At 44.1% G+C, this 71,317-nt stretch overlaps 2 protein-coding genes across 3 annotated transcripts; both read right to left on the bottom strand.

Moving 5' to 3' along the window:
- Positions 1-24,022: 24,022 nt before the first annotated feature.
- Positions 24,023-25,952, bottom strand: LOC102022569 (neural Wiskott-Aldrich syndrome protein-like). Its single transcript, XM_005397108.2, has 2 exons — positions 25,526-25,952; positions 24,023-24,232 (listed from the first exon to the last, which is right to left on the bottom strand). Exons 1-2 carry the CDS (start codon positions 25,802-25,804, stop codon positions 24,212-24,214), a joined length of 300 nt encoding a protein of 99 aa, XP_005397165.1. The 5' UTR covers positions 25,805-25,952; the 3' UTR covers positions 24,023-24,211.
- Positions 25,953-27,492: 1,540 nt separating this feature from the next.
- On the bottom strand, positions 27,493-47,193 carry Pitx2 (paired-like homeodomain 2). Of its 2 annotated transcripts, XM_005397107.2 has the most exons (4): positions 46,625-47,193; positions 42,899-42,954; positions 31,169-31,374; positions 27,493-28,731 (listed from the first exon to the last, which is right to left on the bottom strand). In XM_005397107.2, exons 2-4 carry the CDS (start codon positions 42,942-42,944, stop codon positions 28,168-28,170), a joined length of 816 nt encoding a protein of 271 aa, XP_005397164.1. In that variant the 5' UTR covers positions 42,945-42,954; positions 46,625-47,193; the 3' UTR covers positions 27,493-28,167. The 2 variants fall into 2 exon arrangements, with proteins under 2 accessions (XP_005397164.1, XP_005397163.1); XM_005397106.2 differs by lacking the exons at positions 42,899-42,954; positions 46,625-47,193 and adding an exon at positions 32,185-33,100.
- Between the last annotated feature and the right edge of the window lie 24,124 nt (positions 47,194-71,317).

Genomic DNA, 71,317 nt, shown 5'->3' with positions numbered 1-71,317 from the left:
AGATAGGACTCAAGTTGATAGTACCTAAGTTTTTGGAGGAATACGGTGACCTGAGTAAAGACAGACGTTACTTCTAAGATTAGATTTTTGGTTAAACTTATTTCCACCAGAAATTTAATCTTAATTTTTAGGATAGTTGTTTTAATTCCTTCTTTACTTTCCTCATACTACCAATTGTATATCAAAAATAATGCCGTTTTATCAACAAATTATTTTTAACACAGGATTTTAAAATGTGATTCTAATCAATCATACTGAAACTTCTCTTTCAGAAGATAGATATTACAGAAAAGGTAATATCAAAAGTTGAGCCTGGTGAGATAAGCCTGTAATTGCAGCATTTGGGAGGCTGAGGGGGGAGGATTTTGAGTTCAAAACCAGCCTGTGCTATATAGTGAGATCTCTTCTCAAAAACAAACAAACAAACAATGTAATATCACAAAAGTTGGCCAGACTACTATCACTAGTAATCTATCTCATCATTTATATAACATTACATGATTTGGTGCCAGATTGCTAAAAAGTGAAGTGATGTTGTAAATTCACTAGAGGGAGCAGTTCTTTTTAGTCAATTGGTGATACTTAGCTCTAAATTTTTAGTTTTCCTGGAATAAACTTAAACATTTAACATAAGTTGAGAATAAGAATGTACAGGATACATGAGAACTCAGTGAAATTGTGTGGTCTTTTTAAACATTCTTTAGACATGTTCCTAAAATAACACGAAGAAAAGAGCTTGAAAATATGAAATAGAGTAATTCCAAGGTCATGATACTTCAGCTATCGGTCAGCTTTTCCCATTTGTCTTCATTTTCATACATTTGTATTTTCAGGTAAGGAATTACTGCCCACCATAAGTGACTCTGTATCTAACCCATCGAAGTGCACAGGGATGATAGCCAGTTTCAAGGGCAAACACAAATAAACTCAATCTAGTAAAACAACCTCAGTGACAGATGTTCAGATCTATTCTTATTTCTGCTATATATTCTTATTCTTATAATTGATTAGAGCTGCTTGTTAGATATTTTAGAACTACATTTTTAAATCCTGTACTGGAAGATACATTCTTACTGTTAGCTGTGTGTGACTTACCCCAACAGTTCATTTAGAGCTGTGTCTTGTTTGCTATATTTTATTACCTGGATTATAAGCCAGAAAAATAATATTTAAGCAAAAATTAATATGAAGTTGATAGATAATGTTAAAATTATGGTGAATTGTACAAATTTTCATTGCTTGTTAAGTGTTAACATTTAAAGATACAGATTGGCCCCATGGAAGTAAAATAAAATATGAATTTTTATTATTGAATTAATGCCAAATTAAATAATATGAAAGAGGATATAGTTCCACAAATTACAGTTTTACTTTATTTTTGAAGGAGCTTATTTGATACATATAGAGTGAATTTCTCTCTGGTGCAGGATACTGGTAAGATCTGATAATGCAAAGATAAATAAGATCTAACTAGGACCACAATTTAGTGATTCATTCAAATTAAAAATTATTTTCCAATAATTTAATTGTGTTCATGTGTGGGAAAAATGCTATGTATTTAAAAACCTCATCAAGTCCCTTACTAAAAGGAGAGGCATTTCTTGTTTTGTTTTGTTTTTTTAAAGTTACTGGCAGTTTAAAGAATTTAAACTGGAAAAGGTCAGAGTTTAAAGAAAGTTTAAAAATCTTCCAATATATTGGACATGCTTAGAATATAAATTGTCGGTGGTTGACATTTCCAAATCAAGTATTTCTTAGTATTTATTTGTACCTAACTCCAAACTGCAGTCCCCAAATTGTAAGCACTCCTCAAAACACTAGAGAGAAGAAAGCAGTCTGGATACCTGTGCTTTTGTACAGATGGTTTTGATCTTGTTTTTACCGTGGAATGAAGAAAGAGGACAAAGGAACTTGCTCAGGTGACAGGTGAATCCCTTAGTACTAATGTCTTCCACACTAAATCCTTCTTCTGTTCTCATTAAACCATGTAAAATAGTATATAGTTCCACAGTGTCATAATACACTGAGCAAACCATAGGCATTTATGAGATTTAGTGATATATCAAAGTATCTGTGAAATTGTATTCCAGAATTGGAGATGTATATTCTGTGTTGCACTGATAGCACCATTTCAAATGTTTTTGCTATTTGAATAAAAGTGTAAATATCAGCCCACAGAGGAAAAGCCGTGCCTGAGGATAATTGGAGATGGATTAATTTTCTTTTGTCAAGCTCTGAAAATTCACTTTAAGCAATAATTTAAAGGAAAAGAATATAGAACAATTGTAAATGTTCCACATACCAATGACAGTGAGATGTTTTGATTGGCATATAACGTATAGAGACAGTTGACAAAGTAGGAATGCAGATATCTTACATTATAAAATGTATTTTCTTTTATAATTAAGGGACTAGATCCCATTGTTGAAAACATGTACATAACAATAAAAATTACCCTCAAAAACTGCATTCTAGAAATACTTTACTTACTTTATCCTACGCGTTCTTAAAACTAAATCTTTAAGCATAGTTTAACAGTAACTTTAGAACTTAAAAGAATTAGCCAAGTAGAGAACAAAATGTTAATTTTTCAAAATTTTAAACATTTAACAAAGAATCACATGTAGCCATCCAAAATACAAATTGGTTACTCTTGTCATTATTAGAAATCTATTTACTTTCCAGATTTTCCAGATTGTAAAGCTGGACCATTAAAGTTTTTAGAGAAACTGAATTTAATTGCAGTGCACATTGAAAATGAAGGTTCTTCCATTCTTCTTAACGATGATGAAGATTACTGCATTTTACCACTGCAAGGACATGAATCTCTACCTGTTTGGAAATCCTTGGCCCTTGGCTTTTGTGTGTTTGCAGTTTATAAATGTTAATCCCAGTGAATTCCACGGACTGGGGAAGGCTCATAGGCTAGGAGCATGCTTTGTAAGAAGTGAGAAAAGCAGACCTTTCCCCCTCAGTTGTATCGCCAAGAATTTAAGAACTTTGAACTATAATCTAAGAATCTTGGCATAGTAACTAATATTTTAAAGGGCAAATATCTCCGTTAGAATGTTGATGTATTCATGCATAATTTGCCTAATAGTTTTTTTTTACTCAATCTATACTGGTAATATAAAACAAAAATAGTGATGATGGAAAAAATAGCTTGGAGGAGTAATGATAAGATGAGGTTTTGAACACAAGATTTTTTCCAGGACAGCATTTTGAGAATGGGTTTGTATGTGGGTCATTTTCTTGAGGAAGAGCTCAGCACACAGACCTCTATAAAGCTATAAGGTTAAACCATAACAAGAGTTTGCTTCAGACTTAAAAATCAGTATTTTAAGATACATTATTCTAGTGAAAATTTGGTTAATAGCTAAATAAATTTTAAATGTGAAACTTTAAAAAAACAGTTCACAATTAGGCTCTTTATCTTGAAACACAACAGAAAATAAATCAAGGTTCTATATAGATATGTTTCTAAATTTGCAGCTGGGAAAACAAAAAAGATCCTTAACTGTCGAGACGATTGGTAAAAGACTCTGGATTTGTTTTCCTTGTTTCTGTTTAAAGAAATATTATCACACTAATCAAAGTTAACTTTAAGTCTCATGAGGTTTTCCTAAGCCACAAGGCTCTTGCTTTAAGATGAAACCAAATTTCAAGCTGAGTCTTAGCTTCAAAAAAATAAATCTCTCCTAAAGAGACTTTTTTGGGGACAATCTTTATACCAAATAAGGAGAATGAGAGGTATCTTTTTTCTGTAATTGTCTCTGATTTGTTTCTAGGTGTTCTTGCACCTAGGGAAACACTAATGTATTCCACATATCCATAGAAAGCTCCACGTGTTTCCTCGGATGCCCCTGTCACAAGAATTTGGAAGCTTTTATGAGGGAGTTCTGGTACTTATTGCGTGTGAGTGAATAGGCATATCTTAAGTCAGACTGAACAGCAACCTGTGGCCATTTTGCAAAGTTTAACCAACATTCTATGGAGGACTTTTCTGTACTACATTTTTTATAGGTGGCAATCCAGCCTATGTTTCAACTTTCCCAATAAGGAAATCATTATTGTGTAAGAGAACGTGAAGCATCAAAAACTGATTCCATATGTTTAGTTGAAATCTACCATTCTATAATTGTTAGCCTTCTTTTCTCAGGAACATGGAATATGCAGGAAATATCTATTATATCTTCCTTGCACTACTGTTTTAAACATATGTACAAGGAATACCATGTCATCCCTAAATCTACTCCAGGTTGAACACCACCAGTACTCTCAAGCCCTCCTCATGTTGTACAGATGCTTGACAACTTACAACAGGCTTACATTTGCATTAAACTCACTATCAATTGAATGTACAAGTAGAAAATGCACTTAATATACATAACCTACCGACCCTCACAGCTTAGCGATGGTGCACTTTGATCTATCTGCTGTTTACCTTCATGATCACTAGCTCAGAAAAAGATCAAAATTCAAAGTACAGTTTCTATTGAATGTGTATTGCTTTGACTCCATCCTAAAGTCAAAAAATCATTAGTGGAAATATTGTAAGGTAGGGTCCTCTTTGTTTTATTGTTTTCACCCTTCTGCTAGTCCCTCAGTGTTCTTATGTCTTTCAAAGCATATGAGTCAAACTGTGTACGACATTCTGAACTGGGATGAGTTTAAAAGTGGAACATTATCCTAGAAGATATGAGCTCTTTATTCAACAGAAGCAGCCAAAGAATACACAACATTTTTAAGCAATTATGTCATCCAGTTGCCTCATACTGAGATTGTAGTTCATTGTATTAGTTACCTATTGCGGCATAACAAATGATCCCAGTGCTTCACAGCTGAAAACAACAGCAAAGATTTATTATCTCACATAGTTCCTGTGGCTCAGGAATTTGGAAGCAGCTCAGTTGGGTGACTCTGGCTTAACACTTCTTCTGAGCTTGCAGCTAGAATCTCAACTGAGGTTCTGACCCTCTGACAGCTTGTCTGGGGCGAGCAGCCTGCTTCTGCAATGGCTCACTCTATAGCTGTAACACTCAGACTCAGTTTCTCACCAAATGGGCTTGATAGGACTGTTTGAGAATCCTTGTGACGTGGATTGACAGCTGGCTTTCCCCAGAATGAGTGCTCCAAGAGAGGACAAGGCCAAAATATCTTTTATGTGCTAGTATTGCAAGCCACATGTGTCATTTCTGCAATATAGTATTGGTTGCTGTGTTGACTTTTTAGCACTCTGACAAAATACCTAAGTAAAACAACCTAAGGGAGGAAGTGTGTGTTTGTGGCTTGTGGCTTCAGTCCATGGTTAGCTGGCTCCCTTGTTTTCAGGCCTGTGTGGTGCAGAAACATGGTGGCAGAGGGCATAGGAGAGGGATGTTGCTTACTTCATGGCAGCCAGGAAGCAGATCCAGAAGGAAAGAAGCAGAGAGGAAGATGCTGGTGACAAGATGTTTCTCCTGGAGCATACCCCAGTGACCCACTTCCTCAAGCTAGCTCCCACTTTCTAATAATGCTATAAAATAATTAATCCACTGATGCATAATCCATCTAATGAAATTAGATCCATCATGACCCAATCTCCTTCAAAAGGCCCATCACAACTCAACTGAGTACCTGTCCCATGACCTTTGGAGGAGGACATTTGAGATCCACAGCATCTGTTTAGGTAGCTTTATCCAGTGTGGGAGAGGACTATATGGGGGAGAAAGCCTCAGGAAGCAAGGATTCCTTGACCATCATCCTGGTGGCTGACAGTAAAATTCATCCTCTGTGTCTCAAGGACTAAACTCTCTCCCCCATGCAAAATACATTACATCTTTTGTAGGCACCCAAAAGTCTCTTACCATTACAACATCATCATAAAGTCTAGAATCTTGCACCCCAAGTAAGTTTAGATGTACATGAGGCTTTTTCAGTGTGACTCTTTGAATACAACCCCTAGATCTGAAGACCTGAGCACTAAGGAGATTAAATTGTGTGCCCCTCTAGCACATAATGGTGGGATAGAAATGGAATGGCTATTGTAGATGTTGCTGTACAAAATGTAGAAAATAACAAGCATATAGGAATCGCTAGGGAAATATTGGAAAGTCTTCACTATTACTCATTCTTCCTGCTCCCTGGGGATGATTTTTTTATGACTCCTGACTCTGATCTTTGGGCTTTTGGCTTTGCTTTCTGAGTCACCTTCTTTTCCCATAAAGGTATCTTAGATTTGTAGCTTTGCATTTTCTGAATCTTGTTCCTGCCTGAAGAAATGTAGAAGTCCAGAAGCCTCTTTTCTTCTGTTATGTTTCTTTCAACCCAAGCTGCTAACATTTCTAATAATTAAATGTTCTTAAACATTCTGGTGGTCTCATATTGTGATAGTTAATGTGGCATCAACTTGAATAAGAAATACCTAGAGAATTAGTTTAACTTAATTTTGGGTCCGGATGATTGACTTGCTGATGAGGGAAGTCCCACCCTGGGTGTGGGTGGCACCAACCAATAGGCTTGTAGCCTATACAAGGAATAAACAGAGAAAGAAGGAATTCTTGTTTTTGTTTCTTTGGAGGAAATCCAGGCTTCCTCATCACCTTTGAATGTCCACTTCCAGGCTTCCAACACAGACTCTTCAACCTTCCTGCAGAGACCCTTCAGCTTCCTGATATAGACTTATAAAGGATTCTGCAGTGAACTTTAGGTCTTTGACATTTGATGTGAACTTGTACTCCTCCATCATGCAGCTGGCCTTTTTAAAATCCACTCTGACTCTCCAGGCAGCTACTATAAGCCTGCCTTGTAAATCATATATATATATATATATGCTGGTGACAAGATGTTTCTTCTGGACAGTACCCCAGTGAGCCACTTCTTCAAGCTAGCTCCCACTTGAGATATATATCCTGTTCTGCTAGTGAACCCTAACTGGTACAACTATGAATTTTACTAGGACTGACTCCATTATGCAAAAGCCTCATGTATCAGTCAGCTTTTCATCACTGGGATAAAATAACCTACACTCACAACTTATAAGAGATAAGATTTAAGTTGGCTCATGGTATTAGTGGGTTCCATCCATGGTCAGCTGGTTCTAAGCAGAAACATGATGGTGGGAGGGGATGGTAGAGGAAAGCTACTGACATTATGGACACCAGGAAGCAAAGAAAGGAATAATTGAGGAGAGAGACACACCCTCTAAAGGCACAGCCCCAGTGACCCATCACTCCCCACCAGACCCCACCCTTCACAGCACATAAAGCTATGAATTCATTAATGGATTAGTTCACTCATGAGTATAGTGCCCCAATGATCCAATCACCTTCCAAAAGCCCCACCCCTAAATATCTGAGACTGCCAGGGGAAGTCTAGGTCTAAGCCTAGATTTGTAGATCTAGAAATCTACAAATCTTTTTTGCTAAGTCCTGCTCTATTCAGTGCTTTTGCTGAAATTACTGAGGAACTGTACTCTTCAGCTTTCTAGAAGCCCTACTATATGACTGTATTATTCTCTGAGGATTTTTAAAAGGTGTTACATGATTCTACAACCACATCGTCAGCTTCATGTTCAGACCAGGTCTGGCAGTGCCTTTCTTTTAAGCCCAGAAGCTCCTTCTTTGTTTTAGCATTGTTTTCCAACTTGAGAGGTTGACAAATTTCAAGGCTAACAAGCCAGTTCTCTTGGTTTAACAGTCCTGCCTTGTTCATCATTCTGCTCTTACACTTTACTGTGAGCAACAAGAAGAAACCAAGCAATATCTTTAAAATTCTTGAAATCCCTTACCTAGACTATTAATTTAATTAGTTCCCAGTTCCGTGTTGCTGCAGGTGACAAGGTTGCTAAACTTCCTGCCACTGTACTAAAACTATCTCCCTTTCTTCTTGTTTCCAGTAGTAAAAAGGCCTTCTGTTTTTTCATCAGGCCTCCTAAAAACAATTAAATTTATTCATAACAGTCTGTTCATTATTTTCAATTTTAACTAATACTTTGTTCAACATCCAGTTACTGCCACTGCCTTTTCCAATGCCTCTCCTGTATTTTTAGTTTTTGTAAAATGGCAGCATCCCATTTCTTGCTGTATTAGTTATTTATTAATGTATTGCAAATTGCCACAAAAGTTAGTGGTGAAAAACAAAACAAAAACATTTATTATCTCAGTTTTTGTGAGGCACGGACTTGGGAGCAGCATATTCTATGTAACTGTAGTGAAAGATGTTCCATGAGGTAGGATTTGGGACTTTGGCTTAGTTTATAGCCATCTAAAAGTTTGACTGTAGGTTCTGCTTCCACAGCTGTAGTTTCTGCTTCCAAGACTGTAGGTTCTGCTTCTTGGCTGGTAAGTTTGTGCTGGCTGTTGGCAGAAACCCTTAGTCTCTTAACTACATGGGCTTCTTCACAGGGCTACCCAACTATCCTCAGGACAAGGCAGCTGCTCCCCACATCACTCTCATAGAAGGAGCCAAAAGAAACAAGGCAAATTTGCTGTATCTTTTATGTCTTTGTCTTGGAAGCCACACATCATCATTTCTTCAACTGCTTTCATTTTATTTCATTTTTTCATGCTAGGGATTGAGCCCAGGGCCTCACCCACGCTAAGCATGTGCTCTGCAACTGAGTTACACACCCAACCCACCATCAATATCTTAGTAGTTACAGTTTAATCTTGTTCATTGTGGAAGGGACTACAAGAGAAAGAGAATTATACGAGTTCAGAAGCACTGGGGCTGTCATAGAGGCTGGCTACCATATCCATCAAAATCATAATAACTTAAATTTTAGGTGTTTTTATCATGCCAGCTTCATCCCTTTCATTATTGATTGCTTATAACTAAAATTCATCCACATCTAACATTAAATTCTCCCTGTCCTTTTTTCTTTCTGTCTTTCTTTCTCTCTCTCTCTTTCTTTCTCTTTCTTTCTTTCTTTCTTTCTTTCTTTCTTTCTTTCTTTCTTTCCTCACTGCTGGATATGAACCCAGTTAGGGAGGACTGCCCCATCCCAGCAAGGCCCAGGCCCAATGACACAGCTATTTTAACCAGGCCCCACCCATAACAGCATGTTAAAGGACCATGCTCTACAACTGAGGGCCTTTTCCAGTCCTCTACCATTAAGTTCTGCCTTCAGGTTCAGTTTTGCATTTACAAGTATTCAGATCATTTTGAATTTTATTTCTGCAACATGTTTGAGCTCTAAATTACTTTGAAGTATGTTAAGTTGTGGAATCTTTAAAAATCTGATTTACTCATTTAAAATATTGCTAAGCACTTGTGTCTCTAGACCTATGTATGCTTTCAAAGTTAATAAAAATAGGTACAAACATTTTCATGTGCATCACTGTAGAATGTCATATATATTGGATTCATTTTCTGTCAGATATAAACAGGAGTCCAAAGCTCTTATGTACCGTGGTAACATAGTGTGTTACACAGCGGGTAGCTCCAACTTCTATAGGAACACAAACACAGTTCTGAAAGACTGGATTAGATTGACAAAGCTCTCAAGAAGTGAGGACTAAAGATTGGAAGTTAAAATTTCTAATTTGGAAAATGGGAATGTAATTAAATATCAAGAGTTATACACAAAGTTCTAGCCTCAGGGAAAATTATGAGGTGAGATTTGTTTATATTCTTTGCCCACTAAACTGTTTAAAAGTAGAGACAGTGTTTTTGTTGTTCTTGTTGTTTTCTCCCATTGGACTTAGGAATTTGCATTATGCTTCATGTTCCAAAGATTCTTAACAAAGCCTCGCCCTTTTTTGCAGTGCTACAGATTGAACCTGGGGCTTATACATAGCAAACAAGGGCTCTACCAAGGAGCTATAGCCTCAGCCCAACAAATATTTCTTGATTGTCAAATTGGTTGATAAGTTACTAACGGATTACAACACCCAACTCTTCCCACTACTAAGGACCCACCTGCACTCTAAGTCTGTCCCCAGTGTTCAGACTGAAAATATTTTAAAATCTCTTTCAGTCCAATCAAAATTTGACTATTTCTGATATAGAAGGTGTTGGACAATCTAATAAAAGTTAAGTATCATTTTTGACAATGCTTTAATTATATTAGGGTATCTAGTCAGGTATATTTTCTAACAGTTGATAAAGAAATAAAATTTAGGGGCTGGGGATATAGCTCAGTGGCATAAGCACCTGCCTGGCAAGCACAAGGTTGTGAGTTCAATCCCCAGTACCACAAAACAAAACAAAAATAGAAAAAAAAAAAAAAGAAATAAAATTTGGGGCAAGTTTCTTGCTGCCATATAAACCATAATAATTTGATATATACTTGACCTCTTGGTAGGGCTGGTTTTTGATGAGTAGGGTAAAAAGTTTTGCCAAGAAAATCTGGATTTCCTGATGCTGATATTCCAAAATTTTTTCTCTCAATCTGTTTTTTAAATTAGATTTTATTAGTACATTGTAGATATATACAGTGATCACATTCATCACAGAAAATTTGTACCTGTACATGATATAACTTGATTCTTTCTTCCCCATTCCTCCACCCTCCTTTCAACCCCTCCTTCTCTCCTTATTTTCTCTCAATCTATCTCGCTGTTCATTTTTTTTCTCATTCATTTAAGACATTACTCTTCAAATGAATTATTTTCCTGTTTCTGCTAATGACATCATTGCTCAGTGAGATAAACTGAAAAACTTGATATTAACCTAAATTTTTCCTCTCTCTAAGCCTTCTTGTCCAATAGTCTTGTTGTTGCTGTTACCAGGAATCGAATTCATGGTCTTGTGCTTGCCAGGCAGGCACTGTGCCGCTAAGCTATCCCAGGCCCGATAGTCTTTTGACTGTACTTTTTAGTTCTGTTTTTTCTCTACCACAACTCCAGTTTTAGCTTTTTAGTTTCCTTCTTCTTGTGGGAGAACTAGCCACACGTTCTTGCCTCATTAGCTGAGTAAAGCACAGAATCCATCCACTCATTGCATCGTGAGGAAATTTTAAACCCTTGTTCTCACAGATTAGTGAACTCCAAACTTTCTAAACTAGTTTTCAGTGTATGCCAGTGCTAACCAAACCTTGCTTTCCGGCCTTGTCTTCTCCTGCTTTGCCACACCACATTACTTTTTGTTCCCTAAACTCTTCTTACAGCTATCATCAAGTGTCTCTTCCGCTTTTGTTCTCTGCCTGAAATGTTTTCCCTCCATTTTTATTAAAGTCCTCTTCAGCTTTTAAAGCCCGATTCAAAAGGAATCACAAACATGATATCTTATTTTCAGAAATGTTTTCGTTCTTTTCTGAAAATCCTTGGTATTTGGTACCATTCCCCAGATACTTACTGAATTTTAAGGTTTCAGTTATTTGCCTACAACAGGGGTCCCCAACCTCAGGGCCAGGCATCATCCTGGTTTGTCAGGAGCTAGGCCACACAGTTGGAGTTGAGCTGTGGCCAGTAAAAAAAATTTGCCAGTATGCACCGCCACTATACATCATGCCCATTACCCCCTAAGTTCTGGCTCCTCTCAGGTCAGAAGCAGCATTAGATTCTTGGGGGAGCTTGAGCCCTCCACGATCCATCCTTGAAGGGGAGAGATCTAGTGTACCATAAATGTAATGCACTTGAATCATCCAAAAACCACACCCTCCCTTCAAAAATTGTCTTCACAAAAGCAGTCCTTCTTGCTAAAATGTTGGGAACCACCAGCCTACCTGATTTGTCTGTTCTTATGGTGTTTTTGTTTGTTTGTTTGTGTTTTGTGACAGGTTCTCACTATGTAGTTCAGAGTGCCTTGAACTCATTATGTATCCTAGTCTGACTTTGAACTCACAGAGATCCTCCTGCCTCAGTCTCTAGAGTGCTGGGATTACAGGCTTGAGCCTGGCCTTATGTGTTGCTTTAAGCTTCCTGAGAACATAAGCAGTACAGTAGTTAGCCCATCTGCTCTACTGAGAGGTGAAGCTTCCTGGGTTGGAACCACTGCAGAAGAGAATCATTAGGTATTCTACACTGGTCTGGGTGTGGTGAGTAGGGGTATGGAATCATGTGGTTATCAGAAAAAATGATCCCAGATGTGAATTCAGCTTTACTAGTTTCAAGCTGGATGGTCTTAGACAGAAATGGTAGTAGCAGCACCAATTTCAGAGATGTTTGTCATAATTAAATGAGACATCCTGTGTAAAACTCACCCTCATAATTTTTACCTTTCTTTCCTCTACTGTTCCTAGCACATAGTCTTAAAGCAGTTTTCAAGAACTTTTTATTAAATAAGTCATTTAAAAAAACAAAAGCACACATAGTATGAATTCTGCATTGAATTTTAAATACATGTGCGTATTGAACAATTAAGAAAAACATTGGAAAGATGTAGAAAGCAAGATAAAAATGGTAAAGTAAGGAGTCAAAATATAACTTTTTTTTAAATAAGCAAGAAGAAATTTGATTTTGACACAGACTTCTAGTTTTAACGCTGTAGAATAAGCTGGAAATTCCTTAAAATGTTCTAACGGGAAGAATCCAGTTACCTTTTATTAACTCTAGCAGCTCACATCTTAAATTACATATAAAAATGTTCAAATGCTGCAGCTGATGGGAAGCCTAGGCAGGCTTCAGATTCTCAGCCATGGGGAAATTTTTTGTTGGACCACCCACTTCGAAAGGGAAAAAATTGGTACTAGCCCCAAGAGTAGCTTTTTCTCCTGAGCATCGCTCTAGGCTGTTGAAACCATTTTCCTCCAAGAAGACCAAGGGGAGAAAGCCTGGAAGAACTGCTGGACAAATACCATGTCTCAAAGTAACAGTTAAAGCTAGAATTAATGCCTTTAACACCATGGCTCCCCCAAACTGAAGTCTGTTTATGTCCGTTGGGGCTGACTTCTTTCAGTCAGTTTCTTATGAGGACGAAACTTGTATGAATAAAGCTAGAATTTCAAGGCAGGTCACGCTATTTAGTTATAGTTTAACTCAGACTTTTGGCTCATTTTTTATAATCTTTCCCAAAACTGTTTTCAGAAACAAACCCTTCAAACAGTAGTACTGAAATGGCATTGGCGTTTGCATTTGCAAACGTGTTTCACGTTTCTTGGTATAAACTTGTGTTAATAAAGCAAAAGGTATCCTCAAGTGGGATGGGTCAGATATGGAGAAGGTGTGGAAAGGTACACAAGATCTTTACTCATGATTTTTCCCATTTTATACAGATTAATATTTAATATATTTTATCTTAAAGATGTTATCTTATCTATAATTGAGAACAGTCTGAAAATCTAGTGTCTTGAGCTAATGCACAACAGATGCTTGTGAAAGTGCCTAAAGCATAATAGAGATTCAGTAAGTGTTATTGTGATGGCAAACATAACTAAACAAGTATGTGTGTGCTTGTGTGTGTGTGTATGTGTGTGTGTATGCATAATTTTCTTTACTAGCTTTCTCAATACTTCCCAGGCAGGAATAGCGAAAGGCTACTAGAAGATGAGATTTTTCTCCTTGTAATTGAACCTTTGGAGATCTCAAATCCTGGCTCCTCTGCTCTCTCAGGCAGTCTAGTTAGGGGTACAGAGAAGGAGTCATTAATCTGCTGAAGTAGTAACTCTTTTGGTCACAAGTGGTGGAAACCCAGTCTGAACCCTCCTCAAGCAATACAGGAAATATCCTGAGTAGCAAACTCTTAGGAAGGCGACAGTTTTTCTGGACCCCAAAGAACCAGTGGGGGGATCACCACTGGAATTGTCTCCTTCTTGGGCTCTTATTGGGTTTTCTCTAAGGCAGCTTCTTTGCTCACCAAACATTGCAATCTTCTGCCCCGCAGAAACTGGCTGTTGACAGCTTGTTTCTCCACTGTGAGAAGAACTACTTTTCTTCTCTAACTTCCCACTAGGAAGTGTGTGGGGAAGGGTCCTGTGGCCAGCCCAGGTCAGGAGCTGAGTCTTAGGAATGGAGAGGCCCTCCCTGAGATTGGCAGCCTCCCTTGGAACAACATACTTAGAGAAGCAAAGACAGGAGAAGAGAACTTGGAGAGAAGGGAGAGGGGAGAAGGTAGTTCTTCTACAGAAAGAAGGATGGTGCTGGGCAGACAAACAGGTACCCTCAAAATTAGTTTTTTTCAATATCAGAATTAAGCTGGTATAGTCCAAGTTCTGGGAATGGCTGAGGTAGGAGGATTGCTTGAGTTCAGGAGTCTGAGGCCAGCCTGAGCACCATCAATACCTCATATTTTTAAAAACCAGATTAGCTCTATTAAACATGAAGTAAAGGTATTTTATTCATTTGCTTTTCGCTTTCTGTAAAATGTCAGAATTCTCTGCCTCATAGTGTTTCTCTCTTCTGCATTGCTTTTGCACCCTCAAGCCTGTCTTGCTCTGTTTCTGTTCTGTGTTGGAGGTATACTTCCCAGAGGTCTGTTAAAATGTGTTGAACTGAATACATTTGTTTAATCTCGTTGACCCCCACAATCCTATTAAATTGTAGCAGAAAACAAACAAACAAACAAAAAGGAATAAACCCAAGTGTAATGAAGGAGAGAAATTATAATAACTGAAAAGTGACCAAAACTTGGGATACAGAGTAGATATGTAGTGTATTAGTGATCTATAACAATATAACAGGTTAGTCCAACAATTTAGCATATTAAAACAACAAGTGGTTGTCATTCTATCCCATTTTTGGGAGGGAGGTTAGGAATCTGGGAGTAGTTTGGCTGTGTAGCTCTTTTCTTTTCTTCTTTTTTTTGACACTGGGAATCGAACTCAGGATCTCATGCTTGCCAGGCAGATGCTGTGCCACTGAGCTAACTCCCTGGCCCAGGCTGTGTAGTTTTTGCTCAGGGATTTTCAGGAAGTTGTGTCAAGCTGTCAGCCAGGGCTGTAGTTATTCAGAGAACTGGAGAATCCGATTCCAAACTCACTATGTAGACATTGTCAGAGGCTTCAATTTGCAGCCTTAAACCTGCCCATGAAATACTAACTACAATGGGAAACCACATGGTATTCTCAGAGAAGCTATTCAAATATCTTTTAACATTAAAATAGTGAAACAGACATTGCCTTAATTAAGCCATCAAGATCATCAAATGTGAAACAAATTGACATTGTGGGCCTGTGATAGCCCAGAGCATGTAGCACTGTGCACTGTGCCCTGTGATGTCTGGGATGTTACACAAGATATGCAAGCAACTCAATTCATGTGACCAGCTTAGAATCTGTACAAGTGCTGAGTATCTGAGCATTGGTTACGTGTTTTCATAGGATTATAAAAGCACCCAGGATAGGTGCTTTGACCTAACCTAGTGCCAGGGGGAGGGGTCTTTCCCAGAGTAGGGGCATTTAAGCTGAGCTGGAGCTTTTATTAAACGGAAAATGGTGGATGGAAGAAGACAGGAAGAGGAGCAAGTGGTGATGTACAGAACTAAGGGGGAAAATCCCTTATAAGGATCAGCAACTGGTATACGTGTGTAGAGACATTTATATATGTACAGATATGTATATACATGTGTCTTTCACCAAGAGCTTGCTGTCTCTCCTATCTCATCTAGTGTATTGTATACCAAAATGTCTGGGCAAGCTGTGAATACTGTTCTAATCGAAGAGATATGCCTTGAAAATCACATGAAAGTATACAAAAACTATCTTTGATTAGCTATGTAACTAAATCATTTCTTCTAGAAATTATTCATTTGGAATGATGACTAGGTAATATTATCTTCATAACCCATTTGTGTGTGTGTGTGTGTGTGTGTGTGTGTGTGTGTGTGTATTGGTACTGGGACTCGATCCCAGGTGCACTCTACCACTGAGCTACAAACCCATCACTTTCTACATCTTGTTTTGAGTAAGAATCTCACTAAGCAGCTAAGTTTCTCAGATTAGGCTTGAACCTGTGATCCCCCAGCTTCAGCATCCCTCAGTGCTGGGCTTATAACTATGAACAATCACACCCACCTTCCCACAGCACTTTTAGTATATTTCTCCTTTTATTATGCGAATGTCATTTTCTGATTGCATCAACAAAAAGTGATAGGGAAGACCAGCCACTCTGTCAAGCAGGCAGTGCTGTGTAGTGGCCTTGTTAGGGGCCCTTGATTAGAGTCCTGCTCTAGGCTGGAATCTGTCATTCATTATCCAGGAAGTCTGGTGTGAATTATCTTTTTATTTTTATCTTTTTTAGGTGCTGGGAATTGAACCCAGGACATTCATAGCAAGTTACATCTCTAGCTCTTTTTAAAGTTTTTAATTTTGAGACAAGGTCTTGCTAAATTGCCCCAGACTGGGCTCCATCCTGGTATCCTCCTGCCTCAACCTTCCAGAGTGGTAAATTAGAGATGCACCCCACTATTCACAGCTGAGGTAAATTACTTCTTTTTTTTTTTTTTTGGTTTTTCTCTGGTACCGGGAACCGAACTCACGACCTTGCGCTTGCCAGGCAGGCGCTTTTGCCGCTGAGCTAAATCCCCAGCCCCGGTAAATTACTTCTGATTAACAATTTTCTCATCTGTCCAGTAAGAAGAGAATATCTACTTTACAGGGCTGTGGAAAGCGATTGGGGTAAAGTGGTACCTCAGTCCACAAACTCAATTCTCTCCATGATTCTGGTCTTAAACTGACCTGGATGAGAACCAAATCAAGTTTCCCCATAAGGTCAGCATTGAATCTAAACACCAAATTTGATTTAGTTCTCATTCAACTTGGTTTGTAACCAGAATCGTGGAATCAAGTTTTTGAGCAGGGGCACTCCTGGCAGAGTTCCTGACTCCTGGGAAGTATGTAGTGAGCTATCTTCAGTATCGTTCTATATTGTTTTAGTTAGAACAGGCCATGCATAAGGTAAAAATAGAATGCTGTGGTAGTAATATGGATCCATTGCTTTTTCAAAGTATGCTAATAATTTTGGAAATGATGATCCTACCGATTGAACCAAAGGTAATTGGTCTAGTCTATTTCATTTTTGAGAATGCCCAATCATCCTTCCTCTTGGGTTTGTGAGTCCCCTCCCACCTAACCCTTCCTGTGGTACCTTCTAAGAAACAGTTCACTGAGGATGGTGAGTCCCCAGGAAGCCTGGTATCTCTGGGCACTCCGCAGCACCAAAAAGCACATCTCATTGTAGTGCTGCACCTCTTTGGCCTCTACCATGTGCTGGTATGTTTGATAATATGTGTATTGTTGTTTATTTGTTTAACACAATGAGGTGAAACATTATTTAGGGTCTATATTAGAGTCACTGAATGCTTTGTGGATGCAGTGTGGAGCTTATTATTTATGGTAAAGGCTAGAAATGGGAGTCCATATGTTAAGTGTTACAAGGAATATTTGCCACCAATACATTAATCAAAAGTATGTGAGGGGTACTGAACAAAAACTAGCAAAACTTAAAATATTATTTGTTTTGTCTATGACTTTAATCAAAGTTGGATTGGGTTACATTTTTAGTTATTACTTTTGGCTCAATCCCCCTCTCTGATACCATAACTAATATTAGTATAATGAATGCTAGTGCATATTAGTTATACAGATTAATGGGTTTCATTTTTGCAGATTCATACATGCCTACAACCTATTTAAATCATTTTCATCTCCTGCCACACTGTTGTCCTTTTCTTCCCCTCTTCCTTGTTTCTTTCCCTTTCTCTAATAGGCCCCTTCTACTTTCATGTCCCTTTTCCCTGCATGGGTATGTGTATAGAAATATATGGTGAAAGTTTGCATTAAAAAAATTAAAGTAAAAGGTACATTGCCATTAATCTCTCTCAAAAACTTTCCCTCACTTCAGACACACTGATTCCATCATTCTTGCCCTTTGCTGAAGTATTTCTGGAAGTGCTCTTTCATGAGTGTCTTTAGGAGGTTGAATCAAAACATAGATTCTTTTTTTGGTACCGGGAATTGATTTCAGGGCCTCACACTTGCCAGGCAGGCGCTGTACAGCTGAGCTATATCCTGGGCCTGTACTTTCTATGCTGCTGCTGAATGCAGTGGAAAGTCAGTGTTCTCATCCACTTTGTGTATGTATGTGAGAGGAAACATGTTTTATTTACCAGAGCCTGGCTTATTTCATTTAACATCTAATTCTAGCTCCATCTATTTTCCTACAAAGGACATGATTTTGTTCTTCTCAATAGCTGACTAATACTCCATTTTGTATATATGCCATATTTTTTTTCTTTGTCTTTTGACAGGTATCTGAGCTGTTTCCATAGCTCAACTATAGTGAATCAGGCTGCAGTAAATATGGGTGTGTGAGTATCTCTGTGAATGCATATTTTAATTCTTTGGGGGATTCAATCAGGAGTGGTGTAGCTGGATCAAATCATGGCTCCATCTTCAGGTGTTTTTTTTTTTTTTTTGAGACACTTCCACACTGATTTCCATAGTAACAGTATTAATTCATATTCCCAGCAACACTGTATAAGAGTTCCACACCTCCCCACCAGCACTTTCTGGGTGGGGAGTTCTTCTTACAGTCATGGAATCTCAATATAGTTTTGATGTGCATTTCCCCTGTGGCTGGAGAAGGTGAACGTTTGTACTTCTTCAGGAGTTCCTATTCAGTTACTTTTGGACCAATTTTTTCAACTGCTTAATTTTCCCTGTCTCTAAACATAAGAAAGCCCAAACTAGCAGAAAGGTATATAGGTTGTTCTCATATATTACACCCTACATTTGATCCTCAACCTGGAAAAATAAACAAAACAATAAACTTTGTCCATAGTACATTCCAATACATTTGTGAATCATAGTGTATTTTGAAACTATTGAAAATGGCAAAATTTTTGAAAATGCAACATAATTTTGTGGATTGGGTATCATTCCTTTGAACAGAAAAATTATCCTAGACAATTGTAAGATGGAAATTTCTATGTCTACTACATATCCCCTATCTCCTAAATACATACCTCCTTTCTCTACCTTCCTTACTGCACACATATTCCCCAAGTCAGACTTTTTTACAACTTCTTTATTTCAATACAGATATATTAAAAATATTAAAATTGGTCCAGTATCTTAAGAACTCTGACCATGATTCACCAACCTAAAAATGCTCTGACACAATAAAAAATGATGAAAAAGATTATGATGGAATTTCTGCCATGGAACTCTTTTACATACCTGATTTATTGATAAAAGGATTCAAAATTAATTAGAATTAATCTGAGATTAAATGTATGCTATCTTGTCTTTGAACATTTATGTTTATGAAAAAATGATTTAATTGTAGCATTTGGTCAACAGGCATTCACTGAACATGTCCTATTTTACTAGGTTTGTGTTAGACTTCCACAAGAAGCTAAAAAGAATTGTCCCCGAAATCTTACTCATAATTAAATACCTTATATGGTAATTACCAAAGGAGTAATTTGGACAAAAGTTACTTTGGGGAAATGGGAACAATAAATGCCTAGAAGTTAAGTTTAAAAAGTAAAAAATGGAGAAAGTTGCAAGATTTAGGGTGAGATTTTGGAAGAAATTAGAAAGGAAAGAAGGAGCCAAAGGAGAGTGGAATGGAGCAAGTCTGTGGAGGAAAAGAGACTTTCCAACCAAATGCTGATCTAAAAGAGTTGCAGGATGAACAAGAAAGTGTTTCCCAACCATAAAAGAGAAAAATCACCATAAAATACTGCTGAGCCAATAACAGGATCTAGCACAAGAAAAACAAGTACCTTTTATGGAAAGATGCAGACAGGGACTTATATTAGCAGCACATAAACTCCACAAAAGCACTGCTCTGTGCTCTCCCGGAACATATAATTTAGGCCTTGTGTGCAAGTGTGCAGGTAGTAGTTTGAGGGGAGGAGGAGCTTCCCAGAGGTAAGGAAGGTGGCCTGAAAGCAGAGGGCCCACTTTGGTGGTCCCAGTGCCAGAGGTCACACTGTCTGGCAGGGAAGAGCCAGCTCACAGGCCCTCCCTGGACTTGCAGCTCGCAGTGCAGCTGTGTTAAAGAATGTGTGCAGTGCCTCTTGCACTCTGGAAAGAGAGACTAATGTCCTTGCTTTACTTACGGGTCCTGAACCCTTCATTGTTCACAGAACGACTCCAGATCCAGGAATACAACAGGTTTGCAGGTAGACTCTCATTTAAGTAAAATAACTCAGCATACGTGGAAAAATGAACACCAAAAACAATTTGAAGACTTAATTTAAAAGAGAAGACAAACAGAGGTTAACGTAGGAGCTAGCAGACGTGGAAAGAGCCTACTAAGTGGGAACAGAGCAAGGAGAGAGGAAGGGAAGGGAAGAAGGCAGGAAATGCAGGCTGTAGAGAGACTTAAATCTCTCTGCTCCATGGTCTTGTGTTGGCAGCTATTCCTAATCCCCTACTCTCTGACAAAGCATTTCACATAAATCTGGGGTCCAGCTGAGGTTCGGGGTTGTCAAGCTAGTGCAGCCTTGAGGTCTTATCCTCTCTGCATCTCTGCTGGGGTGGTTCCCCACCCAGATTCCTATCTTGTCAAACTTGTTTCCAGTCACCCAAGCCCTCTAGTCAGTGACCTCTTAGTCCAAGTCTGTTACCCAGGACACAAATAGATTGAGGGTGTCAGATAACATGGTAGTTTGGTGGGGAAGAAGACAATCTGAGGGCTTGCCATACCCTTTATAATACTGGTCTCCCAACCACCCACACCTTTAAAAGTAAATATCCTTTCCTCACTATGTTGCTCTGTGTCTAAGTCACTGAAGGGCAACTGAGTGTGTGATTCATGCTTCTTTTTATTTATTTGCTTTGATGTGCTCATTGTCTCTCGGGAGCCAATTGGTGGAACCTCTGAGTCAATCCTGTTTTTCTTGGGGGAGCGGAGTAAGACAGTTAGGTAATGACAAAGGTGGGCTATAATTGCTCTATGGGAATGGCACAGAACATTGTGTGCAGTTAGGTCAGAGCAGTAACATCTCATGAAGTGACAAACACTCTGTAACCACATCTTAAATTCAGATCGTATTCTTTACAGACTGAGTGGTAGGTCCAATTAATACCCACACATGCTGCTCAATGCAGGCTTGACGTTTTCAAGTCTCTGAAAGCCCGGGTTCCCCTTGCACCCTTCCCAGAAATTCTCAGAAGCAGTGGTCTTTGAAAAGGCTCAGATGAAGCAGTGCAGAGATAAACCTCACACACCCACCCTGCAGCTCTTTTGCACGCCCTGAACTGCAGAGATCCAAGCGAATGTTTCAGCAAAACTCGTGCAGCTTCAGTGAACAGGTTGGAGGTGGGGTCCAAATTTGGAAAAAGGATGCCGCCTGCAGAAGATTTCTTTTACGAAAGGTTATTATAGATCAGAAATACATTTAAAATAAACAAATATTTTGCAAGGGAAATATACCAATTTTCTCCAAAGGTACAAGAACTTTCTGCAGTGTGTAGGCAATGCCAGAGGGCTCCACGCAGCAGCCCACCTTTGTCTTGCTTCCACCCCCCTTATCTTTTTTTATTTTTTAAGTAGGGGAGGGGAATGGAGTATTAGGCAGGAGATAGAGAAACAGAATCACCTTCCCTTTCAGGAATCTGCTGAGTGCCTGAGTCCTGAACGTTTCCGGGTGATGGCACAAGCATGCAGAAGGTGCAACCCTGAGCCTGCCTTCCCCTCAGTTAGCACTTAGTAAATTCTGGGTGTTTGATGGGCACGTGAGCCTCGCACAGAAGTCAGTGCACAAGTCACGCTGTTACTTTCGATTATTTATGCTGAAGAAGCAACTAGGTCTGTCAGAAACAAGCTGGGCCCAGAGAAGCCGGGGCAGGCTGGGCTGGTGTCCCACCAGCCCCGATTTCCTCCTGCACCCCTTGTTTGTCCCGGGCCTGGGTCCCAGTTACTGCTGCCCCTGCTCACCCGCCCAGCGGGGCAGCATGACCCCGCCCGCGCAGCCAGGTTTGGCAGCAGCCACGCGTCCTCCTCTGGGGACAGCGGGTCCTGGGCTGCAGCTGCCCCCACTGACCCTCATAAGAGACATAGCTCTGCAGGCCTTCCCGGAGTGAAGAAGGCCCTTCCTGGGGCCGGTGGCCCTTACTCCAGGCCGGGAGTAAGGTTGGCTCAGCAGCCCCATCTCTCCAGCCCCCACCGGTCCCCAGAGAAGGGGTCCGCGGGCAGCGGCGGCCGCCCAACTGTGGCACTGGGCCAGCAGCAGAGACGCAGCCTGGCTATAGGTCGTTTCTCCCAGGATCAGATAGATGATTCATTTTATATGTAACGTTTTACCTTAGTCTATAGCTCGGGCCGGTTAATGTTCAACGCCCTGCCTGGGGAGGCCTGGAGCAGCAGGCGGTGACCTTCAGGTCCTGAGGGGAGACTGGGTGAGAAGAGGGGTCTTCGGGGAGGCTCCCTACAGTGCGGATCCCGGGCCCCGCAAGGGAGACGCCTTTGCCTCTGAGGGCCGCCAGGCCAGCGCGCGACTCCGGGCGCAGCTCCAGGCTTTGCCCAGGCTGGGCCCAACACCACGGGGCGCCACGCGGACCGGATCGGGAGGCGGGGACGCAGGCTTATCCCCCAGGGTCTCCAGGCTCGTCCCTCGCTGTCCGCAGGCTTGTTCCCCAGGGACCCCAGGCGCTCTCAGCAGCCGGATCCAGAGGGCTTCGAACACGGGGCTGGAGGCCGGACGCGGGTGGGTGGCGGGGCAGCGGTAGCTGCCGATCAGAGTGGGGTTTGGGGACTTGGAGGGTTCTGCAAACCCAGGTGGGGGCCAGGACCCAAGGGGGTGTCCCTGGAAGGGCGTGGGTGGCCCTCTCCGAGCTCCAGCCTCTCCCATTGCCTCTGAACAGTCAGGCTCCAGAGGTCCCCTCCCCCACAGGACAGCCCAGAAGTGACCCCAGATGAGGCAGGGCTCTGACCAGGGACAGGCATAGGATGAGGCTGTCCTCAGCCAGGCTGGCCCAGGCGAGCGCTTCCCTTGGTCATGCCGAGAGCTGGCTGCTTGGCCCACGAGGAGCCCTCGGTCCAGAAGCCCTGGTCCTGCGCGCAGGGCTGTAGGTCTGGGCGCGGGTGCGTGATCGGTGAGGTCGCAACCCAGAGCTGCCTGTGCATGGTAGGAGACATGGGAGGGGTGGACAGGGATAAACAAGACACCAACACCGGGCAGGCTCCCCAGACTCTGGAGGTGCAGAGGTCCTGATGGTCCTGCATCCAATCCACATGGCCTGGGCACTGAGCCCGAGAGGGAGGGTTTTATTGCACTTTCTTTTGTTTGTCAGTATTTTATTTTGAAAGTGCTCCGTGGTCTGGCCAAAGCCTCACCTTAGTTCCCCGGGGGGTGGCCTGCAGGGTCCCCACCTCAGTCTGCAGTCTCTGTTCCCTCCCAGACCCACAGTGGAGCAGAGTGAGGGTCCCATGAAGGACAGAAAGATGCCACCAAGCCCTGGTGTTCAGCAACCCCACCATGACACCTGCCCGAACAGATGGAGCGTTGACAAGGACAGAGTGAGAGGAGGCACCCAAGAACTGGGCTGCTGCTAGTGTAGGGTCCCAGTCACCTTCCCGTGGCTTTCTCAGGGACCAGCAGGAGGATTCTGGGTCTTATCTTCCCAAAGCCAGGAGGAAAATGTTTCCTACCCAGAACCATGTGCGGCAAGCGCTGGCCGGGACAGGAAGGCTTTGCTACTTTGGAGGGAGAGAGCTTGGTATAGTGAACCTGGGAAATCACCCCAAATCTTAGTCTTGGTACAACAGGTCCCAGCTTCACAGGCCATTTTCTAAGTTGCTAGACTTAGGTGGGAGGGCAAAACAAAACAATGCAAAACGTTTTTGTGGACAAAGAAAAGAGGAAAGGGAGAGAGTAGGGGAGAAAGAGACAGGGAGGACAACCACACCTTAAACTTGTTTACTAGAAGACAACTAGGTCTGGCCTGACAGCTTGCAATTCTCCTAGTCCTCCTGAAACAAAGGGAGATCGATGCAACTCTCCTGCCTTCCCACCCACGAGTAAACCCACTTTCTCAGTAATCATTGAATGTCTACAAAGTATTTCTTAAAACTTCAAGTGAGTTTAGATGGTTCTTTTAGCAACTCTTCTGCTGAGCAACTGCAGCTTCCAGCAGCTCCTGTGTTCCACAGCTGCCACTGAACTGTTTCAAAAGGAGCAGCAATGAGTTTAAAAGGTAATTAAGCTGGAATTAAATACATCTTTAATGGACTATTTTATTTCTTGCAAGACTGTGCTAATCTTCCAACAAAATATAAAAATCAACATTCACATAAAATGCATAAGTACTCAGCACAGAAATGAAGTTATGCATCCCAAACACAAGAAATTCTTCTTATTCTTATCCTTCTTTTTTTTGTTGTTCTTTTCAGATAGAAACTCAACAACACAGAGATCTGCCCTGGGGAAGAGAGAAGAGCGAGTGATAGATAAACTCTCAGATTAGAGTAAAATTTCCCCAGATTCATCTGTTAAAACCTGTACAATAATATTTATATTTAACTCATTGTTTAAAAAAGAAAACTCTTCAGGTACTGTTTTCTCAAATTCAGTTAAAATGCAATTGTTGGGAAGGTGGGTACAGGAAGGGTATTTTCTTTAACTTTCCTCAGAAAATCTGCTACCAGAAATTTTTTTCCCTTTTTGTGGGCGACATCTGCTCCCTTAGGCACGTTTCTCGATGCTTGGTGTGCTTACAAGAACAGCGCCTTGCCAGGGGGTTTATAAATCAATCAATAGGGAGTCTATATTCATAAAAGCCTCTGATCTCATTACACCTACTCCTGGTTCCCTCCTCCAAAAAGTTGAATCTGTGGGCCAGGAATTCCAAGCGTGGCCCTGCCGGCAAGGAGCCCTGCGACAGCGGCGACAGCGGCGGGGTTGTCCATGGATTAGGATGTGGATTGCAGGACAGACCTTTGTTCAGTCGCCTTCACCGCGCCAGGGAATGGGGGCAGGGTTGTCTTCTTTTGGGATCACCCTGAATTTTTACAGACTCGCCTTAAAAGGACTGCCGCTCTCCACAGCATTCATTTATGAGGCTCTTCAGAAATATTAGGACTTTTAAGACACTTTTTCCCCCATTAATTTTTTTTTTTTTTTTTGCTATGCTCTTAAAAGGATCCCCAGGCTTCAGCATCTCATCGGATGAGGATGGGGGTGCGAGAAAGCAGGTCCGAGACAAGAAAATTCTCTTTCTAATCACAGGATCCGGGTTTTCCAGTATATTTCTAAAAATTAAATTTATCATCAACATTAAAGCTTAGGAACTGGCAGGAAATTGAGACAAGCCTTGTGCTGTACACAGCTTTCCGTAGGTCTCACCAATCTGAGTTCTGTGTCAGGAGAATAAAGAATTGGGGCCTTGGGAATTTTAAAAGTTGTTTTAAAAATAAAAATGAAAAATAACCTAGAGAGGGAAAGGCAGGGGTAACAGGTGGGGAACAGGGAAGGGAGACAGCCTTTATCCCGAAGGGGTGCGGGCCTCGGGTCCAGGCTGGGTCACCTCTGGGTACAGGGAGATGGGCAGCCGAGCTGTTCCGTTACCTCCAGCTGCCACTGTGACCCCATCTTGGAGAGGCTGGGCTTCATGCTATAGATTACATTAAAGGTTCCTTTAAGCACTTTAATACACAACTAGCTCAGAAATCATTAAGAGACCTACAGAAGGAGAAAAAAATACCCTCACACTCACCAGGAATAAGTGTTGACGCGCAGCAAAAATCGATTGAGGTGGTGCAAGTAGCAAAGGCCCAGGGGCCGGCGTGGGAGCGGGAGGGGTGAGGGACTCTGGGGACCCCGAGAGCTCTTTCACCGCAGGGGTGGGAGGAAGGAGGTGCAGCCGGGACGGGAGGGCCTGCGGCAAGCGGCCCGAAGAAGGTGCAAATCTTCCTCCTGGAAGCCCAGGAAAGAGCGGAGGTGTTGGAGAAAGGGCCTCTGTGGGTCCCAAGTCTCCGCCCCCAGCCTGCGCCATCGCAGTGGGGCAGTGACAACTCCCCAGACCTCCCTTCCCTTTCCCGCAGATGGATGGGCTTTCCGTGCGGGTTCTCCCGGAGTCACCAGCCCAGGCCGAGGCGCGCTCCTCCCCCAGCCCCCGGGGCCCCACCGGTCCTCTGGGCCCCCAGCAGGTCCCTAAATCCTGCTCCGTGCGCCCTCCCGCCCTGCCCCTATCCAGAGGAGGCGCGGGGCCACGACGTGTGGGCCCGGGTCCCGGAGCCAAAGTCCGCCTGTGGGGACCGCTTTCCTCTCCACTGCGTCCAAGTGAACAACAGGACGAGGCGGCCCTCGTCCAAAGGGCTTCGATCTGCCCCCTCCGGCCGCATGACTCCGCCGCAGGTCGGAGGCAGAGCTTCAAAAAGAGAAAAAGAAAGAAAGTTAATGTGGCTGGGCCCGCTCTCCCTTCGGGACGTTATCTGCAGCCGCCTGGAGTGGCGGCCCCTTCCTCGCAGAACAAAGACTCAGTGTCTGGGCTCCAAAGCCTCTAGGTAGAGTTTCAGTCAGATAAAAGCAACCTAAGCGCAAAAACACAGGTTTTCTCGGCTCCAGAGAAGCAGCGGCTCCTGGCCGCTCCCCTCTCGGATGTGGTGCTGGTACTCAGGCCCTGCGGTGGGGGAGGAGGTGACAAAGATAACAAAAGACCTGGGCACTCCCCCGCCCCCAGACCCTCCTAGCCATGGTGATGGATTCCTTGCAAATAAGTCCTATTTGCTACGATTTGTTATAGGGGAAAAAAAGTAAAAAGCCTCGTTGAAGGAGGAGCGGTGCTCAAAGTTCTTTTAAACACTCTCTGCCGACCTGCTTCCCCAGTTTAGAAGTCAGGGGATAGGAGGTGGGGGCCGGGGCTGTAATTCATCTTGATTTGCTTCATTGTCCTGCAGTTTGCAAACTATAATCCTGTATAATTTCAGGAACAAGCAGGTTTGGAATTAATGGGTCAATATTATTTAAAACAAAACACAGGGAGCGTGACCTTTGCCTCAACTACATATTGCTCGACAAGACTCAGGAAACTCCGTTCTAACCTCTCAAGCCCCGGCTCTTTGAGAAACTGAAGGGCTGTGGTTATTAGAAATGGTCTTTGTTTCTTTTAATGTCTCCAAAGGATTTGGAAATAGTAATGCAATATAACATGAAGAATCTCTCTACTTAACCCTGAAAGATAAACGCGGAGGCCTAAATATTTTGAAATGGAGGTGTTTCCTTGGAAATTTATTATAGATGTATTCTTCCTGAGAGGAATGTATATAAACTCTGCATGTACACATGCAACATATTTCTCCAGAACAATTTAATGGAGCTGCGGTTTCCCCCCTGAAGGAGTAAACTTGAGAGCCACTTCATGCTGGCATACTTGGAAATTTCTTTCACCTTCCTTCTTAGATTCTTTGCTAGCCATAATGGAATTTTCTGGGTTTAACCCAAAGCAAAATCTGAGCAGCAAGACCAGACTTTGCTAGCTTTGTTTTTCCTTCTTCTATGAGTGCCCTCTCCTTTTAGTTTCTGATGAATGGCTATAATTTATTTCTACCAAATTTAAATAAGTACTGCGCCCTGTATGTTTAATGAGGAAGGCAGAGGAAGCTGGTTTGTTTAGGAGGCAGCGACTGAGAACACCCTGGCCAGGTGACAGAGGAGGGGAGAAAGAATCCAGACCAATGTGTATGCAGTATATTTTACTCCCATGAAATAAAACACATTTTTTTCATATCTGCTGAAAAGTAAAACAATAATATTGTACGAAATGTTATACACAGGGTAGGTTGTACAGAGCAGTTTCAGAAACATCATTGCATCCACCAGAGAAACTATTCTAAAACTGATATTCACACATTTTTATAATAATAATATGTTAGAAACATACAGTGTGGCATTTAGTATATACATTCCCTTGCTTGCAAGCGAAAACTTCTAATCGCTTCTGTATAACATGCTTTATTTTAAAGCCTAACCTTTAAAAACACTGTTGTGATATTACTAACAACTGCTTTTATAAAATTAATTTGACATTTCGATATATATACATCCTTTCAGTAATTTTAACGTTAACAATGCTAAACTTAAAAAATAACAAGCTTATAGTAATGTTAAAATGTCATATCCAGTCAAACATTTGTGTGTCCCTGTCCTTGCAACTGCTGGAAATACTCTTCGTGAAAAGTGTCAGACAGCGAGGACATTCCTTTGAAATCAAAGGAGCTCTCTTGAATTCAGTGGTTTCCTTTTCTCCCTATATCTTCCTTTCTTTAGTGCCCACGACCTTCTAGCGCAATTCCCAGTCTTTCCAGAGAGGGTGGCCCCTCCGGGCAGCCGGCAGTCCCAGGACCCCGGCTGCGCAGCTCACACGGGCCGGTCCACCGCGTACTGGCAAGCGCTCAGGTTGGACGCGGGATTTTGCACGCTGGCATAGCCGAAGCTGGAGTGCTGCTTCGCTTTCAGTCTCAGGCTGGCCAGGCTCGAGTTACACGTGTCCCTATAAACGTACGGGGGTGTCGGCGGCGCGTAAGGACAGGCGGGCGTCGGCACCGCGGAATTCAGCGACGGGCTGCTCAGGTTGTTCAAGTTATTCAGGCTATTGAGGCTGGAGCCCGGGACGCCCGTCACTGCCGAGGGCACCATGCTGGACGACATGCTCATGGATGAGATGGAGTTGGGTGGGGAGAACATGCTCTGCGAGGACAGGGGGTTGACGTTCATGGAGTTGAAGAAGGGGAAGCTTTTGGTGGACAGCGAGGCTGAGGTGAGGCCCTTGGCGGCCCAGTTGTTGTAGGAATAGCCTGGGTACATGTCGTCGTAGGGCTGCATCAGCCCGTTGAATTGCGGCCCGAAGCCGTTCTTGCATAGCTCGGCCTGCTGGTTGCGCTCCCGCTTTCTCCATTTGGCCCGGCGATTCTTGAACCAAACCTGGGGACGGGCGGGAAGGGGGTGGGCAAACAGAGGCCACAGCTCAGATTAGTAAACACTTGGTCATGGAAAACACCAGGAGGCCGCCTCCACGACACACGCTCTTGGGAGGGCCCGCGCACCTCACCACCCCACCCGGCGTCTAGCAGCCGGCACCTGCCCACACCTCACTCGCGGCAGGACTGGGTTACCCACCCCGACCTCAGTCAAGGGCCAGGGACCCTGCCAGGCAGGCCTGAAAGCTGCACCACAAACCCCAGTCAAGCGCCCAGAGGCCTGTGGGTAGCTCGATCGCCAAGCCAGATCTCCTTGGGGTCCAAGAACACTTACTGTAAAATAAACCAGGGTCAGCCAGCTCTCCGCCCAACCCAGCCTGGACCACCTCGGAAACTTGTTTCCATTCCAAACCCACAGGCCTGGACAGGGGCTGTGAGGGCACCGGGGAACCTGCTCTGTCTGCTACTCACTCCTGCCTCCTCTCCTGGACCTCCACCCCTGTCCCGCTGCAGGCGCCCTTCCAAGGTCGAGACGCAACACCCCTCCTCACCTAAAAAAACAATGCAATAAAACGCAAAAAACCACCTGCTAATCTGCTCCTTGAACGGCGCGAGCTTGGTGTGCAAAACTCCGGGACCCAGAAGAGGCGAGTCTACACCCGGCCTGACCTCCCTCCTCTGCCCACCTTGGGCCCAGCTCCGGCGCAGCCCAGTGCGGGGGCTCTGGCTTTGCAGGCGTCCCCTAGGCCTGCCAGCTCCCACCCGCGTCGGGTGGCCCCACCGCAACCCCACTCCCAATCCACATCACGCCGCCGTCTGGGCTTTTGTGTATTGGAGAGAGGCCTGGCCCGCGTTGTCGGAGCTGACAACAGCGATGTTTCACATTACACATCTCCGCCAGGCCCAGACGCCTAATCCGTTTTTTTTCCTTTTTCTTTTCATTCTGGACGTACTTTTCACCCTCCTTCCTCTCTGGACCCGGCTACTATAAAAAGCGCGCCCGGCTCGCACTCCGCTGCACCGCAGCCCCAGGAAGGCAAGGCAGCGGCTGCACATGGCAGGAAAGCGCGGCTCTGCGGGCGGCCGGAGGAGGACCTGGAGGAGCTGCACAGAAGAGGGGAGGGGATGGGAGGGCTTTCCGAAGATTCCACGAAATCCAAATTGTGTTTTCATTTTAATTACTTGCCATTTCTACCCTAGGCCTTCTAGACTTTGCCCCGAGAGAAGCCTACGTGCAAGGCCCGTTCCCTGATGCTCCAGAAGGCTAATGAGAGACTGACCCTGCACAACCACGCGGCCCAGCCGGGCGCACGCTCCGGGCAGTTAAACTAAAACCACTTCGAGCTCCTCTGGCTCTTTATCAACCAGCTCCACTCACACCCCGCGCAAGTGCCACCCGGAGAGTCCATTTCCTCTGCTTTGGAGCTGATTTTGTTTTTTATTCTTTTCGTCTTTAGTGGTATCTAATGTTTTGGTTTTTATCTCTTTGCTCTAACTGGGAACTTCATCTTTTACACCCAGAAGAGGTTGTTTTGTTTGTTTGTTTGTTTTTTCTCTAAACAGCAAAGCCTCTGGATGCTTCTTGGTTCTGTTTTCTTTTGCTTCCAGAATCCTAACAATTTTGAAATTTTCCATCGACCAGCATAAATCAGGATGTCTCTATTGGGTAATTTAAACTCTTTTTTTTTTTTTTTTTTTTTTTTGCCAATCTATAAAGTTCAGATTTGCTACAAAGTTAAGGTAAGCGCTTCTTTTTTTTATAAACCTATGATTATAGTTAGGAGGGGTTATCAATCTTCAAAGAGTTCAACTCCTGAGAGAAGATAAATAAACCAAACTTAAAAGCCTTCTATTTTTTTTTCCTTCTTCTAAGAAAACGAGCAGAATAATTGCTGTGTATTAAAGCTTGACTTGCAGAGATCACAAATCAGGGGCAAGGGTGTAAGAGAGCTCTGAATGCCCGCCCCCTCAAAAGAAAAAACACCCGGAAAAGACCGTAGGGCACTCAGTGGAGAGAAAAGGCTGGGCCAGGCCGGCGCGCAGGCTCTCCAGGGAGGGCAAAACCTTGGTGTCTCTGGCGGGTTTTCCTTGTTAAAGGCCCACAGGTTGGAGCCTGCTCGCGGCTCCCGGCCGGCAGGAATGTTATTAGCGCTAGTCTGGTGACTGCAAGCGGGGAACACAATGCCCTTTGCAGAAGAATGCCCACGTGGCCCAGCCCAGGAGGGCGCGGGTTGGGCGCGGGCCCGGCAGCTCGGGGCGCCTGTGCCCGGAAGGGAGCGCGGTACAGGAGGGAAAGGAGCTCAGGCTTCTAACCACGGCGGCCCGCCGCGAGGCCTCCGCTTAGTGGACCTGCTCCCCATCAGCGTCCCAGGGCCAGCGCTGCCCTCCACTGTGCCCTGGTCTTCCGGGCCTGCAGCTCCACCTCGCCCTCTGGCTCTTACCCTTACTCGGGCTTCCGTGAGGTTGGTCCACACTGCGATCTCTTCGCGGGTGGACATGTCTGGGTAGCGGTTCCTTTGGAAAGTGGCTTCCAGCTCCTGCAGCTGCTGGCTGGTAAAGTGAGTCCGCTGCCGACGCTGCCTCTTCTTCTTGGACGGGTCCTCGGCGCCCACGTCCTCATTCTTGCCCTGTTGGCTTTTATCTTTCTCTGCAGAGGAAACACACAAGCGTTTGGGTCGGTCTGCAAATCCCCGAGCCCCCCGCTCCGCCCCTGCTGGATTGGGCGAGAGGGACGAGGGGTCGGCTAGGAGCCGGCGGGCGAGTGTGTGCGCTGCAGCTCCGCGCCGCAGGGAGCGCTGCTCCCGAGTGTGCAGGGGAAGTGTGAGAAGTGTGGGTGCGCGCCCCGTCCCCGCCCCTCCCCCGCGCTGCACATTTTATTTACATGTTTATCTCACACGGGCGGCACGCTCTTTTTTATAGCCGGTGCTTTCAAGTATATTTACACACCTCCGCGCTGACACACCAACTCTCCCGGGACACGCACACGCGCGTTTCACAGACTCCCCACGAGGAAAGCTCAGATTTCAACAAGGTTTGGGAAAGTAGATTTGGCTAGGCACCCAAGCTCGCCAGGAGAAAATGCCTCTTTTCCGAGAGCGTTTCTGAGTGGTTGCGGAAATACTTTTTCTAAAGATCGTAGCTCCTCGCGAGCTGAAAGTGGAGGGTAGAGTAGGGCTGAGGTGGGGAGGCCTGGGGACGTCCTAGAATCGGGATGCTGGGACTCCGGAGTCTCAGGAAACACATTCAGGCCAAGGTAGGAACGGGAGGAGCGGGGGTGTTCAAGGGAGAACGAAAGGGACTAGGTCCTCGCACGCCGGCTCCCAGAAGTCCCGCGGGCAGCTCGCAGGACGACAACTCCCACCACGCCTCCCCAGGAGGGGCCACTTCCTCGGCCGGGCTGGACCTGGTGGCACGGGCCGCCGCGCTCGAGAGTCCGCCGGGCAGCGCGGCGCCTTACCTGCAGCCTCCGGGCTGGAGGTGTCAGAGATGGTGTGCACCTCCAGTCGGTGCTTGGAAGAGTCCAGGGAGCGGGGCTGGCCTGGAGCCAGCAGCGAAGCCATTGCTAAGGATTGGGGATGGTGACAGGAGGACGACGCAGAGGCGGCCGACAGCTTGGTCCCGGCTGCTCGGTGCTCCAAGTGCAGAGGGCCTTTCATGCAGTTCATGGACGAGGGAGCGCGCCGCCCTCCGAGTCCCCGCGGCCGCCGCTGGGCGTCGTGGGTCGCACGCTCCGGGCACAGAGTTGCCCCGCGGTGGCCGCTGCAGGAGGAATACGGGGACGCAACCCCCGCCGAGTTCCGGAGCCAAGTCACCCCCTCTGCTCCGGGAGGCTCCAGCGGGAGAGTCCGGAGGCCGAAAGTCAGCGAGCAAACGGAGGCATGGGGATGTGGGCAGGCGGCACCGCGAGCAGCGTCTTTAGGGAGAGGGCGTCCAGGCTCCAAAAGTGAAACAAGAATGGGCAAGACCCCCTTCTTCCCTCCCTCCCTGTACCCCTCCAATAAGGAAAGCTAACGCGGCGCGCTCCGCCCGCCCCGCGAGCGAGCAGCCTGACAGCGAGCGCCAAGACTGACAGGGACAGGTAGCTGGTGTCCGATCCCCGGCGGCGGCGGCGGCGCGGGCCGAGCGCACCCCAAGTGCACCCGAGCTCACCCGAGCGCACCCGCGCAGCGCGCCGCGCGCCGGCGAGCCGGGGCCGGGGCTGCCGCAGCTCAGCGCCAGGCACCCGGGCAGACGACGGACAAGCTCTGCGGCTCCGCGCTTCCCCGTCCGCCCAGCATCTTAAAACCAGAGGCGGGCTTCCCGGTGGCGAAACGTCACTCCGCCGCGGCCCTCCCCGGCCCTCCGCGCCTCCGCCTCCTCCGGACCCTCGGCGGGAGGGAGTGACGCGGCCCCGCACCAATCACGGCGCCCTGGCCGCGGCGAGGGCTGTCCCGCGTGCGCCTATCAGCGGCGTGGGACGGGTTGACGCGCGCCGGGCCCACCCGGGCCACACAGGCGCGCTCCCGGGAACTGTACTCCGCCGGGCCGCAGGCGATCGGCTTTAGCCTGGACCCGGAGGTGGGGAGATGGCTGGGAATCGGTGGCTTGGGAGAAAGGGTCAAGAAAGCCTAGGGGGAAAGGTACAAGGTTCAACCAGACAGCCCCCCCTTTTGTGTCCGTCTCTACATCATTTCCAATCGCGACCCCTCCCGCCTCGTGCAGAAAAGGGACAGGCAACCTGAAACTATAAAATATTAAAACCACCAGCAAATCACCTTTCCGATCTTAAATTTTCTAAACTGCCTGTCAGGTGAATGCTGTGCCAATCTGAAGCAGCTTTACTTTAATTGCAAAGAAGATAGAGCCTGGAAAGGGAGACTAATAAATTAGAAATCGCGAAGAAAATGGACCCGTCAAAAGAAAATTACCTTGACTTTAAACGAACAACTGCGTGGTGGTTCACTCTGGATTTATACAAGAATAAAAAGTCGCCTCAAATCACGTCCTCTGTAATGCTTATTAGTCCCCAGACAGAACACACACAATAGAATAGAAACCCTAACCCAGCGTTTTCAGAACGCTGAAAGCTTATCCATTCTACTTAACGTTGATTAAGACACATATCCTAGATCTTTCAAATTCCTTGTACACTGTATTAAGCTCGTCCTAACCCGAGAGAGCCACGCTTTAAATTCGATTCTCTTGTTTACTTTATTATCAATCAGATTCAAATCCATAAAGCCGCAGAATCAACAACCTTGAGCTAATTATATATAAAATATGCTTTAATGTATTTCCATACAATTAAGAATGTTGCCAAATAACCAATTTCAAGGATAATTTTTAACAGTCATTTTCTTTTCCTGGGAGTCAAGGCTGTCTTGAATCATTAAAGTACAAGCAGGCAGAAGCAGCAGTGTGTGAGCTGAGGCCAATGCTCAGCCAGGAAAGGCAAAGCCTCATTCACTATGTAAAGCAAACCAAAACAAAAATCATCTTTGGGGTCCTCAACTCTTTACAGCACTACTCCTAAGGCAATTTAATTTCCAAAGAAATTTCAAAAAGAAATCCAAACACTCAATTTTTGAAAGCCCTTTCGCAGCCTGGAGATGTTGCTCAGTGGTAAAGCTCTTTCCTACCATGTCTGAGGCCCTAAGCTCAAGCAACAGCACTAGGGGGGAAAAGAAAGAAAAAAAGAAAGTCCTTTGTTCCCCAGTTTAGATCTGCCAGAGAACACAAAGTAATCTCCTTGGAGTTTTGCGCTGCGATTGTTTTATTGTGGAGTTAGTGTTATCCTCCCCGAATGTGTATTTGTTTGACATTACAGTCAATGATTTGCAACACCAGTATGAGGTATCTTCAGAAAACTCCCTCCTCGTCCTTGTTCACAAGATTGGGAAACCTATTCAGTCTGGGACTGAGCAGACCAGCAGACAAGCAAGCGACAGATCCGGACTCTCCTTCGTCCCACCCCCCACCCATCAGCAATTCTCCCATTTGAAATTCACTTGAAAGCAGTCCAAGAAACTGGTCCCTTCCCACCAGTACTGTCCCCCTCTAAGAAGAAATTAGCTACTAGGGGAACTTTCTTCATAGTCAGGCTTGAATCAGCATTCCTGGTTTTAACCTTTTATTCTGCTTCTCACCTCATTCCACACATACACACATGCCTGCTCGGAGCAGAACCACCCCACGCGACAGGTCTACATTAACTGAGGCTCTCACATCCAGCTATATTAGGTCCTGCAATCTTATCACTAAATTACACATATTACACCAGCAGCCTGTTGGTAAAGAAGGTTAAATTAATTTACATTCTGCTCATTATCTGGTGCTTAAATGACACATTTTATCCCTGAGATTTGGCGAGAATCTCCTTTCCAGACCCCACAGTGTTCCACTGAAGACAATGCTCTTACATTTGTAGTGGTTTTTAATCTGATAAGACTCTAATTTGCTTAAGTCTTTTAAATAAGGGTTTTAGATGTTTCTAGCCATTTTCTTATTGAATTTTCTCTAATTCCACCTAAGATCATAAAGTATATGTTTAAAGTGAATATTTTCTCCCTTTGCACTGCCAGCCAATGACCTATACCTAAGTCAATATGAATCCAGCTCTTTTCTGCCCAATGTGTTTACTATTTATATTCCAGTTTCTTCCTTTAAACCTCAGCATAGCTGTGGGCCCCTCCATACCATGCCCCTTAAAACTTCACTTTGTGAAGAGACTCCATCATTTCAAAAAATGAAAAATCCTCCACTGTACTGAGCAAACTCTCTTCCTTCCTTCAAGATTCAAACTCTGGAGCCACAGAATGTTTTTAGAGGCTTGTGGGGTGTTTTTCACAACTTCTTATTCTGGAAAGCTGAGAAGCTTTGCAGAGCCATATAGATTTCTAAGTCCATCTCTCATTAAACCCACAGACTTTGGGTTTAAGCTCGGGTAGCTCTGCGCTTCTGATGGAACTTTCATCATGGCAAATACACACACATGAAGGACCCCAATGAGCCTCCAAAGTGGGTGCCACCTCACGGATAAGCAACAGCTCCACACAGTGCAAAGTGTGGGAGATGTTGGAATTGCCAGGGATCTGCAAGTAGCCAAGAAAGCCTAAAAATATAAGGAATGTTAAATTGTGTGGATATGCTGAATCAAGAGGACAGTACAAGAATTATGTAAAGAACACTCATTAAAAACAAAGTCATATACAGTGCATGTGTGTATGCATATTTATCTGTATTACACACATGCATGCTATATATACACATATGTATACTATATACATGTGTATAGTGCATGTGTACATATATAGATAAGTATAATACATTATACTATATATAAAACATATACACTGATATATATATATATATATATATATATATATATATATATATCCCCAGATCTCTAAACAATGAACTCAAAACAAGGTTTTTCTTTGCATTTTTTCCATCTGGAGGGAGGTCCAACCCTCTGCTAATCTCTTAATCACTTTAACACTCTGAACATCCTCGACTGCGTGACACTCTTTCCTGACCCAACAGGATCCCTCCGAGAGTGGCAGGAGAGTGAGAAGTGTAGAAAGGGAAAAGGTTGCATGTGGTGGAGATCAAGAAATGCTTTTCAAGGAGAATGCCATGGTGGGGAGCAGGACTAGAGACTTAATCTACATAAGCCCTGCACATGGGATAGGCACACAGATAGAGAAGGGGCGGGAAAGCAAGATATCTTATGTATATTATGAATTCCGCACTACTGTGACTTCTGACTGGATGGGCTCTAGAAATCACCAAGATTTCAGCTTCCCTCGTACAAGCTTTCGGTCCAGAAAAAGCCAAGGAGGCTCTGCTGCACTGGTCTCCAAGCAGGGCAGGGAGAGGAAGCCCAGGGCAGGATTGAGCCTTTGAGTTCAGGAGACATCCGGGGTCATCTCAGCTGGGTTTTCTTTCCAGCTCTTTCAAAGAAAGACCCTCCAGGAGGAAAATGTGACATGGGGTCAGGAGTGTTGTGAGCTGTATTTGCCACCGATTACCAGTCTTAAAGTCTTATTTAATTTCACACTGTTTAGTGTGAGCTGCACAAACTCCCTCAGGCCTTGGCGGTGAGCAGTCGGGCAGGGCGGCCAGGCCCCTTTTCCTACTTATGGCCCAGTGTCGGCCAGGGTCCAACCACGCGATCCCCGAATTTTGGTAAGGCAGTGTCCCTGAGCTCACTTCAAAGATGGCTCAATTAGATATCGCCCTGAGCTGTCAGGCTGAGGGGCGGGAGTCCTGCCCAGCCCAGCCCAGCCCAGCCCAGCCCAGCCCAGGCCAGCCCAGGCCAGCTCAAGGACGAGGCCGCCTGCTCAGCTCACAGCCCTGGACAGGCACTGAGTGCGTGCGTGAGGATGGGAGACAGAGGTCAGATGGAGACCCTGCACCCCACGCTTCAAGAAGTGGCCCTTCCTCTCCTCCTTCTACCGCCAGGTTTTCTCTGCATGCAGCCCAAACTGGAAAGTGTCCCCTCCCCTTACAGCCAGGAAGCTGACCCAGAAATGAAAAGCTTTGCTGAGGCGAAATTTTCCCTTTTCCTAGGTGAGATTTTGAAAAAAGGGGGGATTCTTTTCAGAATCAGAACTCTGTAGATGTACTGGGTCATCTGCACCAGATATCACCGGATCTCTGAAAATGACACCCATTTCTGACGCACAAGCTCTAGTTGAGTAAACTCTAGAAGTTTGGGATGGATAACTGGGGAGGGGTCCTGGTGAGAGGTACCCACCCCAGTGAGCACCCAGAGAGGATTTGAAGGGAAGATTTTGAAGTTCCTGAACCAACGTTGTGCCTATTACTTCCCCACACACTCGAGTGTGAGGGCAGTAGGTTTACTGGGCGCTCATTTAATCTTTAGCAAGCAACTATTAAGGAATTATTTAAAATAAAAAGATGGTACAGTGTACCTGTATTAGGGATACAGGGGAGGGAGGGAGGAAGGGATGGAGAGAAAGACACAGAAAGAGCCAAAATGAATTTGAGATTAAACATATCCAGGCTTGGAGACAAAGACATGGCAAGGAGCTAACTGCAGTCACTTAAAAAACAATTAAATTAAAACACTCTTCTCTTTTTGTCTTTTCAGCTCATGTTCATCCTCCCTTAAATTTTTTTTTTCTCACTCTTCTTTCTTTTCTGTTTTCTCTCTTCCAGACATGCTGGTAGCTAACATTCAGCATTAGTTGTCATGGTGACCATAAATCACATAAATCCAAAAATACCCACCTATAATCTGAGATGAAGCTTTTATTTCCCTAGCGAAATAATATTTTAAAAGCTGTCAGCTGACAAAAAAAGAGAACCCACCTCATTGTAGTAACCCAAGTAATATATTACTTCTAAAGGTTTAAATTAAAATGTCAGCTTGTTAAAAACATGCTGGGAGAAACGCAGGCACTCTTCATGTCAGAGCCTCGCGAGGAAGTTGACGCCCTCACCCCCAAGGTTCACACACACACACACACACACACACACGCACATGCACACACACACATGTACACCCTATTTCCATTCTTTTCTTCCCTCTGCTCCCAATTACCTTGCTCTTCACAGATTCTCAGCACTGGATTGTAAAATAAAGGAGTTGCTAAATAAATCAAGAAGGAGCATGGTCTACTGCTAAGCCTTTTGGGAACCTTGGGTGTTGCTCAGGGGTTGTTAGTTACCAGTTGCCTCCCCAAGTAAAAATAGGGACTTGGGGGACAGAGATGCAGGAAGGGCCATACTGGGCAGGAATCTTGAGAGAGTCAAAGAGAAAGAGAAAGATTGGAGGGAGAGACAGGATAGGTAGCAAGGTGCAGTGGCCAAGTCTAGCCCAGAAATGGTAGGTATAGGCTCTCCCCTCTGCCTTTTTCCCTGGGAGAGGAAAACTTTCCCAGTTGGAGACCCTGGGGAGGGGCGTGTGGCCACAGTTGGGCCTTTTGTCTTCTACCTTGGGCTTGTTGTCTTTTGCCTATCTTGGATTACTGGGTATTCGCCTAGATGAAGAGCCATTAATTACCCATTCAGTCAATATTAGGAAGACGACAAAGCTTTTTACATAGGATTAAGAAGACATCAGATTGTTCCATTAGTATATTCCTGCTCACGAATAAGCTTTCGTTATACATTTCCTTTTCCCCGGAGTCACTCTAACAACTGCTGCATATATTAACAGCGGGCGGTGCCGAGTAACAGCCGAACCAGCTTTCAGAAACTTTGAACGCATAAGGGTCAGTATGAAGGAACTCGACCTGTAAAGACACTTGCCCAGGACCCAGGGGGCTGCTCACCTTTGGACAATTGGTACCGTTTCCTCTGGCTGGTGCTTGGACCAATAAGCTGCAGAATTGGTAGGGGCGGCGGTGAGGGTGGTGTTGGGGTGGAGAAAGGAAAAGGGAAACACTGCCCAGCTCTCCTGCCCTCTTGTTTTTTTCCTTATGCCACCTTCAGCAAGCACCTGTCCCTTGCCCCTTACGCGGTGTAAGCTCTCAGTGTTGACTTTTTTTTTTTCTTCCTGATGTGGCTCAGGCTGGGTTTGTCATACCATGTACCACCATTTTGCATTTTGCTAAACATGATCTGGGTTGATATTGATAATATTTGTGTTAGCTTTAAAGTTGTTTCTTTAAGGGGAAAGAACACTCGATTATTTGCTTTCAGTGGGTACACTGCGAGCCCACACGGCATGTGCTGGGCAAACATTTGTGGATTGAGTGAGTTGGGGTACGGGGAGCATCAGTGACGGTCAAGAGAGCCAGAATCAAGCCCTGTCCTCTGAAAGAGACTGGGACTGAGCTGTCACCTGGTGAGAAGGCACGAGGCCTGGGGGACCTTCTCCCAGGGCCAGGGAGTCTACTCACACCAGGTGTTTGGGTCCAGCACTTTGAGCACAGCCTTCCGTGAGCAATTTAAAAACTAATGGTTTTGCTGGTGGAAGCTGCAGGAAGTACCTGACCCTTTTCCCAAGGCAAAGCCAGGCTTTTCAGCCCCGAGTGGTAACCCCAGAAACTTTCTAAGTCACTGAGGGAAATACGGAAGTCTATCCTCCATGTGAAGGTCAAGGTTGTGTAGAGAGTTCCACAAAATGGGGGCTCCTTTCAGGATCCCCAAAGTGAGAGGGCAAAAGGGGTCTCTGCCTTCCCAGGCTGGTCTCCGGGGAGACCTTCCTTCCTTCCTTTTGGGCTAAGGTGTGACTTAACCCACCCCCATGTCCAGCCACTTCTCTCAGGCTCCTGACTTTCGAGGGGTTAAGCTGCCCTCAAGCTCCCGCCTGTCTGGGCTGAGCTGGGCTTGGGGTCCCCCTAATGGGTAGGAATCAGAAAGGATGCAGGGCCGGGTCTCTCCAAGTCACCCCTGCCTATTCAGAGGCGTCAGGTCTTCAAGGCGCCTATTTCTGGAGAAAGAGGAGGGCAGTGCCAATGATATAACATTAAGACTTTTAAAAAAATCGCATGCCATTGTAAGCATTGTTTAAAGCAAAGGAAAACTAAAAACTACGGAAAACAAATCCTTCTGTTTTAAAAGCTGGTGTGGCCTGGAAATTTTCACATTCTGTAAATCACCTTATGTATGCAGGCAAGGGGACTTTAGCAGCCTTCTTTCATTGATGCCTACTCATGTGTTACCTTTTTTTTTTTTGGTCTACCAGTTCTCTGAAAGCCAATAAAATCAAGATTTTCAGCATTTCTTCCCATCACATGCCTCTTCTTAATTAGTAGCATTAAACATGTTTGGGCAGCAATTTTTTCTCTTCGGTCCAAAAGGTAGAAAACAGATCGACAGGCAGGGTAGGGAAAGAACCTTTGCCGTGCACAAAAATAATTGGAGCCTGAACGTAATGCTTAAGAAAACAATTGTTCATTATTACTAGTTGTGTGCGAGTGTGTGTGTGTGTGTGTGTGTGTGAGTGTGTGTATGTCTGTGTGCGTGCTAATTATCAAAAAGAAATGCCCAGGGGCTCCCTCGGACCTCGAGGACCAGGATTCCCCGTCTCAGGCAATTCCTGGTCACTTAGGACCACCTAGACTCCGCCTGCGAAGGGTCCTGCCCCTTTCGCTGGCACCGAAGCCACCCGAGGTTGAGGAAACCCAGGGTAGGGTGGTTGAGAGGAGGAGGTAGAGGGGAAGACCGACTGAGTCTCCGAGGTTCCTAGCGGTGCCGACTCAGGCCTCCAGATACTCTGAGACCTGCCCGCCCCAGGCAAAGATGCGCGAGGCCGGGGCTCCCCTGGTCCGGCGCCGGAGCCGAGCTGCGCCTGCCCCAAGCACTCTCCTCGGACTCATCGCTACCCTTGATTTTTAACCATTTCCCAAACATTCTCCGGTCTAATAATTTATTTTTACGACCGATTATCAAACAGAAGAAGAATTTAACACAGTCCTAATGACAGAAATCAGCCGACATTATCTCTGCATTGCCCCTATTTAACCCGATGGGGTTAATCCCGCACAAGTGAGCGTTTAACCGGCCCAGCAGGACACTCGAGATAGTGCAGCGTTGGGGGCCGGGGTGGGGGAGGCATCGTTGCAGACGTTTTATTCCAACAAATCATGCTTTTACGCTCAGATACACAGGGAAGCCCCAATGTAGGCCCTTTGTTTTCTTCTTGCTAACACGGGTTGTTTACTTGGCGGGCCTCCCAATCGCTCCCCTCTGGCACACATTACATTTGTGGCCTTACTTTTTAATCCGGAAGGAGGGGTTAGGGGCCGAGGCAGTGGGGGCTTTATCTCTTCACACTATCAAAGGTCAACAACCTCCTAAAGCTGGGCACTTATTTATTACCAAGCCTGGAAAACCTGGAGAGCACAGCGAACAGTAAATTTTAGTTTTTCGTGTATTACAAAAAATTCTCTCTCCTCCGCCATCATTTACACTGGCGCCCGCCGCGCACGCACACTACTAAAGGACAAGTTTCAATCCAGCCAAGGCCTGTGCAGTGGGTTGGAGACGTGTTAACTTTTGACACAAGCCTATAGACTTTGCTCGGCGTTGCCCCTTTCTTCGTCCAGGGAGCAACCAGACAGTCCGGCAATCACAAACCCCGAGGCCTGGTCCCGCGAAGCAAGCAGGCGCTTGTCGACCGGCGCGCACGGTGCTGCCCTCGGGCTGGGCTCCCGGCCTGTGCTCAGACCCCGCCACGGAGGGCAGCCTACGACGGCGCGCGTTCCCGGCGCTCACCTCCCGAGATCCACACCGCGCCCACAGCCCAGGTGGGACTTGTCCGAGAGCCTCGGGCACGAGGTGGGCCCTGGTGGGACTGGGCGCAGTGGGACATGGCTAGCGACAGAGGTCGCTGTTGGACCACTTTTGCAAGCCAGCTCGAGGAGACGAAGTGAGCTGGGGCGCGCGCGGGGGATCAGACCACAGGGAGAGAGGGGGAGAGCCGTTGGGTCTCCAGAGTGCAGTATAATTTGGGGAGAGGAATTAACTTGCTCGGGACGGCTGCTGCCCGTCCCACCCAGAGGCCAAGTGTCTAAGTTCAAGCAGCAGCGGCGCCTGGTCTGGCAGCCTCGCCTGCTGGAGCCGCCTCACCCGAGGCCCTGAGTCCCCGAGGCGGCTGCCCAGCGCGCGGCCTTCGCTTCCCTCCCGGCCTTATTATTGGCGCCGGCCTGCCGCCGCGGGAAAAGCTTGCTGCTGGCCGCCTCTTTTAGGTTCTCTGGAGAGTCGGTGAACTCGACCTTTTTGATTTCGGAGTCTTTGGAGAAGAGACATTCAACGGCCGCCGGCTGCACGCCTGGGCCGAGCGCGAAACCACCCCACGTGCAAGAGGGACCACGGGGACCACTGTGGAAAGGAGCCCGGGGCCGGGGCGGGGAGCGAGGCAGGAACGGGAGAAAGAGGGACAAAGAGCAGGACGCAGTTAGAGGTGAATGCAGACCGCACTCCCACCCTGCGGACCCTGGCCAGCGCAGCGCAGCGCAGGGCAGCGCACTCTCTGGATGCTCGGTGGCTGCTGGGGGCTCCAGCCCGGTGCAGGGTCAGGGCCTTGCCCCTTCTCCCTTGGCCACGACTCCCGGACCTCCCCCGAGGCGCAGGCCGCGGTTGTGCTCGATCTGACTTCTTCCCTGCCTAGGAAAGCTCCCCTCGCCAGGCCTGCCCTCTCAGCGGGTGCCCTCTCGCTGCCCTGGCGCGGTGCGCTCCCCGGCCCTGGGGCTTGGGCTGCAGAAGCGAGCTCTTACCTAATTGCACACACGCCGACACTAGTTTTCGGCAGTTGGTCTCCATTCCCCGTTACCTGCAAAACACAAGCGAAGAAGAACTGTGAAGAGCAGCGGCCGTCGAACGCGCAGGGCGCAGCCGAGGCTACTTGGGGAGAGGTCAATGCAACTCTAGCTGTTTGGCGCTTGCTGGGTACCGGCTGCAGGCCTCTTTCTTCGAGCTGACAGCCTCTAGTTGCCCGCTAGCACTCGCAGTCCAACCTCCCGTCCAGGACCTCTGAGTCTTATGAAGAGTTGCAGCCAAGGGGCCCAGCCAGGAGCTGGAGCTGATGAGGAGACCAGAGTGATCTGGCCAGGCCGTGGGGCCACGTTCGGGGTGTGTGTGTTGGGGAGCAACATTAAACAGATACACAATTAGGGGGTGGGTGGAGACAACGCTCCTCTTTGGAAAGGCCATCCTCCAACAGTGTCTGTCTCTTCGTTAAAGCTCTGCAAACATTTGCGGAACGTCAAAGCCACCTTGCCTGCACAGGCAGCACCTCGCGTTCTCGGTGAATTGGAAAGGAAGGCGCAATCCACCTAGGATGCTTCGGGCAAGAGCGGATTTCGGGCCTCTCCACTGGCAGGAGCCGCTTTTCCATATTTAGTCACACTTTTCCCTGGAGATACTCATCCAGCCATCTATTTACCCTAAAGTATGATTTAAGATCGTAGAGGAGAGAGACTGGGTGGACCGAGGGAGGCAGGAGAGCTGGAGCGAGCGTTCCTAGAGGGCTCGCTGCCTTTCTGCCGCGCACGGACCAAGAGGCCGGGGAGATCTGCGCCCCGTTCTTTCCTTTCCCCTCCCAGGCAAGCCAAATCTTTCAAATTTCCAACCACAGCTCAGCAAGCGCTTCACGCTTGGCCCCCTTTCTTGCCACAGGCAAACCGGGAGAGGTGGGTGGCGGAGCGGGGTGGGGGTGTCCCCATTCCAGTGGGCATAGGAACTGGAGCTGTTTCAGTGACAAGGAAAGAAAGAAGGTCCCGGGCTGCCCAGCCTCCTTCGATCTCAGTTCCTGCGAGTCTGCAGTGCGAGCCCGGGTCTGCCGGACTGGGCCCACTGGCCTGGGGACCCTGAGGAGGGTGGGTGTGTGGGTGGGTGTGGGTGTGGGGGAGTGAGCTGTGCACCCCGTTTTGGCCTGAGTCTCTGTTTCCTGTGCTCACTCTCCTGGAGCCAGTCCAGCTCCAGGGGCCTCTGGCCAAGATTGCTACCTAAAGGAGAGGCTGCCCTGTGCTGTGCAGCGGCTGGGGAGCTAAAGGTGGGAACAGAACGCCAGGCGGGTCCCTGGCCAGCTAGCGAGTGCCCAGGCGGGACTCTGCCGGTCCTCTTGGGCCCAGGGGCCCAGAAGTAGCAGTTTGGCGGCTCCAGATTTAGTGATTCTGCAGTAAAATCACAGGATTAGTCCCTGATTGAGATGTCTGTTCGTGAGATATTACAAAATTCATTATCACAGCTTTCTACTAACTCGATATGAAGTAACACAGATGGGATTTTATTAGTCCAGACTTCAAATGTTTACTTATGATAATTTCAGGGGAAATTTGCATGTCATCATCATTTTGATAATCTTTTTTTTTATATGTCTGAACTGGCTGAATTATTAGCTGGTAGCCAGAGCACTGTACATGGTAACTGTGAAGTTTTTTGTTTTTTAAAAGGGGTAAGAAATACAAAAGAAAAAGATCTGGTCTGGGGTGTTCAGTCAGTCGGTTATACATTCCCCCCACCCCACCCGATGCTCTAGTGCTCAAGCCTGAAAGAAGCAAACACAAAACAAATCTTGAAGAACTCATAGGTCTCCACTCTTCGGGACTGAAAAGAAGGTCAAGGTGTGTTCCTTAGCTCACTCCTAGTCCTCCTTGTGACTTTGGGATTGTTTTGCAGTCAGAATGAGCTCTGAGACCTGCATTTTATGGTTCTTACAATGGCTAGGCCTACTAGACAGATTCAATCTAAATAACCGTGAAAGATAATTTTTAGAGAGACCTCCAGTTCCTGCCGGCTGATTCTTAAACTTGCCCCGTCAAGACAAGTCTTATGTGACAAATTTTTCTGCCAGTCTTTGGGATTGTTTTCTGCGACTAATCTCACAAACTGAGGTGGGGCTTTTCCTGATGGGAATCTCTGCTCACCCCAAAAGTTCAGGTCCTGTTTGGAATGTATATGCCAGGCGATGTTGTTTTGGCTAACTTGTGTTGTCACTGCGCTAAAAAGCACTACACTGAGCTTAGCGCACGCAAAACCACACTGGCAAGGCAGACAGGCAAACCTTAAGAAATAGAACAGTTTCCCTAAAGATAGTTTTTGATGGCGGACACAAGAATCAAATTTGAGAAAAATACAGTTCTCACAATTTTAAATCCTTTTACATTTCTTCCTTTCTATTTACTTTGTTACCCTGTAACACATGCTTTAACGAAAAGTTTAGGAATAAATAGCAAAACCATATGTTTTAAATAAGCTAAATTGGTGTGATTAGCCAGTAAATTAATTTGCAGTGGGCAATTATTTAAGGAAATTAAAATATTACTCAATGCAGTTCTGTATATTTCTATGTGTAAGCCTTCTTTTAAACTAGTATCAACACCATAGGAGCAGCTGGAGATAAATATGCTTAACTTAAGGGATAAAATGCCCAAATAATTAAAATGTAGTTTTGCTCAGGGAAAGTAAAACATTCCATAAAAGAAATAACATTTAATTTTTGCAGAAAGGCTTGGTTTTTTATATTTTATGCTTATTTCGTGATACATCAACAAAACCCCTCAGTTTATTTTGCTTATGTGCTTTGTTTCTTTGACATTACTGCCATTTGAATTTTAGATGGATTTCCTCCAAAATACTATTTACTGTGCTAAAAGCATCTTTAGTTCTGGTTAATGGTCTAAAAGAATGCAAGGACTGTCTCTAAATCAATTTTTCATAAAAATATTTTAGAATGTATACATTCCTGTAATTTGAATTCATAAAAGTTTCTCTCTAGTTATTTTAATAAGACATAATATTTGCACAAAAGAGAGGAAAAAACCCAGCATCCTATGTTAGTCTCATTTCTAAATTGCTTAGGAAAGTAAAGTGATTAAATTGAAATAAAAAGAACGCAATTCTCAGGGTTAGAATCGCATTCCCCCCTCCCTTGTCGGTTGGAAAATGGTTCTCTCCGCCCCATCCATTTAAAATGTACCTCCTGAAGTGCAAGATTGGAGTTGACCGGTGATCAATTTAAAGGATTTATAATCCAAGTAATTGTGCGAGCTTGGCATCTAGGCCTGGCTCCCAGGTAATTCGCTGAGCCTGAGAGGTCACTAACTGCCAGTAAAAATGGAATCTCTTTTTCCAACGGGTAATAATGGGACGGGGCTAATCTTCCAGTAGCTGAAACTTTGTCCCGGGCCCTTTATCTTGAGAACGCTAATCCTCGATCCGAGGATTTGTCCCTGCCGGGTTGGCACGGAGATTTCAGGGGAGATACCTCGTTTTGGATGCCAGCCGCGGTCTGGCTTCCCTACAGGACTTCCGCACCCCGTGGACTGTAAGGACGCAAGGAACAGGGTTTTCTTTGCAAGATCTGTTCGCCAACTGCGTTACCTCGGGGGAGACGCAGCCCGAGAGCCACAAATCACCCACAGCGAAGATTCTCCAAAGTGGAACAAATTTGCAGACTCGCATTATCTCACATCCCTGCGGGAGAGACGGCCTCCACTTACCAGCTACCGGAGAAGCGGCTGCCTCCGCGTCCCACGCTTGCTTCCCGGGCGGCTTCCAGCAAGGAGGCGAGGACCGGCTGGGCTGCAGCGCGAGCACCCCGAGGCCGGGCCTAGGCGCACGCGGGCTCCGCGGGCCAAGCGTGCTGCGTCGGCGGGCGCGGGGCCTCGAGCTCTAGCGGCGGCAGGCAGCTTCTCCCCGCGCCTCTGCGGCTTCGTCGCCCGATCTCGCCCTCTCTCTCCCCTCCCTCCCTCTCATCCCTCTCTCTTCTCAGCTCCGACTCCGAGTGGGGAGTGACGTGACGTCAGCAGAGATTCCGCCAAACTCCACTGCGGTCGGCGCGGCGGGCTGCCCGGAGCGAGCGCGGCCGGGAGCGAGCGCGGGGAGCGGCAGGGACGACGCGGCCGGGAGGGACAGGGCGGGCGGCCGGACGAGCGGACCCGAGGGAGCCGGGAGGGAGCAGCACCCCGAGCCGGCAGACTGCGCTCAGACGCAGCTAGCGCGCAGCACGCGCCCCCACGGCGGCGGGGGCCGGGAGGGAGGATGGGATCGAGCTGAGAAAGGAATCTGCGCCAGCCCGGGAGCCCTAATAAATCAGAGGGGGAGGGCCCGGGCGTGGGCAGACCGAAACCTACTCCTGGGACCAAATCGGGAAGGCTCGGGAGGAAAGGCCCGGGAAAGTGGCCCACGAAATGGAACAAAGGACCCAGTACCCGAGTGTGTTTGGGGTTGAGGCGTGTGGAGTGCGGTGTGAGTGTGCGTGCGCGACCTCCTCCCAGGCTTTGCGGGATGGTGGCAGGCGGTCAAGGCGAGCGGGGAGCTAGGGGAGGGAAAGAACAGACGACCGAAGGGAGGAGTGGTGGGTGGGGGGCTGGGGTGGAGGCGGCCGGAGGGACTACCTGATAGAAATCTGCGAAGATGAGAGATCGAGGGGAGATGGGAGGGCAGCCGGGAATGCACTAGAGTTGGCGTGGCCTGCGAGGGAGGCTAGGACGTAGCCCCGCGGCCGCGCGAGGTCAAGGCCGTGGACCCAGGGCGCGCGAGGCCGGGGCGCAGGTGGGCGCCGCCACGCACCTGGCCGCGCACACGAGGGGTCGAGCTGGCCAACCTCGGACGCACAGAGGCTAGAATTTCTTCTGCTGTACCTACGCTCAACAAGTTCACGCCGGGTCACGGATATCTCATTTTTTAAAATGACGAGGTTAAGGTTCCTGGCGAGAATGGGATTAAATTGCCCCGGATGGGGGCGGGGAAGGACGAGGAAGTCTCCCTCAAATCCATGTTTGCTTCTAAAAAAATCGAAGGGTAGGTGAAGTTTGAGGGACCGTTCTCATTCGAAAAGGGTGTCCTCCTACTGAATCCTCATTTTTTTTTTTTTTGACCGGAGCCAGGGTGCATATTTTGATAGCAAGCAGAACACTTTGGCTGTGTCCTGCGTTTAGATGGAAGGACTATAAATATGATGACCCTCGAGGACCAGGTGCGAAGGCTTCTGCCAGGCATGTGGGACTAAGTTCTTTCAACCCCAAGGGCTTCCAGTTAATGTATATTTTGGGAAAGCGTCTGAAAGCAGCCCCAACTCAAAGGTTCGGGATTTCCCATCAATATTAGTGCCTGCGTGGGAGCAAACCTCACGCCCGCCACTGAAAGTCCCTTGGTCTTGAGTCATGAGCAAAGTTCTCTTCAAAAGTTGTATTGCTCTTCCTAAATCAATACATTTCACGAAACTGTGGGGAAAATTGCACTACTGCTTGGAGAACGTGCAAGAGCTACACATGACAAAAAGCCTGGCACTCACAAGGAACCGCGGGTCACCACGGAGGTGCCCAGCCTTTCCTACATTTGGGGGCCTATCTGCAACGTGTTGTGTGTTTTCTTGTATTACTCCATGTTTTGAATTCATTTGAGTTAGCAGTAAAAACAGGCAAACAAACTTGCTCAATTTGTTTTGAGTGCTAAATCCCTTCGCTTTGAAATCGCTAACAGTCGGCAGATGGGTTCATTTTGTGCAAAGGGTTAGTTAGCTTCTTCAGCCACGAAGAAAACTGACGCGAGACTTACAGGCTGAGCCATTTCCACTCTGCCTAACATCCATGGAAACTAGAACTTTCTCTTTTCTACTCAGTGGAAATTTAAAGTGGTGTTATTTTAAGGAGAGAGAAACTGGGGGGGGGATACCCACATGCCGTTTTATAATTTTCTTTTGTCTCCTACAATTTTTATTTCTCCCTTTTGAAATCTTTCCGAGGTAAGAAAAATCAAATTTCCCCAAACCCCACAATTGAACTCCAGTCGCAATACACTGGATAATGTCCGAGAACAACGTTTTTCTCTCTGCCCAACAAAGATATTTTGCTGTCTCCCCGCCCTCCGGGGTAATGGGCTCATGCTCCCTCCACTTCTCCTTTTATTTTCTTTTCATTTTATAGAGATTAAGCGAACAGTCTCGCCTTCAGCTGGTGGCGAGGGTGGGGAATGTCACAAAAAAGTGGAAGAGTGCACAATATCAAAGGCAGGAAGATTCAGAGTCGAGCGGGGAGACTCAGGGAAGGGGACAGGCTCTGCTTCTGCGGAAGCGCACAGGTCTGCGCGTGCAACCCCCTTTCCCTTTGCAGCCTTCAGAGGTTTGCAACCAGGCCGGGCTGCAGGGGATCGGGGAAGCTCACGTTCCCTGCCCCCCTTCCGTCTGGAGTCTCTCCCGCCCGCCCGGGCCTGTTTAACCCCAACCCCTGCCATCGCGCCACCGCACTGAGCTTTTGGGTCCCCGCCTCGCACAGCGCCTGTGCAGCTGAAGTGAGCAGCTGGTGGGAAATGCAAATGGTTCCTGGAGAAATAGAAGATACAGAATGATTCTCATTCCCTCCTCGAGTGTGTGGAAGGAGCTGGACATACGTTTCACGCTCCTAATCCTTCTTTTACATTTTTAGTCATACTCCTATTAAACAACTAATTAATGCCCAGAATCACCAGGGAATACATTAGGCATGCGGCGGAGAGGAAGGGTGCTGGGGGGCTACAAACCACCGAGCTGATTTAAGACGTGGATATCAGGTTTTTCCCTCGTCAAAGCAGTCGTGGAAGAGTAGGTCGTGTGGATTGTATTTAGATTCTGATTACAACTTCGAATTAGAAGGGGGGGGGTTGAGGGAGCGTCCCGCAAAGCAAGCAATTCCCTATCCTGCAGATGTAAACAAGATTGAAGCATCAAAGGTCCCAGCTCCTAAAGGGCCAGATCGCCTGGGCTGGGAGCCGGGCTGGGAGACCCTGACCTGTGTATCTGTGAATTTCAAGGATGTTACACTTTTACATAAACAACTCCAGTGGATCCCTTGGAAATTCCTGGTAAAATCAACCTTTCTAGACTATTTTAAAAACGTTCCCCCTCTTCAAGTTGATATCCTTTTTACTTTTACAAAATTTTGAACTAGATCTAAAGATAATAGTTTTGCAGTGAACCAGCACATGGGGTCATTTTCCTCAGCCAATCTTTTGGCTTTTCAATTATTTGATTTAAGGGAGGGGGCAGAGAATTAAACATAGCTGGCAAAACCAAATATAGGAAGAGCGTGCTGGTTAAATGAATTCAGAAAAATTTTAGGGGGCTTCTGAAATATATTCCTTTCCCCAATATTTTGAAGCAAGTAAGAGAACAGTTAGAATAAGAACCAAAATAGGGAAGCTCAGGAAAGGCAAAACTTTTGTGATCAAAGCAGGGAAAACCAAGGACAAACATGGGGTGACCTGGGCCAATTCCCTCTCACCCCAGAGCCAGGATTTGGGAAAGGTACAGTAATATTTCAGAGCCCGCGGTGATGGGCTGCGTGCTACCATTTACTTTCTTCACTCTGGATTATGATCTCAACCTTGGAAAGCGATTTCCCCAGCTCCTATCTCACAACAAGCGAGTATGTAAATACCAGTGGCTGGCGATGTTTAACTGCCTCAAACATTATTGATTTGTTGGCTCTTCTAAATTCTCTCGCCAGTCCAGATCTTGTTTCCGAATTGTCTATTCCAGAGGTTTGATCTGTGTCTCCGATGTTACAATACAATAATTGTTTTTTTTAAAAAAGGTATTTAAGATGAACCGATTGATTTGCATATAAATTAAAATTATTATGCTTTGCCTATTCCAGTGTTTTATAATCATTTTGAAATTAGTACTTAACCACTTGAGCTAAAAGAATATATAAATGTCTGTATTGACTCACTAATGAATTACCTAATTAAAACGTCTGAGGGATGCTGCGCGCTGGAAAGATTGTTCAATCAAGACTACTTAGGGGAGGGACGGCTTTTGAAGGGGTGCCGCACCCAAATCTGGGACTCAGCACGGAGCTTATGATCTTTCCTAGCTTTAATTTTGGGGGACAGGTCTTTTTCCTCTGTGGTTCATATTTTTGTGCTAATTCGTAAATCAGTGGAATAAAAGGAACAGTCCGTGGATGGCGGTGGCTCAGGACCTTTGCAGTGCCAGGGACCGTGCCGTTCTAACCCAGAACGGTGACCGCAGGGGTGCGGGCCCCCAGGCCTGGAGGGCGATGGCCCTGTCGTGGTCCTGCAGCTGGCTGGGAGAGGGCGGCAGTGCGCTCTCCGCGGTCGCGGAGCGGAGCCTGAGCCGACGTTCGATAGATATGCTAACTGAGCACTTACCTTCGTCCTGAGAATAGGAATAAAAGGTAGCTCTTCTGAAGAGAGGCAGCGGAGGCGCGCTACAGGAGTTCAGAAAAGGCTGGCGGCGAGGAGCTGTAGCCTGGGGGGCAGCCGACCTCCCCTTTCATTTCAAGCACTTATTGATTTGCTGTTGTCATCTTTGGCGACGCAGAAGGACACTTGAAAGAATTTCTGATGGGGCTCTGATCTGAGAAAGGAGGTGACCTGCCCAGGCCCCACCAAATTCTTAATTACCACATCAACTGCTTTTCTATCCGCCCCCCCACTTCCCCGTGGTAACCGAGTTTGATTATTCTTAACTTTTTAGTGATTCACAAACTCCCTTACCTCTCACTGGTTCCCTTCCGCTGCGGAGTTCTCTCCAAACCTTGCCCCTTTCCCCCTTTTCCAAGGTAGGGCTTGTGTATAGATTCCCCTGACCTTTGGCACATCGGAGCCCTCCGAAATCTCTCAATCTTTTCAGATATGAGGATGGGAGGCTCCACCCTCTCTACTGTGTGCTCACTCAGAGATAGGAAGACTTATTATCCAGCTTGCCCTCCAGCCCAGGGGACCCAGCAGATGTTCCCTTCTCAGTTCCTCTCTGAGAATCTGAAAGGCCTGCCTGATCTCCGCACGGACCCTACCCCTGCCCAGTCTCAGCGCTCTGAGCGTGTGTGCAAGTGTTCCCAAAACATCTCCATCCACATTCCTTGCCAAATCATAAATAAAGGGAAACTAATGCCATAGATTGGTTTGTAGATGGCTTCAGCAGTCCGAGTCCCAGTTTCAGAATTCTTCAAGCACTGCTGGCTGTCCTCTGCCCTGAGAACCATTCTAAGGGCTCACTGGAACCCACATTGTGGGACAACAGGTAAAGCCAAACTGAAACACAGAATAACTTCAGGATCACTTCATGAACACACAAATTGTATTTCTGGGATTTGCTCACAACCATTGAATTTTAGTATGTGCAGAATTAGTCAAAATTGCCAACACAATAAATGGTATTGGGGAGACAAATTCCTTGTCTCATTAATGAAAGACCCTCAAAGTCTATTACTTTTAGTGTTTTAACTTCATTTATAATTGTAAATAAGACACAAACTTTATATAATTTATATCCACAAATATAAATTTCCACTAAAAAGCTATGTAGAATTTCTTTTAACTTCTGATAGTAATTTCAGAAAATGAAACCACAGAGAATTATCTGAAATGGGTAAGTCCTTTGAACTGACTACTGCTGTGGACTCAGGAGTATATCATTCTTCATGTGTGCCCTTTTTGTACTATCTTGCCCTATCTTGTAGTGCCTGCAAGTCCTTACCAGGCCTGATATCATATTTTGGGTCCACATTCATTGTATAAAATTCTATTACTGTGCTGATTTTAAAATAGCTTGTTCTGCCAGCATAATATAGATTCAAATAACAAAAAATTTTTTGCTTAATATACAAAGTCCCCAGTTTTTACCTCTTTTAGAATTTACAATTAAATTCTTGAAAGTGCCAATAATCTGTATTTCTTTTGCTTCTTCTTTTCCTCTCCTCCTCTCCCCTCCTTCTTCCTCTTCCTCTTTTTCTTCTAAGAGTGGGTTGGATTCCAGATAAGACATCATACACCATCACACATAACAAAACCCCAAAGTTAAAAACATTTCTTCTTGTATAATTATTGGTCCATGGGATGCTTCTGACTTATGCAGCATCATCCTACAAGTGTACCTTCTAAATTTTCTTCAAGTGCCTAGCAAGAGTGTGAGGCAGCTTGGACAATTTATCTCTGGGGAGATCTTCTATTTGGTTGGCTCTTGGTTCCTGGAGAGATGGACTAATTTCTAGCATGAAACTAGACGGGGTACAGGAAGTTGGCAGCCACTTCAGCCACAATGTGAGCCATCACTCCCTCCCCGAGTTTCCCTTTAGTTGAGGCACTGTTGTTCCCACAATGGGATCTCAAAGCATTTGATATGTGTAGCAGGTTCCCTGGTTTTCACCTTGGACTTATTTGGAAGGACTCTGACTGAATGATGGATGTCTCATAGCTGTGGTTCTCACATTTATTATCATACTCTCAATATTTGATGTATTTAGGGTAAGTTGTTCTGTCAGTAAGCTGGAGCATACAGAAAGATGGGGGCATGTAAGGACTCAGCAAAACTCAGATCCAGGCAGGGTAGGACTCTGTAGTATGGCCAAACTTCTTGTTTCCCCAGTTGGCTACCCTGAGCTTCTGGGGACCATGAGAGGAAGTCTCTGGTGAGTGAGGAGTGATGGAGTCTGGGTATTTGAAATAACACCTATTGAGAACAGAGGGAACCAGGAAATCCCATGCGTACATGATGGATCTGGTAACTTAAGTTAGTAATTGTCATGAGTAACACTTTAGAGTTTTTAGTTTATTTAGCCATTGTGCTAAGCACTGGTGTTCCTCATCACATTTCTTTCTTATATCAACACTGCAAGGTAGGTACTGTCCTTTTACACATGAGTACAGTGGAGTGGGGCTGAGGTTCTCATGTCACCCAGCTGGGAAGAATACAAGCTTATAACCACTAGAGTGGAGTGCTAAGAAATTATTCAGATCATACAGCTGTTAAATGGTGCAATGGTAACTTGAATCTAGATTAGACTAACTTTAAGGTCCCAAATGTTAATCAGTAGAGTGTAGTGATGGCAACCAGACCTGGAGGATCAATCTTCTGGAGGGGACAAATATAGAACTTCAATGTAGATCATTTCCAAAAACAAAAGGGAAATGGAGAGACAAGGAAAATCAAGTTTATTATTACCTGGGGGATGGAGAAAGTCAGAAATGTTCTAAGTGCCAGAAAGGAGGAAAGGCAAAAAGGATTGGATGAAAGAGAGCAGAAAAAGCAAACGATTATTGGCCCTGGGCAGTTTATTCCAAGAAAGGGAAAGGTAAATTTAGATATATTTCTGAGCCATAGGAAAATTGATGTTTAGATTGTGGCTGGTTGGAGCCTAATGCAAAATCTCAGGAATCAGTCTATAGGAACTCTTTCCCACAGGTTCTAAGGGAGAGTAAGATCTGTGAATTGGGCTTAAGAAATTTTATACTTGTTCCAAAGGGAAACAGAAGTAAGGGCTGAGTAATAAGAACATCTGTATTGCAGAAACATGCAAATTAGGAGGGGAGTGCAATCTAGAAAAACCTGTTAGGAACCTGGCCATTGTGCTAAACCATGTTAGGCTCAAAAGAGAAATGAGACTTTTACCTATCATCACACATACTCATCTAGTTTGCTGTGGTAAATTCCATTACTGTGGTAAGGTCATCTGAAATCTTAAGCAAGATAACTTTCTGTGCTGAAGAGCTTTTGGATGTAAGGGGTGTCAGGGGACAAATGCAGGGGTGAAGATCATAATCCTAAGGACACTACCTCTGGGGAGCAATGCTGAGTCACATCTTCCTGGCTGTTGGTAGAAGTGAGCCAAGGAGGAATGCCAAGCATCCTTCTACATGTTTTATTTCATCAAAATGAGCTGGTGGCTGATCCCAAAGGTTTTTCCTGTTCAAGTTTGTCCCATTATTGAAAATGACTTCAAAACTGGGTCTACTTTTGGTTTCTCTGGAGGGGATAATAAATGTTCACATATCAGTGGCCTTGGACTTTTAGATGTCCCAGGAGAAAGAGAATGGAAGAATCAATCCAGTGTTATTTTTTGACAAAAATTCACTTATTCCTTTCTGCTACGTATAGGCAAATGACATGAGGAATGGGGGCAGATCCAGAAAAAGGGTAGGTGAATTCATTGGAGGGAATCTCAGCCTGTGCTGTGCAAGAATCAAGATGATCTCCTCCAGAATGCCATGGTATTTTTAAAAGTAAAGGTTGAGAGTACACAGAGCTTTGTAATTTGTCTCTATGTCAGGGATCTCATAGTATCTTTCTAAATGGGAAAGAAGAATTAAGGTCCGTAGAAAGAAAACCTGAAAAAGACCTGTAGATGCCTCTCTCCTCAACCTGTGTTTAAATTACTTCTAGAAAGATAAAAACTACCTTTGTTAGCAAAGAAAGCCCTAAGGTCCCCTGGAAAAGTACGCTGGTACTGTGTAATTTCACTTTCACACTGTATGTCTGTTTATTGACAGAACTCTAATTACTGAAGAAAATGATGTTATATCAAATAGCTTTAATTAATACAGAGCCTGCTTTCCCGGGCTCTCTTCTTGTGTCTTTTACTCAAGTAGGGTACATGAAAATTTTACTAATCTCATTTGAAAGCTGGAAAGCAGAAACTTTTCGAGAGTTATACCTGCTTGGGTAGGACTAAGTTAAAAACAAACTCAAAACATTCTGTGTTCAGGACTTTTTCTAGCAAATATATTGCTTCTTTCTGCCTGAGTACGGGACACATTTGATTGTAACACTATCTGTCCTTCTGTTTGTCTGCCTGTCAGTAGTTTATCTTTTAATCCATCAATTTATCTCCTAGCTAGTTTCCTAATACACCATAAGTTAGCCAGTGTTGATAAAATTTCACCCTTATCATGAGTGCTACTTTAGCAGATCGAGATGGTTGTCATATTTTTCAAATATCACGTGTAACTAACAGTGCTGCTACTGTTTAAGTGTCATGATTTTGCCCTTATCTGGAAACTGTGCACATGCCACACCTTCTGTCACCAGGGCAACCGCCCCCACTCATTAGGATTTTTGATATTTGTTCTATGTCTTGGGAGGAAGCTGATCATGGTGTTCTTATCCTTCTCAAGGCTGTAACAATTACCTTTTGTTTAGATGTATCTTTTCTCACAGGTAGGGCGTGGTTGTTTTCTGAACCCGACTTCATGAAACTGAAGATTCCCTGAAAAATATTTAAATTTTCTAGGAGAAAATGTTGTACATAATCCTGGAATAAATATGACTTTATATATTCTGCCTTTATCTGAATACAAATGTTCTTCTCTCTTTCAAATTGATATATTTGAGGCTGGGGATTTAGCTCAGCAGCACAGTGTCTGCCTGGCAAGCGTGAGGTCTTGAGTTCGATTCCTGGTATGGGGGGGAGAGATATATTCCAAAAAGTTTTAGTGAAATTTGTTTTTCCTGAATATCATTTATGAACAAAAGCAATAGAACTCTTCAAAAGATCATGTTATCATAAATAGATGCAATTCTTATTTATCAATGAAAAATTAAGCCAGACACAGAAAGAAGAATACTAGGTCATCTTCTGTGCAGTGGAATCTACAAAAAGTTGGACTTATCCCAGTAGAGAATAGCTTGGTAGCTACCCTAGTCAGGTCAGTAGTCTGAAGGAGCATATTAGTTAAAGTGTACTTTACTCCGGCTAGACAGGAGCAATCTGCTCAACTGACTTACAGTCCAGCCTGGTAGCTATTATTAATGACTATATATTGTATTCTTTAAAAATGTAAAGACTGGATATTAAGTACTCTCACTACAAAATGGTAACCATGTTGAGAGAGTGCATTTGTTCATTAACTAGATTAAACCATTAAAATCATGTTGTACATAATAAACACGATAGGATTCTTCCCCATTTTCCTTTTTGATATTTGCTTTCCTTATCCTCCCAGAGATATTTTGATTTCCCTCTCTTTGAGACAGCAGTTGTGAACCTCACAGGTTAAAGATGTATCCTCATAACTTCTTGCTTTTTACTTTTTGCCACAGTGGATAAGCTTTCTTTTGGCAAAGAGTTGATGTCATCTATCAGTTTCTGATTTTAAATATTAAGTAATCTACAAAACTCAATAACAAGGAAGATAATATTTTGTAATTTTTATGTATTTTTTTTTTTTACTTCACAAAGAGCATATGGGATACTCCTTTTTTCATCCTTCATCCTTTCCAAATCCACAAGAATGTGTCGAATAGAGAGGAAAAAAAAGTCAAAAAAGGAAGAGAAATGATTGAACTTAAGAAAGAGAGCAGAGGCAGAGACTAGATTGTGGCTTAGCCAGATGAGTCAATTTTTCTGGTAGATTCATGTGGTAGTGCATTAAACTGAGTTCTGGAGGATGGAAATAAAATTTCTACATCTTTAACAGACATAACTGGGTTAAAAAAGAAATTTTAATGGAGTCTTTTATTATATGCAAATGATCACAACAAAAGGAAAGAAAAGAGATGGTAAAGTGCCATGGTAGAGTTCAGGATTGACGAGAGAAGAAAATATAATAGAGGAACTGGCTTTAGCAGACTTTTTTGAGTTTTCCTTTTCCCAGATTGAATGTAAACAGTATTTTTACACTGAACATTTACTTCTAATTACAGGAGATTGTTACCTTCTCACCTTCCCAACAATTTTGTTACAAATGATCTTTTGTATTGTGAGGAATGCAGTGATTTAGTTTAAATGTTGTTAGCTTAGCTTTCTTTTTTTTGTTGTTAAATATCTCTTTTGAAAGGTTTGAAAGAACTGGGCATGTACCTTATTTCCAGGAGGTTCCAGAGATTATTTCTCTGAAAATTATTAATGTAATCAGTGAGTCAGTCCAGAGCTAAGACAGTTTGAATAAAAAAGATGCAGACCAGCTTAAATGATGCTCAGACTTGCTTTACTTAGCAAGTCTCCATGTCCCACAGATGAATGTATTTATGACAGTAACTCAAAAGTGCATGTGATAGTCACTTTCCCCTTGCTAGGAAGAGACCCTCAACACTCATAAATTAAAGGGGGAGATGTTTATTTGGCTCACAGTTTCCTGGGGGTTCAGTCCATGGTCATCTGGCTCCAAGCATGATAGAAGGGCATGGTGGAGGACAGCTGCTCAACCATGGCAGCCAGGAGGCAGAGAGCAGAGAAGAGCTAGGGCAAGAACACACCCTTCCAGGCCATATTGCCAGTGATCCACCCTTTCCACCAGGCCCCAGTCTCCTAACCGCACGTTCAGCTGTGAGCTCAGAGTGGATGAATCCACTCACAGACACAGCACCCTTGTGATCCAGTCACCTTGCACACACATGGGAGTTAGGGGAAACATTTTAGGTTTAAACCACAACACAGGGTATGTCTTAGAGGTGCCACATCTGGTGATCATGAAACCATGGGAGATGAAAAGTTTATTGGGACTGGAGAATGCTAGCTGGAAGACTGGGATGGAAACCATGGTGACTCTCAAAGTGTGCCAGTTACCATGCACAGGAATTCTTGCTGCCTAGAAAAACAGACTTATGAATTCTGCTCTTACAGCATCATTGGTTAGTGTCTACCTGGCTATGGCCTATAGATATCAAAAGACAGAGTAGAGCTTAAGAGTGAGGAGAAAGTAAAAAATCAACATTTCTTGGTGAAAAAACAAGAATTTAACACTAAAATAGGATGAATTACTGATCTTGGTAAAATTAATTGATTTTAGTTAACTCATTATGTCTGGTTTCGTACCTTAGATTATAAGTGAGTACTCAAAAGTATATAAACTGGCTATAGATTGAGACTTTCAAAGCAGGCTAAGATAGGGGCCTAGAACATAGTAACCATGTATTCTTTACTACTGTTCAGTTTTAGTTAATAAACACTGCTGATGAGCCGAAAAATATCCGATTGTTTTGAAGTCATTGTGGTTTTTACTATTTCCTTGAATGGTGGATTTTTTTGAGGTTAGTATTATCAGGGTCTTTTCTTTATTTGTGAGTTCATACCTACAAAAATCACAAACAAGCTGTCAAGAGACATTTAAGAAAGTTCAATTAGAACCCTTCGTCCTACTTAGAAATAAAATGATTAGACTTCATGTTGGGCTTTGTTTCATTTTTATCCCTTTTTTATCAGAAAATAATTTAAAATAGCCATATTATTATGAATATATTTTGTCTGTACTCTGTATTCTATATATAGAGAAAAGATTATATGTTCAAATATACTAAGGCAAATGCAAAACATGGTTTTATGTAGGTCACCCTGCATAAATGTGTTTATAAATATCTCAGTATATACATACATATATTATATATCAACACCCCCTGTAAGATCTGTTTATAATTTTGACAACAAAACCAAAGAACAGGGTAAATAATAATCAAATGGGAAAATCTCTTACTCATTTAGAGAAACATTCCCAATTTATTTATCAAAGATGTCTCATTCCTTATGAGTTCATATAGTCCTTGCTTAAGATCTAGTGTGAAATTTAACTGCACACTTGATGCAGAATAGAATAATGCTTAAAATGTGAAAACAATGCTCTGTATTTTTACATAGTTTTCTCTGAAGTGCTGAGGAACTGTAAAAGAACCAGGCAATCCAGGTCAGACTGTCCTTACCTCGCCTATCCCTAATCTCTTCATTCATAGAAGTGATTTTCCTGTCATAGTAATAGCAAGTTAGAATATATTCAATAAAGGATTGACTCTTAATTTAAGTAAGAGTGAAGTCCCCACGGTAAGATTCTTAGTAAGGGTTATGAGGAAGCTTTTTATTTTTTCTCCCCAAGAACACTTTGGCATAGTTATACATAATTTAAAAAGTATATGGTATTATTCAAAGATGCCTCTTCTTTGGAATAACATTGCTGAAAGTTAATGAAAACCTCCTTGTCTCAGGCCAATTAAAACAAACATGATTAGGAGGGCATGGTCCCATAGTGTAAAATTATGGGTTGAAATATTTTTCGATGATGTGTCATGTATCAGTTTCAATGGCTAGATTGTTTAGGTCCTGGGAAGTTAAAAGTTTTTTCTAAATCCCTTTTCCTTCATCTTTCTAGTCTATGTCAAAAGGACTGGCTAATTACTCTATGTTGAAAGTACAGTAAACTTAGAATTTATGGAAAATTTTATTTCTTCTTATAAATATAATAACTACATGGCAACATTAGCCATTCTGGATTATGTTCAGCAACCTTCATTACTTTCTGGTATAATGCATTTATCTTAAAAGAAACTAAAAATCTGAAGTGCTTTGCTGTCGTAATAAAGAGAATACTCCGAGAAATGTGGTGACAGCATATGTACTTTGTCTTAACAAAACAAAACAAAACAAAACTCAGTGGGGCAAGGTAGTACATACCTATAATCTCAAACTTCTGGGAGGCTGAGGCAGGGGGACTGCAAGTTTCAGTCCACCCTGGAGAACTTAGTGATTTAGCCAGACCCTGTCTCAAATAATAATAATTTTAAAAAGGGCTAAGCTGGTAGCTCAGTGCAAAGGCCCTTGGTTGAATCTCCAATACCACAAAGACAAACAAAAGACAAAACAAAACTAAATCCCACCAAAACACAAACAACAAAACCAGCAATGAATGCAAAACACCTATAGAAGAATGAAAAGACCTAGTGAGTAAAATCTAAATTAAAGAATATTACAGTTGAAAAGCAGCTCTGCTTTCTTTCCAGTATACATATAGTGATATGGTCAGGCTCCTAAGGGCTGCCTACTTGAGCTACTTCTGTGATTCTAACTTAATATTCTCAATAAAGGGGAAATAGTTTAACTTTTTTCAGAAGAGTTTTAGTATTAACACAGTGCCAAAACAAAAACCACCACAAAGAATATCCTTGCATCTGCTGATTTAGTAAAAATTTTAAAGATATTATTGAACAATTTCTTAAATTGTGTTTGCAATCTTTAAAAAAATAAATTTGCTTTAAGTGCCCAAAGATTTTTATGTGATTGAACAAAAAGCAAGGAAACCCATTTTTAAAATTAGAATCATTCTACAAACATCCAGCTGCATCAAAGTAAACTGCTCTATTGGGACACAGGCAAAGGGATGCCCTGGCTGAAGAACAGTTGCTGGTCTTCTGTTTAGCAGCAGAAGCAGGACTGTTATCATGAGGCCCCTGATGATGCTCAGGCTGTCCATGCAGCAGGCTGCTGGGAGCTGGGATCTGACGCATGAGTCTTGAGAACACTCCAAGTCCTCTCATCTTCTCAGGTTGGCACTATGTGCTCTGTGCCAAGTACCAGACGCAGGAGAGTGCTCACCTGATTCTGTTCACAGGATGTCCCAGAGCCAATGATTTCTGCTAGGTTCCTGGAGTCCTGTCTGTGTACCATGAGCAGAGCCTGGCTCCTGCACTCCATTAGTGGAGTTATGTCTTCATCAGAGCCAAACATCGAGACCTCAGTCCTGCCTCTAGCTGCAATACCATGGGGTCTCTCAGTTCCTGCTCCAGACACTACCACCATCGGAGGTGAGTCTTCCAGAAATGGAAGCCCGCTGAGCTCTGGAAGTATGCCTGCAGCCAGTCATCTTGAGAAATAGGAACAGATGCAATTATTTCTTTTATAAGTACAGAAAATGTGGAACTAGCTAAATTTCAAATGATAACCCACTTATATGTGAGTTTTACATATGCTTGCATGTGTGTAAGAGAGATCTGTAAGCTTTTAGAGACCACTGGGTAAGTATCCTTCTTTTCTTTGTCCCTAGCACAATCCCTTGATATCAAAAATTGCTATTTTTGAGTAGAAGAATAAATGGATCAGATTTAAAAACGAGTCCTCCTGATGAAGATAACAGAATGAAAAGTGACTTAGCTGGCAGTTGTGATAGTAACAATTACACTGACCTGTGGGCAGCCTGCTTTCTTTTCTTCCATTCTGTTTTCAATGCTTCCCTGAAGTCAAATTCCCACAATGGGCTCCTTGTACGGGTCTATAAATATGTCTTATCTATTGCTTAATTGGAGAAACATGTTCTTTACTAGGAAATATAGAGACAGAGCTCTTTTCTTTAAAGTAATTTCATAGTTAAATGTTTATTTATTCAGACAAATGTATTTCCCCTTTCCAGACTGAAACAATAACATTTTATTTTCATACAGCTATGGTTTGGAAGGCAACCATAGGAATGAGTATATAATACTAAGCAATTGACTATATGGGTTCTACAAGTTCTATCATTGTCTCAGTTTTGTGAATCAGAAAACCTAAAAGCTTGTGAGTAGAACTGTCTTTCATTTATAAAATTCTTTAACTTAGTAATTCCCCAAGGTATCACAAAAACAGAGAATCATCAGTCATAGGCTGGGATGCAAATGTAGGCCTGCTGGACTCTAGAGCCCAAACTTTCCCACACACTTTAAACTGTGTGCTAATGAAGAGAACAGCTGTAGCTCATGTACTTTTGGGGAACTTTGGCATAATTGTTGGGAGCTGTATGGGTGCTGCATGAATAACAACTACTGAAAAGTTGTGGGCTTGAAAAATATCATCAAATGTTTACAAAACACAAGTCATTTTAGAAAACTTTTATTATAATCTTGACATTTTGGGGAAGGTGAATGTGAATAGAATATGCTTCTTTTAAGGATATGTACTTTCCCATCATTTTATTTAAATCACCTGTAGCAGCAAACTTAAGTGAGATTCTAGCTTTCAGTCTGGCTTCTGAAGGAAACAGGGGATTTTATTCATACACTCATTTTTTTTGCTATAATTCTAAAATATCTGAACCAGGCTCCTCTCTGAGTCAGCTGAAGGGGCTTTATTTCATTTCAAGAGACTTTAAAATAAGCTTCCTGCTCCCCCCTCCCAATCTCTCCTCCTATCTAAATATACTTTATGGACATTCTACATCAGAGACAAAATAATTGGAAGACTAGTTTGGGTACTATGTTGGGATGAAAAATCTCAGGTCAATCAATAAAGAACTGTCAATGACAAGTCCTACGCTTGGAAGAGTTATTAGCAAGAAGGAAAAGTACAAGAAAGCAGGGGAAATGTAATCTTCAAGCATTTTACAACTTGGTTTCAGGTCAGGTCTGTTTACTTTCAGCAGGGCGGGGCAAACAAGAGGAAACAATCCATGCCAGGCAGCTGCTGCTCAGTGCCTTCTGCACCTCCTGGAGCTGAGTCCTCACTGTCCTCCGCCCAGGGATTATGCATCCTTATTGGTTTCCCAGCTCCTACAGGAGCACACAGAAAGTTAAGTTCCCTATTCAAGCACTCACAGAGATTGTACTGAATCTAGAGCTCATCTGTTTTTCCTTTCCACCACAATGTGTGCCAACATAGCACAACACTGGGAACACGTCAAGCATCTGGAAGCCACTGCAAGGCAGCTGCCCTTCAGATCACTTATGCTAGGTTCTTGTCTTTCCTGCCTTCTTTTCTTCTCTTTTGATAGAACAGACTCAGCGTATACGAGATGGTTTAATGTTGTTGAAGTGTTCTGGTTTTAGCATCACGGACAGATTCTGGGGATTATTGATTTAGCTAATGAAATGGTGTGTTTATCCATGTACTGAGAGGGTGCCTTTTCCTGAGAAAAGGAAAAAAAATTGACAGTGTTTGCTGAATGAGAGACCAGCAGGGATAGCATTACTTTCTTCTGGTTTCTAATTGTGCGCAGGCTGGGGTTTAAAATATGCTTGGAATTTTCTGTGTATCATGAGACGCTGAAGTTGAAAGGGTATTCAAAGAGCATCTGAGCAAACCCCATTTGTAGACAAGAAAATGGTAAAGGAATCATCCAACATCTTATGTCTGGTGGGCAGCATAGTGAAGAACAGAACCTGGTATTTTTTTCTGGTCATCTTTTCAGGGATCACGGTCCAATCTCACAGCTTAGTCTTTTTCTTGGTGAGGTGAGGGTGCTGGGGTTCTAAAACTCATGGTACTACTCTGTTTGCCATTTCCCCCCATCATCCTGGTGGGGTGAAGTTGGCTGAGTGGTGCCTTCTCAAAAGACCAGTCCAGGTCCTAATCCTTAGAAATCATGATTATTCACTTACTAGGAAAAAAGACCTAGAGATGAACTTCAGATCCACAGATGGAAAGATCTTTGAGGATCACCTAGATAGGGCCCAACTCTGATGACAGGTATCTTCCTAACTGAAAGGCAGAGGAGATTTGAGACTGACAGAGGAAGTACACAGCTTAGAGTGATGTGATCACTAGCTAAGGAAGCAGAATGATGTGCACAATCATTAGAGGCATGAAAGGCGAGGAAGGGTTCTGGTTTCACTCCCAGCAGAGGGATTGTGGCCATGCCCACACCTCTGAAAACTGGGTGAGAATACATTTCTGTTGTTTGCAGCCACCCAGCCTGAGGTTCTTTGTTGCAGCAGCCACAGAAAACTAATACACGGAGGAAGGGGCCCAGTGTGGAATGGATGTGTGCTCTTTCTTCTACTCCTGAGTTCATGGTCCTAAGGGAGTCTACAGCACTGCAATGGCGGTGAACTGTGAAAGTGCTTCATGGATAGAGGAAGGTTTTGGTTGTGATAGCGCCAGGGAATGATGGCCTTTGACAAGTGACAGGGATTGTCAAGACTTGGGAACATCATGTCAAGTCAGGGGAAGGTGTGAAGGAGTGCAGCCCATGCCCTGCTTGTGCTCACACTCCTTCTGTCCTCTGCTGCTGCTTCCAGGGAACCTGGGCCTCCTCCTTGCCCACACTGTGAGGACCCCTCTCCCTTCCTTCAGAACTTCCCTTTGTCTGACTCATTCTCTGAAACTCTGTTCCTAGTGCAAAACCCCACCTCCAAATTCATATGTTGCAAGGAGATAAAGGCTGACTGTATCTCCTTATGTGTGTTAATAGTACTTAAAACTTGCATTGCTGGCCCTAGATGCACTAACACAGGGAAGGAGAAGTCAGGGGGATTCTGTGCAGATTTCATGCTAGCTTAAGGGAGCATATTTTAGAAAGAGGAACAATCCTCTGGTGCTTCTGGTCATACCCTCTCAAGGCTGGTCCATTCCTGAGCAGCACAGTACCCAGTACTTTTAGTAGTGAAGAAAATACCTGAAGCTTGACTCTTACTCCTATTTAGGCAGTGGTGGGAGTGACACTTAAATGATCGCATTATGCTATAGACCTTCACACAACTCCCTATGTGATTGCCACCCTGGACCCTCTACCATCCTCTCTGCATCCCTCCCTCCCCTATGCCCTTCGTAGGTAATCACTATTCCAGGAAGTTGATATTTCTGTTTTTCTGCTGACTCTTTTATCTTGCTTCTTACTGGAGCAGTACTCATGTTGGGGTCCCTCACTCTTGTTTCTTCCCAAGCTCCAGAAAGCAGCCTTTAAAGCTCCACCAAGAGTGCCACGCAGTGGGAAGAGTAAAACTGTGCAGGAGAAGGATCATAAACAGGGGATTTTTATTCCTGAGCAAGCAAAATGAAAATTCAGCAAACAAATTGAAGAATCAAGATAGATGTGAAAGATGAAATGGGAACACGAACTATATAACAATGAACATAAAAGAAAATCCCCTCGACACCTGGCAATTACGTGTGCCTGTGGTGAGTCAGAGAGACAAAGCACTCCCGCAGGAGAGAGGACAGCCTTCACACTTGTGGAAACACTAACATGTGTACATTGCTTGTGCTGTACAAAGTGCCTTCACATCTGTTACACTGTATATTTTAGTACCAGTTCTTTGGTGTTTGTGGTTTTACTCCCTGCATTAGAGATGAGAATAAAAGATGCTCTGAGATGTGAGGTAACCCCAACAGCTAGAGCTGGCCAGGAGAGTTGGTGTCTGATCCAACAGTTAGATGAGAATTCTCTCTTTTATCACAGTGTTTACCACTGTGATTGTGGTGGGAATGATAGATAAACTACTTTTTCTTTTTTAGTGACTTGGAGACAATGAACCTGACTTCCAGATTATGATACTGAAAAAAATAATCATGGTTACCTCCTTTGAAAACATAAATCCTCCAACTACTTCTTAAACTCAGAAGACTCCCTTCACAAATTTGGATTTGTTTATTTTTAAAAGTGATCCAGACTAGGAGGATTGTTACTCTAAACTCAAATATGTGATGAGAACAATTTTATTGATAAAGGTGGCAGATGTACAACTGGGAACAGAAAAATGAAGAAAAAAGTGAATTAGCTGTGGGTTTTAGCACAATATAGTCTTCATTATGGGGACTTCTACTTGAACTTTCAAGTGTGGATTGATGAAGAAATATAAACAAACAGGTGTTTTAGTGTTTTAGAGTACTGATCATTACATCCGCACTGAGCTTGCCCTCTCTGTGAACGGTGTCTCTGATGGCTTGGGCCAGAACTTCACCCACTCAGGTGTCAAGATGTATTTTCACACTTACTTTTCATAAATACCATGTTTGCTTGCTTCTTAGGGCAAATTTTGGAGTGTACTCAATTCTGTACTTGTGGTTGGCAGTATCTGACAAGGCTTTTCTGAATCGATTCTTGTGAAAGCCAAGGTAGTTTATCTATAGCATCGCCATTTTTGGTCTGGATTTGTCTTAGCTTTCTGGTTCCCAGTGGGAATTTGGGGTAGCTCAGTACTCCATCTGGCTTACTAGAACTGATTTCCTGGCCTTGTTCTTATAAGCTCTACCTCTTAGAGCTGAGTTTCCTCCCCTACCCCTTTGGTACATTTAGCAAACTCCTCTAGTCAATACCATGGTCTATGATGGCCTCTTAGTGTCACTACCCCAGAACTCTCGAAGAGTTTCTTTCCTTTATCAGCTCAGGGTTGATGCCCCTGGTCACCAACCCCATTGGGCTTACATGGCTGCTGTGCAGTGGTTATTCCTTAACCAGAGTGAGAACTGAAGCTGATTGGCAGTATCTGACAATTGCTGATTTCCTGAGAACAGGAAGTAGCTGTTGCCCCCTACCTCTCCAAATACTTCGCTTGTTTGTTTCATTTTGGGCCAACCTCCTCTGCTAGAATCCTGCTCCTTTGCTTGTGTGGTACCCTCTGTCCGTGTCAGTTTTGATAGCAACCCTAAAAAATATATGGCAATATTGCCTCAATAGTAGAGTAGCAATCAAGGGAATTGATAAGACGGTTGTAATAGTCAATAAATGTGGTAACTTTTTAACTGGTACATTTGGTAGAGACATAGTAGAATTGCATGGAAACCAAACAAGCAAATAGATAATACTGAGGGTAGAATAAAAAATGCAGGGAAATTTTTGTAAAAGTGTGGCTATTTCAGAGATTGAAGTAAGCTCAGGTTTTGTATAGGCACTATTTCCTTTTCTTAAAATCCTGATATGGCTGTTTAATAGTATTTTCATCTGGTATATTATTATTTTTTATTGAATCATATTAATTGTACAAATTAATGAGTTTGAGACACTTTATACATGCATATATTGTGCTTTGATCATATACACTGTCCTACCATCCATGTCTTCTTTCCCTCTTCCTCTTAGTTCTCTTCCGTGTCTTCTATTTTCAGGTCTTTTTTGTTTCTGCATTTTAGTTACCACATATGACAGAGTGAATGCAATACTTACCTTTCTGTGTCAGGTTAGTTTCCGTGCGTTGTTTATTTGCCACACATAATCATTCAGGATTTCCAATTCTTCAATACAATCCTGGGATATGATTTTACTATTAGGGCAGAGATATTTAGGTGTTCCTCAATACCATTTCCCATGTCTTCCTTAGTTATTTCTCCAATTTTAGCTGGGAAAATATCTCTTAGAGGGAATACTGTAATTTCTAGCTCCATTTGCAGCTAGGTTTGCCATAGAATTAAATTCTAGTCAATGAAAGGTAAGTGGAAATAACGCAAAAAAAAATTCCAGGACGTTTTTAAAGAGGGAGATCCTTCCTGTCTTCCCTTTCTCCCTCCCTCCCTCCTTCCCTCCCTCCTTCCCTTTTTCCTTCCTTCTAAATCTTTAAGGTGGCTGGAATATAGAAATGAAGGCTAAGGACAGAGCAGCCATCTTGGTCCATGACATGAACTTAGAAATAGAGGCCATCCTCATATAAACAAATAGATGGACTTTGGAACCTTGACAAGGTAGGCAGTTTTACTCACACTGTCTTTTATATTGAGCTTTACTTTGAAAGAGGAATTAACTTTTAAAGCCACTTTTATTTTGAAATTTTTCTCATTTGTAGCCGATCATAATATTAACCATAAAGTTTACAATGTGTGGGTGGGTTGAACTGTGTCCTGCAGAAATAGGGTCTTTGAAGACATTAAATTAAGGATCTTCAGATGAGATAATTCTGAATATAGACTGGGGCCTAAGTCAATGAGTACTTATACATGAAAGGAAAGTAAGACTTGTTGTACAGAGAGACACACAGGATGAGGGCCTTTAGCAAAGGCAGAAGTTGGGGTGATATGGCCACCAACCAAGGACTGTCAGGATCTCCAAGAAGCCAAGAAGAATTCTCTTTACAAACTGCAGGACTTTAGAACTGTGAATTCTAGGACACCGAGAGAATCATCTTTTGTTGCTTTCTGCCACTAAGTTTGTAGTATACTACTTGTTATAACAGCTCTAGGAAATTAAAACACAAGATAAAACCTTTTCTTTTGACAAATAAGAAATTAGTCTAAATTATAAAATGAGCATTTAAACACAGAACTGATAATATTTTCCTTGGGCACTATGTTTATGCTAGGCTTAGAAGAAGTAATTTAAAATCATCAATTTGTCACCTAGAAATAAAGTCATTTTCTTGTGGAGTATATTTATCCTGTTTGGATTCTTCACAAGGCCAAAGCTATTAGCATAACAGGAACACATAATACTCATATGTAGGTGTAAGTTTCCCTTTGAAGACTTTTTCAGCTGGTTAATATTCATCAATTAAAATCAGATTAACAACTTTTGCTCAAGACAATACTGCTTTTTTTTTTTAATATTGCTTTTTTGAACAAATAGAGAAAGTACCTCATTTTCTTCAGAAGGGAACTCAGCTTGTATAGTAACAAAAGTCAGCAATTAAATTTGCCTATAAACAATTGATCACCAACATGCTTTATCAATTTTGCAGAATGGTAAATATTGTATTATAATTAGCTAATAAAATAAACAGCATAGCTGAGTACTACACTGCTTATATGACTATCCCAAACTGATTGCCCACCAGTATGAAGGAGCCTTAGTCAGGTGACTATGCATTGTGTGCGTGTGTGTGTGTGTTGTGTGTGATTTACAAATACAGACTTTGTTTTCATAAAAATTTTTATTAAATGTTTTCACCAATTAGAGATTTACCCGTTTGTGAACCTTCTACTCCTAAAATGAATTCTGGAGCATAAACAAGGAACCTTCATTCAGATGCAACTGAAGTGAATTCATTTTTATTCTCCCTCCTCGTCCTACTTCTAAATACCTGCATGGCTTCCTGTTATACTCAGAATATAATGCAGCTATAATATAGTTAGTAATGTGGCCCCACCTGAAGTAAAATTCTGATGTTTACATTATACTGTAATTACAAAGTGACATAATCGGCAAAGCAAGTCAGATGCTTGGGTGGTGTTGGGAATCTAAAGCTTTCCTTATTATCCTTGTAACTTCAGTAAAAGTGAGTTTTCAGAGAGTAGTTGAAGATGAATTTTATAGTGAATTTTTCAAGAGTACTAGTTTCGATGAATTTGTAACCAGAATCTGTTAATGGGGTTGTAATAACAGAGAAAATGACAATAAGATTAGGAAGAAGCAGGTAGAAATATTTGTGGCAAAGTACAAATTGGTAAGTAACTCTTTCTGGCTTGAACATTCCTGTTGCTAAGGTAAATCTAGTTTAATGTTCATTTCTCACCTGCAGGGATTTATACAAAGGTGCTTGGCCAACAACTTGAGTCTGAGGACACACGATTGAAGACAAGGTTGACTTCTAGGTTAAATGAAGGCAATGTTATTGCTATGGGGCTGATTGATAAAAACTAGTACTTGCATAAGCCTAGGGTAAATGAAAGAAAATAAGGGAATTTCAGTTTCAGGTGGGTCTTTGACCTATATTGTTGGTCATACCGGTTTCTTTAAAACCCCACACCACACTGAACTTGCCAACTGTTACTGCAAAGATGGGTGGAGTGCAAGGGCGTTAGATCTTGTATACCAAAGGATAAAAATAACGCTTATTTACTGATACTTATGGAAAATATCATCCTTAGAGTATTTAAACTAAATATTAAAGTTAATCCTCTTTATTCAGTAAATCTCATAAGAGTTTGGATGGCAGGACAAAGGATAAAGCAACGCCATGGAAACTAAATTAGTACCATTTTCTAGGATTCCCTAAAAACGAGTAACCTGAAAAAAGAGAAACAGAACCTTCCATAGGTCAGATGCCTGTGGGGCTTATTTTGTTCCAGTTTTTATTTTTCTGAGTACGTGCTTGCAGTATATCATGATTATTGGAGAGTTGGCACATCTTCATTCTTCTTTCCATTCCTTCCCTTCCCCTCCTGCCCTTTCTCCTTCTCTTGATCCCCTTCTCATCTGAACAAAATCTATCACTCTATTTCCTATTTCTGTCCTTAATTTTGCTCTTTATTTATATCTTACTTATAAATTCTTTATTAGTAACTGCATAAGAGACATGCAAAGTATACTTTTCCATGCTGAAAAGTATATATATCCATATTTATTTGATTTTTTCTGCATACACCTTAAAATGTCTTTTTCTTTTATGCGTATTTGGACTAACCTCTCATTCCATATCCCTTTAGTAATTTAAGCTCCTGTAAGGTACAGATTCCAGAACTCTTAAAGGCATCTTGTAAAGAGTTGCTGCTTATGAGTAGCTGACTCAGTGGGCTTTCACAGTAAGGGGGTATGAATGACCCAAAGCCAGCAACTACCCCTGGAAAATGTCACAGTGATGGGACAAAACTGGGCCTCCCCTTGCCTCTCCCGCCACTCTGGGTGCCAGGAATGCTGTGCCAACTTCCAGGGTTGGGCTGGGAGTATGGGAGAGACCATCCTGGTGTTGCAGGGCATGGAGTGGTGGGCGCTGGTGAGAACTCTCCTAAGGAAGCTGGCAGAGAACAAAACAGGGCTGGAGAGAGTTGAAAGGTGTGAATTGGACAACTGGCAAAACTGAACAAGAGGAGGGGAAGCTGATATATTTTTTCAAGCAGCTATGAGGCTTTCAAATAGCTTTTTAGTGCCCTTGTGACCATGACTGACCTGCTTCAGGCAGCTCCATTGGTCAAGCAGGCCTTCACACCCTGTACTTTACTGCACAGGACTGGGTTCCATCCCTACTCCTTCTTCTCTCTGGGTTGTCCAAAATGAGAGCAGGTTGGGGACCTCAAGCAGGAAGACAACCTTAGGTTACGGACATGCCATCCTACTCATCAGCAGCCAATCAAGACATGTGCATTGTGTAAATCATCCCTTCA

This window comes from Chinchilla lanigera, unplaced genomic scaffold (assembly GCF_000276665.1).
Source record: "Chinchilla lanigera isolate Chin_1 unplaced genomic scaffold, ChiLan1.0 scaffold00056, whole genome shotgun sequence".
NCBI classification, from domain to species: Eukaryota; Metazoa; Chordata; class Mammalia; order Rodentia; family Chinchillidae; genus Chinchilla; species Chinchilla lanigera.
Note: the sequence above shows the minus strand (reverse complement) of the source record. Positions and strands in the feature narration are given on the sequence as shown.

Coding starts and splice junctions, on each gene's coding strand:
- LOC102022569 (XM_005397108.2), bottom strand. CDS start 25,804: ATGGCGCAGGCTGGGGGCGGAGACTTGGGACCCACAGAGGCCCTTTCT. Junction 24,233..25,525: donor CGCGTCAACACTTATTCCTG/GTGAGTGTGAGG, acceptor TCTCTTCCCCAG/GGCAGATCTCTGTGTTGTTG.
- Pitx2 (XM_005397106.2), bottom strand. CDS start 32,392: ATGAACTGCATGAAAGGCCCTCTGCACTTGGAGCACCGAGCAGCCGGG. Junction 31,375..32,184: donor CTCCAGCCCGGAGGCTGCAG/GTAAGGCGCCGC, acceptor TTTCCTCTGCAG/AGAAAGATAAAAGCCAACAG. Junction 28,732..31,168: donor TCACGGAAGCCCGAGTAAGG/GTAAGAGCCAGA, acceptor GCCCGTCCCCAG/GTTTGGTTCAAGAATCGCCG.